This window comes from Castor canadensis, chromosome 14, assembly GCF_047511655.1.
Source record: "Castor canadensis chromosome 14, mCasCan1.hap1v2, whole genome shotgun sequence".
Classification (NCBI taxonomy): Eukaryota; Metazoa; Chordata; class Mammalia; order Rodentia; family Castoridae; genus Castor; species Castor canadensis.
This window is the reverse complement of record NC_133399.1, coordinates 84,072,587-84,144,675: the sequence shown is the minus strand read 5'-3', so window position 1 is coordinate 84,144,675 and position 72,089 is coordinate 84,072,587.

Genomic DNA, 72,089 nt, shown 5'->3' with positions numbered 1-72,089 from the left:
ATTCTCTTGTGTATTTTCTCTCATCTCTATCTATCTATCTATCTATCTATCCTCATATTTTCCTTTTGCTGAGGTTATTTTCATTAACATTTTGCTGAGGTTATTTTCATTAACATTTACATATGCTCAGGTCACCACATTAAACAAACTTTCAACCACCATTTCTATGGCCTTTTACCTTATTTATATCACTTTCTCTTAATGTTTCTCCTTTTGGTCAAAAGTGCCATATTCCATTCAATCTTTATCCCACTCAAATCTGACCTCCCAGATTATATAGGAAATACTTCATTATAAAGCAAATAGATATTTTCATTATGGTCTCACGTAATTTTTCTGTACTCCATAGTTTTTCTCATCAAACTCCTCCTCTGCTCACATCTTTAACCAATCACACCTGAGTTGGTCTGCTTTAGCTGCCACAACAAAATCTCACAGGCAAAGTGGCCTGCACAACAACAATTTATATTCTCACAGTTCTAGAGGCTAGAAGTCTAAGATCAACAATGCTAGTATGGCTTGTTTTTGGTGAGGCCTGTTTTCCTGGTTTGCAGAGAGCCATCTTCTTTATGTGCCCTCCCATGAATTTTCTGTGTTTGCATAGAAAGTGAGATAGTGCTTTGATGTCTCTTCATCTTCTCACAAGGATATCAGATATCTGCACTGCCACGTTCATTGTAGCATATTTTCAAAATAGGCAAGGCAGGAAACAAAAACCAACATAAGTATCTGCCAATCAATAAATCAAGTAATTGTTATATATATATACACACTGGAATACTGTTCAACCTTAAAATTAAAAGAGATCCTGTCATTATAGCAATATGGATAAACCTAGAGGGAGAAGCAAGGCTCAAAAGCTATTAACAATGAAACATAAAAAAAAATGAAGTCAGGCCCTAATAGGTGGTAGCAGGAACTCAACCAAACTAGAGAATAGTTGAGCTGTCAGGTGCTGGAGTACCTGATTAAAACAACCTGTCCAAAATGAAAGATTTAAAACTTTACATGCTAACTGAAACAGCATAAGCAAGAAGCTATACCAAAAGTCCAACTCTGTTGTTCTAGTTTCTTGATTTGAATGACATATCAGTGGAGGGCCAATCAAATGTCATATGACTGTTGGAAGAACTGTGAGCTGAAGGCTTAGGTTGGTTTATGGACTTTAAGACTGAGTGCTCTTTACTCAGGTAAAGCCCTGTGTGTGCCTGTGGTCAGATCTGAAAAATCATCTGTGTATCCAGAGACCGGACTCCTCAGATAGCCCTTATCATGTGCAGTCAGGCTCATATGTATGTCCAAGGGAAAATGGAATACATCTGTCAAATGACTACTTCAATGGGCATCTGTTATGTTCATCAGTTACCTTAATTTTGAAGTATTCTGACTTTATGCCTTTTACCTGATAATTATTTATATCACAGCTCTATACTATTTAGAATGGAAAAAGAAGCCACATTTAAATAATCTCTAAATAAGAAAATGTTCTGAAGGCTGATGGAATATTTGGATTCTTAGTATAGCAATCATTAATATTGAAATAGCCATCAAAATCTTTCCTTTAAGAAAGCAGTATGGAATGATTTAATATGTAGGCCTTCAAATTTCACAGACTTGAGATCAAGTCTACATGCTGAGTTTAATATGTACAGGCCTCAATTTTATCATCTGAAAATGTATTTCATAAGAAGAAATAAGACAAAATATGAAACCATTTAGTAAATAAATGATTAATAAACAAGTCAGTTAGAATGTGCATATTTTATATATCTATTCATGGCCCTGAAATCACTTACTACCTATCATCCGGAGAAAGCTGACCAATGTAATGGGTGGTGAGAAGATATACAACCTCTTTAAAGTTTACATTTTCTGTTTTAAAAAATGGAGATATCAATCTTTTCATTACATTTGGAGCTTATTTTCATGTAATAATGATACTGGAAATTTGGTCCCCTAAACTCAATACTAATTCACAACAAATGAGAATAAACATTTGTAGAAAAGGAAGAAAAGCTTTATTAATTTTGCCAGGCAAAATAAGAACTGTAATTATGCTGTATCTCAAAAGAACTCTGCAATCCTAGTCTCAAGTTGGGAAGGACAGGTTTTTAAAGAAAATCCCAGGCATGGGTTTCTGGATATACATGCTCAGGCAGGAGTTTGAGCTAATGGTGGCCTTGGGTTTCTTTCCTTAGTTCCTGATGTCCTAATGTGAGTCTCTGAGGTTGCACCCTTTTCTATTCTGACATTCCTTCATTCACCGCTGTGCTGGATGTTCTTTCATTCCTATGATAACTAAGATAAGGACAAGAGAATGGTGACGTTGCCTGGATCTGTAAAAAAAAAAAAGCTCACATTCCTTCTCATGAGGTAATACAGGGGATAATAGGAAAATGAAAAAGAGGAGAAAAGAAATGCCTTTTAATAACTCATGTAAGTGAAAGCAGGCTGCTCAGTAAGGTGACTTAGTTATTGGTCTAAAACTACAGTTGCGAGCATATTTGGATATTTATTACTATTACATTAACATTCTCCAAGATGTTCAAAATCATGTCATGAACTTTTTCATGTCATAACTTATGACTACTGAACACTTTGAGGTATAGGAAAGGTTTCTTCAAGCATTTCTTTGAGATGAAGGGGATTAAATTCATAGTATATGCCATATTACATTACATATATTTCTGTACCTATCATTTAATCTGGTTTTCTCACATTGCTTACATGTCAAGTGTGAATATCAGTCTTGAAAATATAAAATCAGGGTCATACAGGCAATATGGATGGTCTTTTCCAACTTTTATATTTATGACAATATGGATTTATTACAGTAGCATGACATTTCCATTCATGTCAAACGTTTTGTCAGTCCTTACTTGTTAGGAACTAGTGATTTTAAAAACAAATATTTTCTACCTATCAGAATTTAGGCTCATCTTACCATGATTACAGGAAACAATCATTATAACAACTACAAGAAGAATGTGTCATGGGAACCAAAGAAAAGGAAATATTCATTCAGGATTAAGGAATACTCTATGAAGTCACAAGTGACTTTATATTAAAGAACAGATAAGCTTGTCAAGGAAGGGAAGCTGGAGGAAATCATAGAACAAAGGAAACAAAATGAGAAAGGATGTAAGAGTTTTCAAAACTGTGCAATAGTTAATGAACTATTTTTTCAATAGGCTGTACTACAATGTTTCAAAAATATATTTTGGACTATAGAATTCTAAGAATACCCATTTAACAGAACTAAGAATTGTAATTGGTAAACACTTGTTTTAGTTTGATTCTTACCACTATGCCAAACACCTGAGGAAGACAGTTTAAGGGAGGAAAGATTATTTTGGCTCATGGTTTTGGAAGTTTCAATTGCTGGTCTTTTGGATCTGTGGCAAGGCATAAACATCATGGCAGGGAGGGTGTGGAAGAGCAAAGCTGATCACCTCATGGTAGCCAAGAAGCAGAACTAGGAACAGGCAGGGGCCTCTGATCAGATATCAACCCCAGGAACACACCCCTCAGTGACCTACTTGCTCTATCTGGGCTTGGTCTCAAAGTTTTCATCACCTGCCAGTGCTGCATCCAAATTATGAATCCAACAGTGGATTAATCCATTGAGAACATCAGCACCCTCACAATCTAACTTCCAAAAGCTAAATCAAGCATTTGATACAAGTCTTTGGGGAAACATTTCAAATTAAAACCTTAACAACATGGATATTTAATCCTAAAGCTGAAAACACCTACAAGTACTATCAAAAAATAAAGTAGCAATGCTTATTAGTAGATAATTTATCATTTCCTGAGATCATACTTTATTAGTAGCATATCCGTATGAAAACTCAGTTATCTCTAAACTTAACACAATGGTCTTTCACCTTTACATCAGAGCTTCTCCTTAGCTACTTGTAAGGCACATAACGAAAAAAGTAAAACATTTATTCATAAGAAACTCACTGGCTTGCTTCTTGCTGGAAAAAATGTTTGAGAAATTTTAACAAAAGTTTTAAATGTTTTAGATGACAGTTGTATTCAGTCATGCAGTGAACGTAAGCATAGTCTTTCATTTATTTCCTGTAATACAGTTTATACTTATTTTTGTTATATTAATATACATATTGTTTTGAGAAACTATCCATGAAATTACAAAAAATATTGTATTTATTTGTAATATTGTAAATATTGTATTTCTATTTAAATGTCATACATATCTCTTCTCCAAAGAAATGAACTACATGTGTAAAATATAGTATGAACCAATGAGAGCTACATGAGAATTTCAGTGAAAGGCTTAGTCTATTTATGAGGTCACAGTAGAGTTCAGCATTAAAGAATAGATAAATTTGTTCAGGAAGGGAAAATAGGAGAAAGTCATAGAACAGAGACAGGTCTACTTTTATATTATGTTTTCTCCAATTACTTAAGGACTTACAATTTCAACTTAAGTTGATCAAATTTGAAACAAATTTATCCTGTTTACATTTTCTATCAGTAGGCATTTGGGTTCATTGTATTTGAATACACAGAACTTTAGAAATCACTGTGATTATAACCATTGATAGTACCAGCCATGCTGGACAATGTAGGGGCACCAGTTGCTGAAGCTGACAACTGATTTAACAAAATGAGCTGTTTCAACTGAGATAGACCGTCCTCTAACTTCAAGAGACAGTTGTTTTGAAAGATAAATTTCTTTTGTTGAGCTAAAAGGAACACTTTATCTTAATTATACTTGACATTTCAAAGCTTATACCAAGAGCTTTCTCCAGGGACAGAAACAAACCACTTGTCTCTTCTAGAATAGGAGAGTTAAATGAATAAACAGAATCCTTGTTTTTTCTCATTCAATACTGCAATTTCTCTGGTATTTGTTCATTTGTCTTTTGTTTATTTTATTTTTTTTAAGAGAAATCACTGAATGAGTTGTAGGTTAAAAAGCTCTAGGACAGCCCAGGTATTGATAGGAGACATATTTTAGAAAATTGAGAATAAAATTGCCAGTGCTGCAAAGCAATATATTGTGTCATTGGTTGTTCTGTGTGTTCATTTAGAGCACAAACTTTTCTCAGAGAGGATAAAATAAAATAAGAAAGAGTATATCAATAATCAGTCTTTTTAAAGTTTGAGTTTCCTGAAATCACTGGGGATTAATAGACTTCAATTTTCTCAAGTTTCAATTGAGTTTATTGCATATTTTCATTTTCTTTGGAAATGCATGATTTACATGGTTTCTATTCATCACTAAATGTTTCAGGTCAAATTCTTTATCTCTAATGACAGGAATATGAAACTTTGTAGAATAAAATATTCAACATTTTACTATTTTTCTCCATTAAAGTGCCCATGAAGATAAGGTAATAGAACAAAATTGAAGTAATTTAATTTGCAATTGAAAATAAATGTTTCATGAAACATGTCGTGTTGTCCTAAGGGGTAGGAGGATAAATATGGTGCAAATAATGTGTGCACATGTATGTAAATGCAAAAATGATAACTGTTAAAACTGTTCCAGGAATCAGGGGAGGAGGAATGCAGGTGAGCAACAAAGGGAGTGAATTCAAGTATGATATATTTGATACATTATATAAACTTTTGTAAATGCTACAATGTACCCCCACCCAGCACAATAAAAAAGAATAAATTAATTTATTTTTATTTGTTATTCTAGAAACCCAGAAATTAAAGTAATCAAATTATATCGACAATAAATACGGATATGAGATTTCTTCAATATATTTTCAAAATTATTATGTGGTATAAGCACAGCATCACTTAAATAAAATACTAAATTTGACCAAAGAAATTACTACTAAGGGGAGGTCACATATGGGAGGAGTAGGGTGAAAGGCAACTTATAAATTGAATAAGATTGATATACTATCTATACAAGAATGAATATAGACATTTTTACTGGCTGAAACAATCATAAGAAAAGGTTTAAGGTAGAATGAAGAAAATTAGAGGAGCTAAGCCAATTGGGGTTCTAATACATATATACATGGAAATATCACAAGGAAACTCCCTGTGTAGCTACCTTTATCACAAACAAGCAAAGATGTCATTTTTTTCTTTTTTTCTTTTTCCTTCTACAAAATCAGAGAACAGGAGAGTGGAACAGGTCCTATAGAAGGAGGGGGTTTTGGGTACCAGTTGGAGAGCAGAGGTGGTGGGGAAAGGTGGTAGGAGGCTTAATACAGTGCAAAAAATGTGTGCACATGTATGTAAATGTAAAAATAATACCTACTGAAACTATTCCAAGAATGGGGGAGGGAGTGGCAGGTAAAGGAGAATAGTAGAAGGGGAGAATTTAGGTATGATGTACTTGACACATTGTAAGAACCTTTGAATATGCCACAATGTACCCTGAGTCAGCACAATAAACAGGAAAAAAAGTGAAATGTGAATTTCTTAAAAGTTTTTGAAATATATTAGCTCAAACAACTTTTTTCATTACTATACTAGCAAAAATCAAAATATTCAAATAATGTATTTCACCAGTAAAAACACACACATAAACTACTTTGTATATATATATATATATACAAATTAGAAGTATCAAGAAGTGAAGTTTAAAAAGGTATTCTGAAGAAGAAAGGGGTTTTAAGCACACAATTTACTCATATTTAGATATTTGCTTCAATCAGCACTAAAAATAACTCAAGAACATTATAATTGCTTGATTTTGCATATGTATTTTAAAATACATTTCATATGCCTTTTCATAATCCCACATATTTCAGATTTTCTGAACACCATCATATATTCTTTTTCACATATTCTAACCTGTATCTATTTTTCTGGACTCAAATTTAGATTACATGGATATTATTAGTATGTACCACAAAAGCAAAGACTTTTTAAGTGAAAATATGTAAATTTAGTAAGATACTAACAAATTCTCAGTGACTATTTTATTTAATTACTAATGTTCATTTAATCAATTTGTGTCTAGGATTTTTGTCCCTGAATTGATGATATCTACATTTTATAAAGTAGATTTCTTAATGGGTTCATAATAGGCAAAGTATATAACCTGTATTATATTGAAAGAAATACTAATATTTGAAATAAATATTTCTTTGAAAATAATTCTATTGGAATCTAAATATAGCAGCCACTTGATAACTCACCTTTATCCTTGAAGATAAAAAAGCAATATGAATACTTTTATGCTTAACACTCTGAAAATTATGACCATGTCAGCTTTTCTCTTAAACTAATATTTGAATTACACATTTCTCACATATTATTAACCTGGGATGTTTTAAATTTTCAGGTGAAGAGTTCTACTAATCACATCATAATTTTCTCCTATAAAGTTATATGTGCATATTGAATTATATTTTTAACTCCCTGGTCCATAAACCTTTAAGTATTAAAATAGTTCTTGAAACTATGTAAAGACTTCAAATATCAGTTGTAACAAAAATAATGTAATACAAAAAATTTCTATTTTTGTATTACAAAAAGTATCTATCTGCATATTATTTTTCATCAAATAGTTGATGTATTTAGTAATTTATGAGTATTACTAGGTGATAGAATTAGACTGGCTTCAGCATCAATTATAGTCTTATGCGTATTTTTGTATTTTGAAGCAATGAGTAAAAGCCATGTACCCACAAATAAGTTGATGGAAATGGATGTTCATTATAGAAACATTTCAAATTTTAGGATATTTCTAAGTTAAAAGACAAAATCCACATAAAGGTGTCTATCAAAATTTGAGCTATTTTTAGGGGTGTCGTACCTAACTATATGATGAAACCTTTATTTGTTAAATGCATAAAACATTAATTATCAGCTTATTTTCAAAATTATTAGCTTGCTAGCCACATAATTATTCTCTTCTAAACTTTTGGAAAGCATACTCAAATTGGTTTTACCTAAAACATTTAAATGACAATTAGTTATGCTTGCAATTTTTTTACTCAGAGATATTTGATGATCATGATGTAATTAAATGAGGTGGGATTAAACATTTTCAAGTAACAAAAATGAAAAATGACTCACAACCTGAACATATAAAGAATTCTCACAATGAAACAGTAAGTTAATGATTAGACTGGAAAGTACACAAGGTTTTAACAGAAATTTAGAGAATCTGTGATGACAAAGAAGCACATAAGAAAGATTTCAAAACAATTAATCATTAATATATATTAGATTTGCTATTTAAGATTATGATGAAACACCATTTCAATCTCTCAGAATTGCTGAAATAATGCATGCTGATAATCCTAAATATATTACCAGGGGGAATTCATGCATTGTGGTTGAGGGTATAAATGGTGCAGCAATTCTGTAAAATAATATGGCAATTACATAAAAACATTAAATTTACACTTATTTTCAGGTAAGTAATCAGGATTTTCAATAAATTTTCTAAATAAATAAAAACACATATTTCACATAATCTTCACACAAATGTTCACAGCAATTTTAACTTTAGAAGCCAAAAATTGAGAACATGTAAGATGTTCTTCACTGGCTTGATTGGGTAAAGGGTCTGATAATCTGTGATTCATCCATACAATTGCAAAGGGTTACATATTTATGATTCTATTTATATAACATTCTCAGAATGACCACATTACCAGAATGACCAAATTACAGTGCTTCAAGTTAGTAAATGGCAGGGATTAGGGTCTGGAGAAGGTGTGTCAATAAAGAGGTAGTATGAAGAAGTTTCTTTGGGAGACAGAATATCGAAAATGAAATGAAAATTTCAAAAACCTATGAGCAAAATATAATGTATATAAAAATGGTGAGGTATCAATGAGGTTTTCATATAGTTAATAATATTATGTCAATGCCAGTCTCCTCCTTTAGGTAATGTACTATAACTATTTTAAATGTTCTCCTTGGGTGAAACCCAATGAATGGAACTTAGGAATTGTCTTCATTATGTTTCTAGTTTCCTTTGAATAGAAGTGATTGTTTTCTACTTATTGCCAATGTTTGAGATAGTTAATTTTCTTTGTTTGCAGGTGTGCTTACTTCTATTTATTGCTTATTAAAGATAATACCATTTGATTGTTAGGTTAATGTAGAGTATGTATTGTTAATGTCATACCCATAGATAATTTCAAGACTTTATTTCCTAAACTGTATGCCAGAAGAGAATATGAAAACAAAACTTTCAATGTTGTTTCTATTGTGAGGGTAACATCTCTTCGCAGTGTTGTGTTAAATCTCTGAAGTCACACTTTATTACTAAATCCAATACAGTTTTCTTGATTCTTGTCAATTGCAATGTTTTAAAAAACTTACTTAAAATACTCTTTTTCCTTATGCAAAATGTTTTAGAGGTGTTCATTTTAGGACACAACTAACTTCAGAGTCTTTCAGGATACCTTATACTCCATTTTGCTAGGTACGGAATTGGTTATTGAATTTTTAAAAGTTTTTAGTTGTTAGGTTCATATATGGCTTTTGAGAAAACAACATTTATATAAGGCAATAGAAATAATTTATATCTAAAGGAAGAATAAAACAGAAAATAAATTGAAATTGAATCAATCTAAAAACGTAAGTAAGTGTAAGGCTGATATATTTAAGTTATTCAAATAGTTGGTGGTTGTATTGTCTCACTCTTCATTTTCAAAAACTCAGTTTTTTTATATTACTATTCATAGCCAGTATTGTGTGCAAAGTTTAATATGTGTGTATGTTAAAAAAATGACTGATTAAATATGAGGGAGAAAAAGCTGGGAAATAAAATCATTTTGCATTGTGTTTTATTAGATGATAAAACAATGGTTTTATTCAGATGGATGATGTGCCTAAATAATGTCCAAAGTCAGGCTCAAATTTGAATTCCAAACTGTTGGGAGGGTCAAGGTCTCTTAACTTCAAATTGTGGGAAATCTTATCACATTTTTTTGGTGTAAAATGAGTAAAAGGTAAAGTGGTGTTTTTTAGATTAAAAGATTCTTGTCTGAAGACAATTTGAAGAGTAGGTATTTACTAGTAAGATGTTTTTAATCTTGGGTTTTAAGCTATTTAATATCTTCTTCCTTTATTCAGTAAAAATGCTATTATACTAACAAAACAAGGAAAGACCTTTAAATGCCCATGGAGTCATGCCAAGCAAGCATTTTCAGATTTTATCACTCTTAAATCATTTGCATCTCTTTAAATCTGAGTGGGTTTATCAACATTATTGTATATAGAAAATCATACACAAACATTCTGTGTCCCTGTACAGGTACACATAATTATTATGCAATCAGATGGAAAATTTGCAATGTTGGATACACTCAATATTGCTTATAAATTAAGATTCAATTACTATAAACTTAATTTCAGGACTTACCTGTTATTTAACCATAACTTAAATTCCCTTCTATCGTAGCACTTTTCTTCACATTATACTTTCAAAGAAAAGTGAATTTCTCTTGTGGAATATTAGTGAATAACAAAGGATCATCTAGATGGAAGAAAAGAGCTAAACATTTTATTTCACATTCACATAGGTTAGTGTTTTATATTTCAGTGAATAAATGAAATTGCTTCTAGGTAAAAATGTGAAGTAAATAAGTTTGTCTCCAACACCACCAGCCTAGTCCTGAGGGTCTCCGAGTTTACTCAAGCATTTTTCTTGCTTTCTATGAACATCAGATTCCCAATGTTTATTTTTCCCATTTTAAAACTTTCTATTTAAGCATTAGTGAATGACATACTAAAATATTACATTATTTTTTTCTAGTGCCTGTGAGTTTCAGACATTAATTAATCTTTAGCCAATCCTTCATATATCTATGAATTTATATCTGTATAGATGTAAAATTAGGGAAAAAATGAAAGTCATATTAGCCCATTGGTTCCTACTGATTTGGTTTATAGGAGTCAGCCTAGAACAAAATTGTAAAGTAATCAGAACCACAATTAACCTTTAGGAAATGAGAAAATAACTTGCATTCCTAATTGTGTGCTCATTCTAATTTTGGGTTACTATTTTTGTTCAAGATTCCATTAACAGTCATGAAGCAAGTTTTATAACTCTTTAAGAAATGAAGAATATGTAAATATTTCTCAAGAATAAATGGTTAAAATATTTCAAATGTCAATACATTTAATCATATGTTCTGAAAACAAATATAAATACATGTGTGTGTGTGACTGCAAGTGACAGGGAATTGATTATTTCCAGTGTTTTAAGCCATGCAAATACACACCATAACTTAAAAAATGTACAGAAGAACAAAAATGCTCTTTTTGTGATAGATTTGTTATAAATTCACTTTGGTTTTGCATGTTATTAACTCATTTTGAGACTTGCAGAGTAAACATTGAAAATAGAATTTATGCTAGGCATGGTGGTACAAACATATAATTCCAGCCCTAGGGAGGCTGAGGGAGGAGGATTGGCAAGTTCAAGGACGTCCTGAGCATATATGATAATTTCCAGGCCAGCCTGGACTAGAAAGTGTGACTCTGACTAAAAAAAATTAGCATTTATTTCTAGTAGATCAAATTACTTAATTTACTTCAATTGAACTCAATTTCATTGAAATAAACAAATTGACATATAAAATGCAGAAAAATTTATGCAAATTTTAAGAAATGAGAATCATGAATTCCCATGCCATATAGATAAAAATAATATATATTGGAACATTTCATACTAATTTTTCTCTCTCAAATTTACATCTTTGAAATTGTGATGTATACTTAATAATTTATTTTTTAGTCATCTATTGTGTATCCATGTTTGTTAAATGTTGTTCCCTGGATACAAAGAAGGGTAATAAATTCAAAATGTACAGGATAATTCATTCTATAGATAAGCTTGAACCAACTCCAATTCTTCCTCTTTTCTCCTTTGTAGTTCTCAAAAATAACTGTTGAATAAACACAAAGTGCAATATCTTGTGATAAGGAACTGTCCTCTAAGAGTGTGCCCTCCAGTGTGATAGTGCAGTATGTCCTGTGACACCTAGGGTATAAAACCCAAGGCAGAGACAATAAAGATTCCATCTACTGTGGGCAACTTTCCTGTGATCAGATGACCAGCTTGCCATAGTCTTAGACATTTACTGTCCCTTGCAATCTGTGAGTAAAACTATTGCTTCACTTTGCACTATGTTGTGTGGGCATTCTGTCTCACTGGAATTGTGAAAGTAGTAGAAACTGCAACCCAAGATGCAATGGACTAAAGTGGTAGCCAGCATATAATGAAACAGCTTTATTGGTTAGAAGTTTGGTGGAATGCTGATAAATCTCTTTCCATTATTATCCCAGGTTGTAATCTATAAATTTATATTTGTCAGGCCAACATATTCTATAATTATTGATGTTATTTTTGCTAAAAATTTTAGTACTATTTAACAAACTTCAGAATATTACCTATGATCAGGGACAATGTAATGAATATTTTCTTATTTTTCACAATGTAGGCATAGCCGAATAATATGTTAATGAGTAATTTGAATATATATTTTTCAAGTAACTTCAAAATGAGAAGTAAATACAATTCCTTTTAAATTACACAGTTTCAAACTTTATTTTAATTGAAATTTTTACATTATCTTCTTGAATTTACTGAGTAAAGAGACTGAATTAAGGAAGAGTAAACAATTTCTCCCTTAAGATTATAAAAATATACTTTAGAAAATAGGATTGGGAAGATGGCTCACATGAAAAGTGCTTGTCTCGCTAACATGTATGAGGCTTTGAGTTTGACCTTCAACACTTCAGAAAATGTTGGGGGAGGAGATTTTGGGGTAATGTGTAATTAAAAACAAGTTTTCAAAGGAAAAAAGAACATAAATGAGGATTTTGAGTTTACAAAAGATAAGAAATATATATGATGTGAAAAAGTCTTCTGAACAAAGGAAAAAAAGAACTTTTAAAAGTATTACACTTAATTTTAAACTCAATTTTGGATATATGTTTTCCTTCAATTATGGCAATGTAATGCATGAGCTCATAATATATGACATTTAAAATGCTTGTTACTAGACTTTCTTATTTACTCTTGCTATTCTCTTTATACGATTTATCCAGGGCAATGGCTTTAAATGTTATCTGCTAACCTCGAAATTTTTAAAACTACTGATTCATCCAGTGATTTTTCCAAAGTTTTAAATCGAACTGTTTATTCAGCCACTCTGCATGAAGATTAAGATTCCACAAGTTCTTGAAGTAATATTTTGAAAGCAAAACTATTCGTTACTATATTCATTTCTTGTGCTGCCATAAGAAAATCCTATAGATTGAGTGGCTTAAGCAGCAGAGCTTTATTTTTTCATGTTCTGGAAGTTTAAGATCAAGGTGCCAGCCTTTTGGTTTCCTCTGAGGCCTTCTTTTGCTTTCAGATGGCCACCTTCCTGCTGCCTCTGCATGCATGTAAGTTCTTTTTTCTGCGTGCACATACCCTTGATCCCCCTGTGTCCTAACCACTCCACATAAAGTTGCCAAGCAGAATGGATTAGGCTCCACCCTATCAGTCTCATTTTAACTTAATTGATCCTTTTAAGGCTTTCTCTAAATAGTCACATACTGAAGTATTTGGGATTAGGGTATCAACATATGATTTTCAGGGAAAACACAACTCAGTCCATAACAATTCTCTTCCTGATTATTTTTCCTCTCCCAGTTTTCTTTTTCCACTAAGCAACAAGTCAACAGTATGGTGCCATCTTTCATTTTCATCTCTTCTTTAACTCCACATTTAATGCATTAGAAACTCCTATTGGTTTTATCTCCAAGAGTTATCTTAATTGACTTCATCTCTATTGCTGTAAACTTTGTACTGATTATTGCAACCTAAAAAATTACAAAAGCATTTCTTTTTCTCGATGGCTCTAACTTGTCCTTCCATAAGACATTCTCTATATAGCAAAAAAGCAAATTTCTCTCCCTTCTTTTTACTCCAGGTCATACTAACCCATTCTCTTGAAACCAGAGTATTGCATTTACTGTTCCCTATGCATTCTATTCCCTTACCTTTCTAGGTCCCTGTTTAAATGTCACCAGGCTTCCTTTGTTAATAAATCTTAAGGACATCCCTAATCATTTTCTATCAAAAGGCCTTATTATTTCCTTCACAATACTTTCTAAGGTTAGTAAGTACTTTATTTATTTGTTAGTTTATTTGGTTATTTTGCCACTCCTAGTGAACAATTTGTTCCTTGAAGGCAAGGTCTGCTTTTTCTTTCCTTATTCCACATGGAATCAAAGACTTAATACTGTGCTTGACACACAATGTCCTCAAAAATCACTTGGATAAAAGATGAACTTACAAGAGTGAGAATACTTCTTTTATGTTTTTGAATATGATATTTCTATTTATGTAAATATCATACTCAACCTTTAACAACTTTTTCATGTGTCTTTATTCTGAACTCAATTTTAAAGGAAAAATTAAGAAAACTTTAAGTCACAGAGCTAATGAGTGACTGAACTATGTTTAAAATCCCTTAACATGCATGCTATAAAACACCTGCTGCTTGTGGTCCTTCTTTCAGGTTATCGCAACTATATAGTGAACATTTTATATGCAAACTAAAACATCCTATTTCTTCTTAAAGAGGTTATTTATTAAGATCAGGAAAAAGAGGAAGCAATAATTTATATTTTATAGAAAAATAAAGTAAGTAAAAAGAAAAAGGTGGTTTTTATCATCAGAGATTTAAAGTAATGAAGACATAGTGATTCCTCTCTGGAACAAGCACAAATGCTATAATTGTTTCAATCCAGAAGATTGACTTAAACATGTACTAAAAACATTTTAAGTTCAATAGTCAATTTTAGGAAAACTCAATCATTTACTACTAGGATCTTTTGAGAAAAGATTGCATTTTGTTTTATTTGTGTTATCTCTACTTGGCTTACTTGTAACATATTATCTGTTACAGTGCTACTTATTTATGTTTTTTTAATCAGTACTCCTATTTGAAAACTGTCTAATATAAGGCCTTGAACTTTCTTACCATCCTTTATTATAAACAATTAAATCACTGTAATATGTAAAACTCCTCAGATACTTTGAAAAAGCCAACAAATTGTAGTACTAGTATGCCATTGAAGAAGGAACCTAACCTCTATGTTGTATGTCTAGACAATTCACCTCAAGGTGAATTGCAGGCAATTTTACAGATTTTAATTTACCATTTTATGTATCAGTAAAGGGTAATACAATTGCTTAAAAAAGTTGTATAACATGCATTATTAATTCTGATAATTCCCCAAATGCCCATGTTCATATTTTAAAATAAAATATATAAATCATCAGAAGTGGTCTTTTGGTTGAGATTTTTATCAATATAAATCCACATGTGAATTACCTTGATATATACTTCTCTGTATATTTCCTTACAGGAAATGGCCCACTTTTGTTGCTGAGGAATTTTGTGAAATCTGGTTCCTCTATGCAGAAGGTTACAAAGAACTGAGAACTATTTTTTTTCACTTGGAACTACCTCTTCATTCCTTCCCCTTTTATTTTCAGCTTATGTTTCTAAGTATTTTGGGACCCTTCTAGCAATCTTACTGGCATTCTATTTATTAGAGAAAAGCCAGAGTTCTTTGTTGTTTTTGAGACTAGAACCTTTTATGCTTGGGCTGAATGCCAGTGCTGTGATGATTCTTAGAATTCTTTCTGTGTAGCTGAGATAATATGAGAGATAAATCATTAAATGTTTCTAAAACTTAACAAAAGATCTGAATATTGGAATATTGGAGCAACCTTCTTGAGATAATCTTTCCAAAGAGGCTATTTTCTATTTTAGAGCATTGTGCCATCTTGAGATACTAGAAATATATTGGTGTGCATATGTAAACAAATATATTTATGAGTAGATATGTATAAACTCAATGAATGCTATTTTATATATCGTCTAATTTTGCTTAAAAATTTAGCAACTTTTTAAAAAAGTATGTATCTTTCTATTCATATTTAACCAATATATGGATGTTTTTAATATTCTTTCTGAAAGTTTTCTTAATCAAACATACTGATCCTTGGGTAAATTTTCTGTTTTTCCTATTATTGTAGGTGACAGCATTGCCAAACTTTTGGCCAGTATTTCACAAATATCATCTCATCCAAGCCTCCATTGATGATATCCTCTCCATATTTCTACTCTCCACCAATAATCTTTTACAGGTGCTTTTCACTTTTACCCATTCATTTGCTCCAAACCAATATCATATATTTTATATTTTGTCATAGATGCATCCACTTTCAGGGACCAAAGTCTCTTCATGTTATTTATGTTTATGTAACATGCTACCTAAAATGCATTTACTACTATAATTGTCATTCTATTTTATCACATGGTTTTATTGGTCAGGAGTTTGTACAATTCTTTCCAGAGAATATTTCTCTTCTGCTTATTCCAGCCGAGGTTAGTTGGTTGTATTCAGCTTGCTAACTGGCTAATCTTGAGGACCCAAATTGGAATCATTCACTTGTCTGTTGTCTAAGAGGGAAAGGCTAAGATTGTTCAGGACTTCTACAGTAGTCAGACTTCTTAAATGTCAGCTGAGGACACTCCAGTGACCCCATTCTAATAAGTGAAGGACAAAAATGCAGATCTTTTACTTATCCTCATAAATTTCCCCGAATCACAAGCAGTATACTCCTCAAGGATTCAATGGGTGGAAAATCAGCGTTTAATTTCTCAGTGGGAGTAGTAACAAAGGATTTGTGCCATGCCTCATTTATGATATGAACCATTTCAGCAAATGTTATATTCAATGGGCTATATTATATAATGTGTAATAATTCAAACTCTCTGATCTCACTCTATGATTAGTATAACAACTGCTCAAGTTGGCCATTTTTCAAGCAGAAAATAAATCTAACTTACTTTGCAGTTTCTGGGAATTGTATGCCTTTATTACTTAGGTTATAAATTAGACTATCATGAGCTATACACAGGTAATACAGACTCTTATCACAATACTTTGTCTTAATAATTCTATGTCCCCACTCTTGTTAGAAGTGATAATTTTTGCTGTTAATATAATAATGCAAATCCTGTAAGCAATCAATATATGCAGTTTTGACAATGTCATTTACAATGACAATGAGTTTAATACAGATATGGCAATAACAGATTTTATTTTGGTAATGAATGAAAATACTAAAAAAAAAAGATAATTTTCCCAATAGACTCAGTTGATGAAAACAGGGTGCTAAAATATTTTGAGAACCTATGATCAAGAAAAAGAAAGAAGCTTACTGTTTTTCTAAACATCTATATTACTCATAATTTGTGAATATTGTATTTCTTTTACATCACTTAGTCTTCACTTTCATTCTTCTTCTCTGCTGAATATAGAGAATTATCTTCAAATCATATATCATTTGAATTACATAAAACTTCATTTGAAACTCTCAATTTCAGGGAATAACTTTTAATGGATTTTTAAATCAATTCATTTGTTTTAACTTTTCATTATTAAAATTATTCATGATGGTTTCTTGGGTATCTGACCATACCAACCAAATATTAACATTTTCTACTGTCTCCCATGTATATTCTCAGAAAAGCTACTTATTCATTTATGAAAGAACATAGACTTAATGGATTTATTATTGCTTCTATTGTTGTATGTGAAGTAAAACTGCAATTTAAAAAACTAGCAATAAGTTAAAAAATTCCTATCTCTTTTGTGCAGTTATTCTTCTTGTAACATGTGGGACAATTTCATTCTTTGTTTGCCAAAGAAAGAACTCTCTGTTAAACTTGTCTGTCCCTCTGTAATCCTGGCATGGTCCAATTTTAGCAAGACTACCAAGATTTGCCAGGGATGGTGCTCTGCTATTGATCATGTCCTTCCAGTTTTCAACTTCAAATGATAGCCTAGAAAAAATCAAGGTCAGGGAAGAGGCTGCTGCCGTTTCTTTTGCATTTGCTTGTTTTCCATGCAATTATAATTATCCTCATTACAAAATTCACCCTAAAGTGTCTATTGTCAAATGACTATGACAAATCTGTGATAACTATCAGAGTGACATACTTCCTCTAGAGAGTCCTGTATGTCTGCTTTTCAGTCAGTTTCAACGCTGTATCTCCCTAACCCAGACCCTCTTCTAAGAGCACTTTCCAGCTAGATTGCCTCCAGAAGTAATTATTGGTAGATGATTAACTTTAGTACCAGGTATGAGTGCCGGAATCAAAGGTCGTCAGTTATCAGATAAATTGATTGATGTCTCATTCTGACAGAACAAGATAAATTGGTGCCATCTACTTTTTGACATTCTACTTTTTGTCAGTTTGAATTGAAATTTTGGAAGAAATTAAATAGGTTTTGTGAATCACAGATAATGCTATGCCTAAAGGAAAGAAGGCAATAAGTGAACTCCTACAACATTTGCAGGTAAAAGTACATGTCCCAATAATTATACACCTAATCAAATAGTGTATATTTATGAGGTTATAGACAATACATCAAAATGTATTATGTTTTCAAAAATAAAATGTTTAGCAAACAGGCACCCATAAATGAATTATAAATGAACAATTTTTAAATGGCTACAAGGAAACTAAGGTGTCAGTCAAAATTAAGGCTCTGACAATAATGAAATCAGTAGTACCATGTAACTATCCAGCTGTATTGAATCAGTTAACAATTTTTCTCCAGGTTTTCATGCTTGAAAAATGATAGAGTACCTATAAAATTATTCATTATTTAGTTGTATGTAAATGTTATTTTCTATCTGTATCTTTTAGCCTTAAATTTTTTTAATGTCTATGAACCTTTGTTTTTCCACTGTAATCAAGAAGTCTACTATATTCTTAATGTTATAGCTTTTTTTTACAAGGTTGTTTGTAATCAAAGATACTTAAATAATGAATAAAAAAATAGCTTTATGAATTGAAGTAATACTTTATATGTATTAACTAAAAAATGAAGTATATAATGCAATTTATGTAAAGAAATTAAAATTATATAAATGTTTCCTTATATGTACATAACCTATCTTGGAATGGAGAAGATAGTATGTCCATGTGTAGAGAAAATGGGATTCCTGTGGTTAGAGACAGGTTGTTTCAGTTTAGGTTCTCTAAGAAGCAGCTGCCTACATGAGAAAAGATGCCTAGGAATTATCAGGAGAAAGAGAGATACAGTAGTCTCTCCTAACCCATGATTTCAGTTGACTATAGTGAACGGTGGTCAGATAATTTTAAACAGAAAATTCCAGAAATAATTTATACATTTGAAGTTGGGTGGCCTTCTGTGTAGCATGATAAGACCTTTCATTGTCCTGCTCCATCTTGGCTGGTATGTTAATAATCCTTTGACCAATGATCAAAGCTGTCTATGCTGCCTATCTGTAAGTCACTTAGTGGACCTCAAGGTTATGAGATCAACTGTAATGCTGTTGCAGTACTTGTATTTAATTAACCCTTATTAATAGCCTAAAGCTAGGTAACAACATTCACATGGTTTATCTCACTTCATTGTGTCATCTCACATTATTACAAGGAGGGTGAGTATAATAACATGATGTTTTAGAGAGAGTGAGAGCTCACAATCACATAATTTTTATAGCATATAGCTGTAAGTGTTATATTTTATTATTGTTAATCTTTATTGAGATTAATTTATAAATCAAGCTATCATAATTTTGGGTGTATAAGAAAAATATGTATCATCTATGTATAGTCAGTTTGAGACATGCGGTAGAGTCTTGGAAAGTGTTTCCTGCATATAACAAAGGTACAAAAATATGAAGGATGAAGGTGAGATGGCTGAAAAAGGAAAGGTGAGACGTTATACTGCATGAAGGTTCTGAAGGAGAGAAAGGAAGACTGGGTAGAAAGAGTCTCAGACTTCAGTTCAGTTCTGTAGGAGTTGTGGTCAAGCAGATGGAAAATTTCTGACCAATGTGATTTTTTCAGGGGAGAGTCCCATTTCTCAGGAGTGAGCCTGCATTACAAGACTTGCCCTACATAATCATTGGCTGGGAGCAGCCATGGAAGACAGCCTCAGAAGGAATGTGGCTGTACATTTGTTTGGGCAGCAACTGAGGTCTTCAGAAGGCTGTGGAATAAGTAAGTGACACAATCTCAAGGTCACCACAGAGGGTGGAAAATTAATTAATTACATATTCCTATATGTGTCTTAGAGGCTGATCACTGTTGCTTATTCTTCTTTCTTCTGCTTCTCAGACCTGTCAATTTTAATTGTTCTGTCTTCCAATTTGCTACTTTGTTTTTTTTCTGCCTGTTCAAATCTGCCTCGAAACCTCTTAACATATTTTTCTGCTCCAGAATTTCTGTTTGGTTAGTCTTATATTGTTTTTGGTTGATATTGATGTCATTTTGTTCTTATGTTTTGTGGATTTCCTATAGTTCTCTGTTTTCCTTTCACTCTTTGAGAATACTGAACACAGTTGTTTTAAAACTTTTATCTTGTAAGCCCAATGTCTGTGCATTTTAGGGATGTTTTATGCCACTTTATTTTCATCCCCTGAATGTACAATGTTTTTTCTGCTTCTTTGTAGGACTTGTGACTTGCTTCTTTTGTTTCTTTTTCTTTTGTTTCTTTTTTTTAAAAGAAACCAGCCACCTTTTCCATCTTACTGACCAACTCTGTGCTCCAGCAGTCCTTCACTAATTGGCTAGGTATGTTTTGACATTTGAGAATAGCCCAGCATGAAAGCTTAACATTTCTTTTGATCTTTTCTGAGCAATTCTTTGCCTGAGCCTGAGTGTGCCTTTTTACATATGGGTGATTGTAAAGGCCTAGATGTCTGAAAAGCGTTTTATCACAATTTCTTCTTGGGGTCTTACATGGTCTATGATATGCCTCTATTTATAATGTCTTGATTCAAAGAGGATGTTAGTACTCCTGCAGCTTTCCCTAGCAATACCATTGTCTTTCTTTACTGAGATCCAAGTTAGGCAAAAGAGAGCCCAGTACTTCAGGCATCCCTGGACAGATTAGTACATTACAATGTCTGTTCTGTTCCCAATGGTTCAACAGAGGAAACAGGACTGCTACAGTCTATCAAATAATACCATGTTACATAGGAATTGGTGAGGTGAGGACAAGTAAGACACTGGAATTTTAATGTTATTTTCAATTTAGAATTTTTCTTGAATAGGCATTTATTTGATTGGTATAAATATTTTCCCCAGAGTTTCCAAATGGTTATTATAGCAAGTGTTTTGTTTCTATTTTATGTCTCCATTAGAGAACGAAGATGTGGTGCTTCTTGTATGATTTCACCAAGTGAAAGTAAACATATTTAAAATATGCATGTACATGTTTTAAGTTAACCCATTAAAATTAAAACCACTTACATTGAGATAAAGTTAATTGCATCATGATTGTAAAATGCATAGTAAAATTACAAAACATGATTTTTACTACCTTTTTAACTACAGTAACTTATTTAATTCTCTTCATATTTGTTATCTATTTCACAATATTAATAATTCTTACAAAGTTGCTTTGATCATTAAACTATTTCAGACATGGAAAATTTATTGAAGAGTACCTAGCATGTGGTAGTTTACAATAAAATTTTGGCTATTTTTATCTTTACTCTTAGTGTTTTATAATATAACCTCATTATATATGTTAAGCAATTTTTTAAAGAATAGATTAAAAAAATAGTTTTTCTCATAATGATCACATAGTTATAGTCCTAATTGAGATTTTGAATACAAAAGTATCATTATTAATTACCTGAGAAAACAGTAACAAACTAGGGTTCCTGTGCATGATTATTGTGAATAATTAAATATTTTTTAACAGACAAAAATACACCAAAAATCCAAAAATGCAATTTAAAAATATAAAGTAATACATATTTGAATGTTTATAAGAATGTTTGATAAATGATGATCTTTTATGTAAAATAATGGCTATTAGCAGGACATCATGAAAATAAAGAAATAAAACTGTCTTAAGTTGTTAATTAAGCACAGTACACAAAAGAGCAAGATGAAAGAAATTTATAAAAATGACAAGAGAAATGAAGAAACAGAATAAAAATACTGAGACTAAATTAACATTAAAGTAATTCTTAAATGCAAAAATTTAAATAAAATATAAAAATTCAAACATGTAGAATAACATAAGAGCCATGTAATTATAAATGTAAAAGGACAAATTATTTGGAAGTCTATGAAGAAATATAATAGTATAGATCTCTATATTCCAAAATGTTAAGGAAAAATATTTTTTGCAAAAAATACTTAATATATGCTTAAATTTGGATTAGTAATGTAAGTTGTATGAATCAAATACATTGGTCTATTTTATTTTCTTTTGTATCTTAGAAAATTGTCTATTTGAACTTCATTAATGCAAGAATCATTTATAGCACACTGTTAATTGAAATTTAAAATATAAGTATATAATTTTAACATTAGGACAAGTGGATCTTTTAAGAAAAAATAAGAATTATGAAATTCAGTAAAGTAATGCATGTAAATAGCACACTTCCTGGTTCATACTGAAGGAATGATTAATTTCTTTATTTACAGTTATGCTGGGTGGGGGTACATTGTAGCATTTACAAAGGTTCTTACAATGTATCAAATATATCATGTATCAAATGTATTCACCCTTCCACTGCTCTCCTCTTCCACCATACCTGATTTCTGGAACAGTTTCAACAAGTATCATTTTTGCATTTACATACATGAGTATACATTATTTGCACAGTGTTTATCCTCCTACTCTATTTCATGGCCACCTCCCTCCCACTCTGATTTTGTAGAACAAAAACAACATAAAAGATAAAAAAAAAAAAAAAGAAAAATGACATTTTTGCCAGTTTGAGATAAAGGCAGCTACTCAGGGAGTTTCCTTGTGTTTTTTCCATGCATATATCTGTTACAACCCCAACTGGTTTATTTCTTCTAGACCTTTTCACTCCTATTTACTCCCCTAGGAATGATTAATTTTTAACTGTTTTCTTAGCAATTTTCAGTCTTGAATGTTGTAACTGAAAAAAAATTGAGAAAAATCAGAAATCTAAATACATATCAAATATAAGTTTATATGAAAATATCCTAAAAATATTAAATATAATATATAAACCTGAAAAATATTTCCTAATTATGTGGGAGACTGAAGGTTAACATGAGGTCTGGTCTGATCCAGTTTTGCATGGATTACCTAGGACATGGAGTTTCTATTTCCTTAACAACTTCTGTACTGAAGAAAAGAGAATTGGTGGGTCTGTCTTATTTCCTGTTTGGAGGCACATGACTTGTGGTAGCTGTGTTTTTCATGGAAGCCATGGACTTACAAGAATGGCAAGGTATGAAAGACTGATAGGAAGCCAAGGTTAAGGATCAAATGTAGCACTCTTCAGGTATCTCTGCACACTCTGTAAGTGTGTAAGGAGGTACAGGAAAATGCACACTTGGGTACACATTGTGTCTTCTGATGAGGAGTATGTTAGAAATGCTTTATTTTCCACCCTCTTGCTTTCCATAAGCCCAAACAGAAATAGGATCAGATTGAAACCTATTGCACTAGTAATCCTGTTCATGAATTCAGACTTATGACCACTTTATTGTGGTGCAAAATAAATGCCTATGAATTCAGAAAAGTTCTATGAAATGTCCTAATCGAAAAGAAAAGGAAAAAGGCATGACAAAAATATTTATAAAAGAAAAACCAACAAACAAAATAGAAGAGGTATCTAATTAGAATTAAAACACAAAATCAAATAGTTATAAAGAAAATACATAATTTTGCCAATCAAAATTGTGAAATATGTCATGTTTTGAAGATATTATTCAAAAATTTCAATTTATAACTGTTTCTCTATGTATATAAATTGAGAATATATAGATAAGTTTATATATATTTATATATGTGTATGAAAATTTTGAATAATTAATTTCCACACAATAGTATAGATGATACTTCAACTTCATTCTTTACATTTAAGTAATTCTCCAGAATTTCAAAAATCTTTGGTTAAAGTTTATGTTTTTCATAACAAGATAAGAGCAATATCTTTTGTTTACAAAATAATTTATTTTGGTCCTTATTGCAAAGTTGGCCTATTAATTATATGGGGCTAGACTATTACCACAGAAATTTACTGATAAAACTACAATATTTTGTTCTAAAATTATGAAAAGGATTTCATCTAAAAAAGAAGAAAAGATAACTGATGGAGACATTTCTAGGCTCATTTTCTAAAATTCTCCACATATTTTCTTACACATTGGATTTTTGAATATACTTGCTAGTAAAATTCATATTTGAATAACCTTTGAGATTGCATCAACACTAATACCAGCTTGGACTTTATAATATAATAAAAATTGTATGCAAAGACATTTTGTCATTTTTATTTTGAAGATGATAAACATTTTTATTCCTGCCTGTCAGTATGAATGTCTAACAGTATCATTTATAAATATATGGCAGTTGTTTCTTTTCCAAATGTGCAAATAAATACAAATGCAACTGATAACCCACCAGTTCTTTAGTAAGCATCAAGTTAATATTAAAAAATATAAATGACATGATGAAGAATTTAATCAAGTATAATACTCTTTTGCTGCTTTTAATTCCTTTAAATGTAGCAGGGAAGAGAAAAGTAACACTAGTGTGTATATATATATATACACACACATGCCTATTGTGGTTGTCAGCTTTTTCTTACTATAATAAATGAGATATCTTGAGATATCAACTTATGAAGAAAAAGTGTTTATTTTGGCTTACAGTTTTAGAGATTTTGAACCACCACTGGTTGTCTAAGTTGCTTTGGCTGTGGCAACACATCATGGTGAGAGAGTATTCAAGAACAAAACTGCTCATCTCATGGCCAGGGAGTAAAGAGGGAAAGAGGAAGGGTCTAGGTCCTAGTATCCCTCCAAGAGCAAGCCCCAATAATCCACCTTCTTCATATGGGTCCTAACTATTAAATGTTTCTTCACTTCACAAGAACTATGCAGGTTGTGGGTCAAAGATTCAACATACAGACCTTTGGGGGACACCTTAGAAATGATTCAGAGTAAACATATGTGCATCTATTTATTTCTGGTATTTGTGCCTTACCTTTTTCAATCAAAGTTAAAGAAATGGATCTTAAAAGTTTATATATGTAATACATAATTTTTCTAAATTTTTAATGGTTGTGTGTCTAAATGTAGCCACTGTTAATATTTTGCATGAATACAGATTTTCGATGCTTTTCTTATGAAAAAGACTTTTTACTTATATAAGGATGTGTATTTTTACAACTTGATATAAATTTGGACTATTCTACAAGTGTAAATGCATTTTTATAGGTGAATGGGTACTGCAAATATACTACTTATTAGTAGGTTTTATAGATCATCAATCACTATTAGAAATCATTACATTCATTCTTATTCCCAAGAGTCTTATTTTACAAATAGTACTAGGTTTTTAATGTGGGAATAATAATTTCCCCAATTCTTTAAATTTACTTTTGAAGTGTTAAAAAATTCTTCACTATATTCATATTTTGTATCTTTCCTTACAAGAACATTTAGTGCTTTTTGTCTTTTTTTATTTTAATTATTACATTACAAAGTTAGGAATATTTTATATATTACAGAAAAAATAGCATCAGGTAATATATGCAACAAATATATTGTCATTTCTTGTTTTTAATATATTTGCTTTGACATTTAACATATTTAGTTGTCAAATGTTACATTTCAGTTTTGTCACAAGAATGTTCTGCAACAATAACAATATTAAATTAATATAACACAGAGCTAAATGCCATGCTACTATAGGCAATTATTTCTGAGTTGTATATTTGTGAGTTAGTTGAGCAATAAATGAGGGCTGGACTAAGTAGAATTTGGATTGGACTAAAAAAGGGGAAAAGAGCTTGATGAGTCTTTATACAATTACAGTAAGTAACTAAGCATGTTCTTTACATAGCAAAGGAGAGCAGTACATGAAGACAAGCCCAATCACACAGAATAATTCTAACACTTCTCATGCCTCACCTTTTCCAAATTGATGTACACATGGCTACATGATTTATCACCTTGGTTCTGGCAAAGCATGTTGTTAGTATATGAACTCATGGTTTATATTTTTTATTCCTGAATATTATTCCATTGATCTATTTACCTATTGATCATCATCTTTATTTACTTAATAATTTTAAATAGCAGTTTTAAAATATTAATATTTTCCATGTTGATATATATTTCTCTATGACATTTTTAATGCTTGCAAAGTATTGCATTGAATTCAATTCTCTTAATGTGTACAATTTGTTTAAGTAATTTTTTGCTGGTTGCTGACAATATGTGAGAAAACAAGGGCTTTGAAGCAATACCTCTACCACATTCATGACTGTATTTTGTATATAATTTCTCATGGGTGAAATTGGGTGGTTGAAAATATAGAAAATGTTAGGGCATTTTTAATCAAAGTTGTATGCATGTGGTTGATTATTTTTTCTAAATCACTCCTTTAGTTTTTTTGAGAAAAAGCATGAGACAAGTGTCAATGACAGAAGGACATAGGCAGAAGGAAAAGAATAAAGAGATTATATTTTTACATGGGACCAAATTATTAACTACAATTAATTTCAAAATAATACATCAGACCAATTATAGCAAACTTTTATTCCATAGATATTACATTATTGTCATTTGTTACAATTAATTCCACATAGGAAAAGCTACCTGTTTCCAAGTATTTATAAAATCACTTGTAATCAGCTTGCTCGATACCAAAACCCATAGCTAGGATCTTCCATAATGTGTGTTCATTAATGCAAATAATCTATCAACTCAATGAAAACATTAGTCTAATTAATTCTTTTAATAAAAAGTGATTGAGTCTCTGAATTATATTTATTTGAAGATTTATTTCTTCTGTTGGATATTAGGCTAATGTCCACATATTCTGTTTCTTCCCAATCAGCTAAGTAAGCCCATGGTTGGATTCATATATTATGACTAATATTTTTTTTCCTTTACTTTGTTGGAAAGTAGGAAACCAATAGGACATTTTATGACCACTTGGTACTTTCATTTAAAGCTCTAAGTGCATGGTAAAAAAAATTAATTTATTATTCTTTTTACTAGCTTTCACTTAAGTCATAAAACCTTGCATTTTAAAGAGCAGTATAAAGTTAAGTACTCTATTCAGTTTTATTTTTAGTCCTTAAACATACACGTATTTTCCTTTGAACTAAGAGGTGGCATATTGTCAGAAGTAAATGAATCTTTAAATTTATGAACTTCAGAATTTCAGGTATTCCAGTTTTCAGGGAAGCTTGACCTTGACTAAACCTGCTACCCAACCCTGTTATAAAATTATGCTTTTAATTGTGTATTTTACAATTTTTACTTCATGGACACTAATCTATATATTATGTTACTTGGATGTTGTAAGGTTATTTTAAAATTGTAAGGATAGAAATCTATCTCCATAATGTAGAATTAAGATGAATTATCATACAAAAGGCTTTGATCATTTAAACATCAGAAGATATCAAACTTAGAAAGGTATCAAGCCTCATTATTTATCTTAAAATCCTAACATTTTAAAATGTCTTTCTGGATCTGAAATGATTTGTATAACTGCATTTCATTAGCAACAATTTCCATTATATAAAAATATTCTAAGTATATATGCCACCAATTTTAATAATGTTAAGTGAAAATAAGTAATACTTTAGGGAGTTTTATTCACTTCATTGATAAATACTTAAATTAATGGAATATAACAATTACCATCTTCTTTTATGCATAAAGAAATAGGCCATAGATGAATGCACTGCTCTGTTATTAAAAACACATTAGACTGCAAAGCCCATCTCATAATGCAGACAAAATTAAGAAGTGTTCTGGAATTATTAGACAGAAGTATTTTTGAATGACTACAAATAATTTCAATATACTTTATATTGTGAAAATACATATATTGCATTAGTATCAGTTGTTTTTCTATAAATGTTAATTTTTTCCCAACACCAGTAAAAATATTAAATAAAGGGCAATGTAAATAGTTAAATTTTTAAAGTGGAGTTTTCATTAAATGTAGTAATACTTTGCATATCACCAAAGTTTACTTAGTGTTAAATATATGTGTTTGCTTTGTACATATCTGTATATGTATAGATGAATGGTTGTGCACACACATATACATTTTTGTTTTTAAGCCTTTACACTAATGACATCATCCTGCTTATATTTTTTTGGAACTTTGGTAAATATTTTTAAAATTTACAACATTAAAGATGATCCTTATTCTGCATAACTTTTAATTTTGAAAATATTCCAGTTTACAGATTATCCAGATCCATAGACATGTCTCTTTGCACACATGAAATTTTCTTCCATTGATCCCTTAAACCTTGCTGTGTAGTAAGTTGCTCTTCCAACTTTGGTGTCATCTTGGGAAGAGCCCATTTTTTTTCATAAATTATAATTATGTGTCTTAAAGTGTTGCTTTTCAATTTAAGTGCTAAAAATGCAAGCTGGTGGTTCACTGTTGCAATCCTAGATACTTGAGAGGCTGAGATCTGTAGGACTGAAGTTCTAGACCAGCCTTGTAAAATAGTTCCCAGAATCCCTTCTCAAAAATAACCAGAGAAAAATGACTCAACTGGTAGAGTGCCTGGTTGCAAGTGTGAAGTCCTAACTTCAAAACTCAGTCCATCACAAAAACAGTGTTTAAAATACAGCCACCCTAAGTTAATACTTTGATCTTATGTCGAACCCAGTCACTGCCCACTCACCGATAATCTCAAGCCCCTCTAAGAAGAGAAGGATTAATTACTCAAGCCTGCTTCGGCATCTCATCCTCCAACTTTGTTTGCTTCAAATCAGGCACACAAAGGGGACAAGAAAGTTAAAGATATAAAAAGAGCTCTATTTACCCCGGGTTGTTTATAGATCTGTAAGTAGAAGTGCCCAGAGTCATGGCAGGGTTTCATGAGGATGTCACAGGACACTTTCTTCTGCTGTAACAGTGTTCTCCCCATTTTATCAGGCTTGTTCACTGCTGCTATCAGAGGTCACCCTGTGAACCCTGCATGAGTTGAGAGTGGGAAAACAGAGAAGAGCAGCTGTTGTCTCACTCAATGCCTTTCTGTGGGGAAGCTATGAGTAACCCAGGAAGAAACTTTCTGCATCGCTAACTTTACACAATCCTGCTTTATAAACACTTGAAGTGTAGAGCACATGGTCTGTGCTTTGTTGTCATATTCAGTACTCTGCTCTTAAACCACTTAATAATGAATTACATTGTTGATAATATTTCTGTCCTCTTTACAGGTTTTTGTAAACTCAAACATCTATAATACCTTTTCTGTGGACCATTTTTTTCTCAAGTACCTTATTAATAATCTTATTTTTATGTTTCCTTAAAGGAGTCACTGTCAATATAAAGGTGTTTTTATGCTATTAGGTCTGCCCAGAATGTATCTCTTCTGTACTCAAAATTGCCTCTTGAATTCAATCTTGTTTTTTCCTGGATTCATTTTTCCCGTTTCTGAAGACCATTTTATTCAGCAGTTCCTGAAGCGATTTCATTAATAATAAGCACTCTTCATCCATTTTCCCCCATTTGGAAAACTTTCACTTGAGTTTCAGTTTAGATGAGCCAGTAGAATTCAATATTGAGATGTTTTATCTTAGAATTTCCTGTTTGCTTAGGAAGGCCATTGTCAATGGAAGTAGACTACTTTAAACTATTTTTAGGAGAGAATTTCATAATGCTGCTATGTTTTATCTTGGAGTTCATGTATTTTTTTCTTATTACTGATATATTGAACTTGTTGAATTTGAAAGATCATTTATTTCATCACACTATCAAAAATCAGCCATTAATAGATTTTTTGTCCAACTCTTTAGTCTATATTTTTGGAAATTCAGTAAGTCACATATTGAAATATGTTCATTTCTTCTGTATTTCAATTATTATTTTGTGTTTTTAGGCATTTCCTCTCCATTTAAAAATTCACTAATTCTCTCATTAAATGTATTGAATCTTCTCCCTGGTTATTTTTTCTTTTAATTTCAATACTGTGTTACTCTACTTATGAAATTTGTTTCATTTTTCAAAGCTTCCTTTTTTCTTTTCTTCATAGTGTCTTTTCCTTAAGTTTATCAAAATGGAATATATTCTATTATCTTAACTTCTTATTTGTCCAGTCTCATGCTTATTGTATCTGGTGATTGTTCTTGTGGAAGTTCTTTACTGAATGTGATTTACAGCTTCCTGTAAACCATGGCCTTATATTTGCATGATACACAGTTTTGTTTTAGAGTTTCCCTGGTAAGAATTCCTCCTGTCTTGTTTTATGAGAGAGCATCATTCTGAAGCCATTTGCCTTTGTGTTTTTGGAGCCACAGGAAATTTATCAACCTGTCTTAAATTCGTATAATGAGCAGTTTTTTTTTTTGCACACAAATATGTACAATTTCCTAGTCAATCTCTATGTGAAGTGCAAGTTTAAGATTTCATGTGTTTTATCTTCCTCATATCTTCTGAGGCAGAGAAAGATATGGATTTTTGCCTAGGCCAAAACAAGTATTTTCATGGGTTCATAGTGAGATTTATTTTCTTAACATTCCCGAGTTTAAAGGAATACCTCAGTTCATTCTCACTTACAGACCTATGTCTTCATCTCATTTCCTTATGCGGGAGTGATATCAAAGACTCTTGGTGACAGTTCCATCTACATGTCTGTGAAAGCAGTTGCTTATGGCTTTACTTACTTGTTATCAATTTCCCTTTTATTTCTAGAAGTGAGTGATTTTTTTCCTTGCAATTTCATCTATATATTTAAAATATGATTATTATTTTCTTTTGTACATGTTTGATGCTGGAGAATGCCAGTTTATTATAAATATGTTTTTTACTAGACATGAAATAGATTTTCAGCCAGTTTATAAAGATTTCAAATAGTATACATATGTCTTTTCAATTAAATTATATTTTAAGTATTTTTCAATATTTGTCAAAGGCAATTTATAGGTATTCTACTGGCAACAAAAGATTCTAGAATATGTATCAGACATTGATTACATCTGAATTCCTTTACCTACTGAACGAGAGTGTTTTTAGCAATCTTTGTTGTAATAATAGAGAAGACAGTCTTTAAAACCAATTCCTTGAGTACGATTTCCCCACTATTTTGGGTGAATTTCAACATTTTTTCTTAAATACAATGCATCTTAATCTCCTCAAATGTAATATGAAGAAACAATGGTTGTAAGTCTTAGAAATTTCTAATGGATTTTATGAGTTAATACATCATTTGTTCTGGCAAGATTATGCTACAGTAACATACAAACCCAACTAACAGTGGCTTGGCAGGAGAAATATTTATATCTTAGCTACATCAAATAAGACATGCATCTGTTATTATTTCTGGTAACCACTCTTTTTTATTTTATAATGCTTCTAGGTCATCACAAGCCTTGTGTTTATATAACTTCCAGGGTCTCCTGGGGGAGGGGAGAGAGGAATGGCCAAGACACACTGGGTCATAAAGGTCTCAGTCCAGAACCAGTACACATCAGTTGTTTTCTTAGTCTGTTAGTCAAAAACAGTCACATGGCTCTAATCTAAATAGTTTGAAAACCAGAAAACATGGTAAAAGTGTTGGAATATTTAGATGAGTAATACCTGTTTTTATTGCAAATATAGAAAATTTTATTTTATTTATTTATATTTTATTAGGATATATTTGTTGTGTGAGGGGGAATCATTTTGATTGGTTAAATCACTCCCACCATCTCTCCCCCTCAACCTACTCTTGCCCTACTTAAAGCAGTTGCAAAAGGTTTCATTGTCCTCTTTTATATAAGTGTACGAAGTTCATCACCCATATTCCCTCACCTTAATCTTCTTTGTTCATTGTCCCCCCTCCCACAAGTACCCCCCTACACTGTACCTATTTTACAGTCCTATCTTTCATTATTAATTTCTAAGTTGATGTTCAAAGGGGTTTCTCAGCATATCCTTACTGAGCATATACTTTAATTGGTCAAGTCAACCCCTTCCATTGCTCTCCCTTATTATTTCCCTCCTATCCCCCATTTTTCAACAGCTTTCAATACATAACCTTATATCCTCTACCTTCACAGATGTTATACATTGAAATATTGTTGACACTATCATCTCCTCCCTCCCCAAGTTCTTTAGTGTAGTTCCACTATTACAAACATGTTCTACATATATATTTGTGTATGAGCATGTTTCATTTTGTTTATATGTTTTCTTTTGGATCTATCTTCCACATATGAGAGAAAACATGTGGCCTTTGACTTTCTGAACTTACTTTTAATTTACTTAAATTGATGTCCACCAATCACATCCATTAACCTTCAAACCACATGGTGTAATTCTTCCTTATGGCTGAGTAAAACTCCATTATATATGTATACCACATTTTCTCAATTCATTTATCAGCCATAGGGCCTCTGAGTTTTTTCAATAACTTGGTTATTGTGAACTATGCTGCAATAAACAATAGCGTTCAGGTGCTTATTTTGTATCCTGACTTATGTTCCTTTGGATATATGACTAGGAGTGGTGTCACTTGATCATATGGCAGTTCTATTTTTGCTTTTTGAGGAATTTCCATACTGCATTCCAAAATGCATTCCCACCCAGTTATAAAGGTTCCTGTGTCACTGCATCCTTGCCAGCATTTGTTGTTTTTTGGTCTTGAAGATGTCCATTCTAAGAGATGAGATGAAATCTATATATAGTTTCAATTTGCATTTCTTTTACAACCAAGGAAGTTGAAAACTTCTTCATATATTTATTGGCCATTTGTTTGTTTTCCTTTGAAAACTTCCTATTCAGTTTATGTGACCATTTCTTCATTAGGATGTTGATTCTTTAGGGGTTGAGTTTTTTTAGTTTCCTGTAGATTCTGGACATTAGTCTCTTTTCAGATGCATAGATGGCACAGATTTTATCCCATCCTATGGGAAGTCTCTTAAGTCTATTGACCACTTATTTTGCTGAAGCATTTTAGTTTACTACAGTCTCATTTTTTTCATTCTTTCTTTTAGATGCTGAGCCATTGGAGTTCTATTTAGGCAGTGGTTCCCTATGCATATATGATCTAGTGTATTTCCTACTACTTCCTGTAGTTGTTTCAGTTTTAGGCCTTATTTAAAGGTCTTTTATATACTTTGAGTTAATATTTTTACAGAGTGAGAGACATGGATCTACTTTCAGTTTTCTACATGGGGATATACAGATTTTCCAGCAACATTTGTTGAAGAAGCTGTTTTTTTTTCCATTTTGTTATTTGGGCTCATTTGTCAAATATCACTTGCTGCATGGGTTTATGTCTGGCTCTTGTATTCTAATCCATTGGTCTTCATGTCTGTTTTTGTGCTGATACCTTCTTTTTTTTTATTGTTATGGCTCTGTAGTATAGTTTGAAGTCTAGAATTGTGATCCCTTAGCATTGGACGTTTTGCTCAGAATTACTTTGGCTATTTGAGATCTTGTGTTTCCATATGAATTTTAGGATTTATTTTCATATCTCTGTGGATAATGTCATTGGGATTTTGATAGGAATTGCATTGAACATGTAGATTGATTTTAGTAATATAGCAATTTTCACAAGGTTGATTCTGCCAATCCATAGCATGGGAGAGCTTTCCCTCTTCTATTGTGGTTTTTGAGTTCTCTCTTTAGTGTTTTATGGTTTTTGTTGCAAATGTTTCCTTGTTAAATTTTTTCCTAGGTATTTTATTTTTCTTGAGGTTATTGTAAATGGGATAGTTTCCCTGATTTCTTTCTCAATCTGTTCATTTTTGGTCTATAGGAAGGATGCTGGTTTCTATATATTAATTTTGTATCCTATTACATTGTCAAATAAATTTATGATCTCTAAGAAATTTGTGGTGGAATTTTTAGGATCTTTTAGGTATAGCATCATAACATCTGCAAATAAGGATAATTCTACTTCTTATTTCCCTATTTGAATCTGTTTATTTCTTCGTCTTATTACTCTGTCTAAGAATTTTAAAACTATTTTGAATAGGAGTGGGGAAAGTGGGCATCTCTACTTTATTCCAGATTTTAGTGGGAATGGTTTCAGTTGTTCTACATTTAGTAGAATGATGACAATAGGTTTGTCATATATAGTCTTTATTATATTGAGAAACATTCCTTCAATTCTAATTACTTCAGTGCTTTTATCATGAAAAGATGTTGAATTTTGTCCAAGAATTTTTCTGCATCTAGTGAGAGGATCATGTCATTTTTGTCCTTGCTTCTGTTTACATGCTATATTATCTTTATAGATTTGTGTATGTCGAACCATCCTTGCATACCTGGAATGAAACTGACTTGGTCATGATGTATGATCTTTTTGATGTGTTGTGGAATTCAGTTTCCCAGTATTTTGTTGAGAATTTTGCATCTATGTTCAATAAATATATTAGTTTGTAATTGTCTTTTTAGTTGCATCTTTATTGGATTCTGTAATGATTGTAATATTGGCTTCATAGAATGAGATTGGTAGTGTGCCTGCCCTTTCTATTTCCTGGAAAATTTTGGGGAGTATTAGTATCAGTTCTTTAAAAGTCTGATAGTATTCAGCTGTGAATTCATCAAGTCCTGGACTCTTCTTTGAGGGAGACTCTTATTATTGCTTCATTCTCATAGCTAATTATAGATATGTTCATGTGGCTAATTTCTTCTTAGTTCAGTTTTGGTTGCATCTAGAAATTTATCTATTTCTTCAAGATTTTCCAGTTTACTTGAATATAAGTTTTCAAAGTATTCCCTAATGACCCTTTGGGATTTGTTAATAGTTGTTAATCCCCTTTTACATCTTTGATTTTATTAATCTGGGTCTTTTCCCTTTTCAGTCTTCTCAAGTTGGCTAAGGGTTTGTTCATATTTTTGAAGAATCAATTTTTTGTTTTGTTGATTCTTTGTATAGTTGGTTTTGTTGTTGGTCTCAACCTCATTGATTTTGGCGCTGATCTTTATTATTTCTTTCCATGTGTTAGTTTTGGGTTTGGATTGGTCTTGTTTTTCTAAAAAGCTTAAGTTGCATCACTAAGTTGTTTACTTAATGTCTCAGTTTTTTAAATATAGGCAACTATGTTTATAAATTTTCCCCATAGCATGGCCTTTGCTGTGTCTCACAGATTCTAGTAGCTTGTATTTTCATTTTCACTAGATTCTAAGAAATTTTTTAAAATTTCTTCCCTTATTTCTTCAATGACTCACTGGTCATGCAGAACTGTGTTTTTCATTGTCCATGTGTTTGAATATCTTCTGTGGTTTCTTTTGTTATTGAATTCTAGTTTCATTCATTGTGATCTTGTTTGGCCGGTGGGCAGCCACCCCATGGTGATCAGGGACTCTCTGCTCACTTTCCACTCCATCCCCTCCTTCCCTTCATGATTACCATGGCAACTCCTGCTGGCAGGCAATGGGTCCTGACTCCCGAGCTCCTCCCCACCAAACCTCGACCTATCCCGATGCTCCATAATACCTTAAGCTCTTGACTTCACCCAGGATATAAAAACTGGGCTGTCATTTCTCCAGCGCGACTTCTCCGGCCCTGTTCTTTGGGGACGGTGAATCTCGCCTGAGAGCACGCTCTCAATAAAGCCTGCTTAAAGCCTGCTTGCTTTGTAATTTGGCTTCAATTTGGCCTTCCCATCAGCATCGACCTAACAGATCTGATATGATATGGGGGGTTATTTCAATTTTCTTAAATTTATTGACACTTTCTTTGCATCCTAAAACATGATCTATTTTGGAAAACATTGCATGAGCTGCTGAAAAGAATGTGTTGCATGTGGTTGGGTGAAATATTCTGTGGATGCCTATGATGTCTATTTGATCTCATGTGTTTACAAGTTCAAAAGTTTCTTTGTTGATTTTTTGCCTTAATGACCTACCTATCATTCTGTTGGGGTCTACCTGAGCTTTTAAATCCATTAGTGGTTTTTTAAATGCTGTGGGGTGCCCCCTATATTTGTTGCTTTTAAATCCATTAGTGTTTTTTTTTAATGTAGTTGGGTGATCTTATATTTGGTGCATGTATGCCAAGAATTGGTATTTAGTTTTGATGAATTGTTCCTTTAATTAATATGAAGTGACCTTCATTGTCTGTTATGACAGATTTTAGTCTGAAGTCTACTTCATCAGTTTTAAGTATAGCTACTCCTACCTGTTCATGTGGTCCATTTGTTTGGAAAATATTTTTCCATTCTTTGACTCTAAGCCAGCATTTGTCACTCTCAGTAAGATGTGTCTTTTGTAAGCAACATATTGGTAGGTCTTGTTTTTTAACCAAATTTGCTATTGTATGTTTTTTGGTTAGGGCATTGAAGCATTAACATTCAGTGTTATTGTTAAGAGGTGTGTGGTGTTTCCTGTCATTTTTATTCTCCTGGTGTTTACTTTTCCCCCATTCCTTGTTTACTAGTCTGCTTTGTCAAAAGGGTTTCTTCTTTCTTAAATCTTCCTGTCTGACTCTTATTTACCATTTTATGTGTAAGAGTCCTTTAAGTATTTTCTGTAGTGCTGGCTTGATCATCACGATTTCCTTTAGTTTTTGTTTATTGTAGAAGGATTTCACTTCTCCTTCAATTAAGAGGGATAGTTTTGTTGTATAGACTAATCTAGGTTGACTTGCTTTCTTTCAGGGTCTGGAATATGACTTTCCATGACCTTCTTGCTGTTGGCATTTGTGCTGAGTAATTTGTTGTTATTTCAATGGGTTTGTCTTTGAATGTGACCTGTTTTTTCTCTTTTGCAGCTTTTTGTGTTCTGTCTTCATTCTCTATATTGATTTTTTTTATTATGATATGTCTAGGGGTGTTTATTTTCTGGTTCTGATGGTTTGTTGTCTGTAGGCCTCCTGAACCTGAATGCCCCTCTCTTCCTCAATGTTGGGGAAGTTTTCACCCATTTTGTTATTGATTATACTATCTATGTGGTTACTTTGTATCTTTTCTCATTCTTCTGTACAAGTGATTTGCAGATTTTGTCTTTTGATGGTGTCCCAGACTTATTTTTTTTAATTATTTATTTATTCACATGTGCATACATTGTTTGGGTCATTTCTCCCCCTTTCTCCCTCCCCTATCCACTCCCTCCCTCCCCCTCATTTTCAGGCAGAACCTGTTCTGCCCTTATCTCTAATTTTGTTGAAGAAAAGACACAACCATAATAAGGAAGACAAAGCTTTTTTGCTAGTTGAGTTAAGGATAGCTATACAGAAATATTCTTAGAATTGCTTTCATGTACACATGTGTTACAACCCATGTTGATTCATCTCTAACTGATCTTTACACTGGTTACTGATCCCCTTCTCATGATAACCTCTGTTGCTTTAAGGTTTCTGTATTAGTTCCTCTGGAGTGGGAACATCAAATGCTTTCATGTTTTGGGTTTTCTACCTCTTCCTGTATCTTCTGTATGTGCTCTCCCCTTGTCACATGATCCCAATCCAACTACATTGCTGCATTTACCCTAGCTCTAAAGTCCACATATGAGGGAGAACATATGATTTTTGGTCTTTTGAACCTGGCTAACCTCACTCAGAATGATATTCTACAGTTCTATCCATTTACTTGCAAATGATAAGATTTCATTCTTCTTCATGACTAAATAAAATTCCATTGTGTACAGCTACCACATTTTCTTGATCCATTCATCAGTAGTGAGGCATCTTGGTTGTTTCCATAACTTGGCTATTGTGAATAGCACTGCAATAAACATGGGTGTGCAGGTGCCTCTAGAGTAACCTGTGTTGCATTCCTTTGGGTAAATCCCCAGAAGTGGGATTTCTGGATTATATCTATGTTTACATTTTTATGAACTCTCCAAATTTTTTTCCAGAGTGGTTTCACCAACTTGCATTCCTACCAGCAGTGTACCAGGGTTCCTTTTTCCCCACATCCTCACCAACACTAGTTGTTGGTGGTGTTTTTGATGATGGCTATTTTAAAAGGGGTGAGGTGGAATCTTAATGTGGTTTTGATTTGAATTTCCTTTAGGGCCAGAGATGGTGAGCATTTTTTTCATGTGTTTTTTTTCCATTTTAATTTCTTCTTTTGAGAAAGTTCTGTTAAGTTCAGTTGCCCATTTCTTAATTGGTTTATTGATTTTAGGAGAGTTTAGTTTCTTAAGTTCCCTGTATGTTCTGGTTATCAGTCCCTTGTCTGATGTATAGCTGGCAAATATTTCCTCCTACTCTGTGGGTGGTCTCTTCAGTTTATAGACTATTTCTTTTGTTGTGCAGAAGCTTTTTAATTTTATGAAGTCCCATTTGTCCATCCTTTCTCTTAGTTGCTGGGCTGCTGGGGTTCTGTTGAGGAAGTATTTGCCTATCTATTTGTTCCAGAGTGTTTCCTGCTCCTTGCTATAGTAACTTCAGAATTTCAGGTCTGATATTTAAATCCTTGATCCATTTTAAGTTGATACTAGTACAGGTGATAGACATGGATCTAGTTTCAGTTCAGAAAGTGGATAACCACTTTCCCCAGCAACATTTGTTGAGTAGGCTGTCTTTTCTTCATCATATATTTCTGGCACCTTTGTCAAAAATGAGATGGGTATAGTTGTGTGGATTCATATCTGGGTCCTCTATTCTGTTCCACTAGTCTTCATGTCTGTTTTTGTGCCAATACCATGCTATTTTTAATGCTATTGCTTTGTAATATAGTTTAAAGTCAGGTATTGTGATACCTCCAGAATTGCTCTTTTTGCTGAGTCTTGCCTTGGCTATTCATGGTCTCTTGTGTTTCTCAATGAACTTTAAGGTAGATTTTCCAATCTCTGTGATGAATGTCATTGGGATTTTGATGGGAATTGTATTAAACATCTAGATTGCTTTTTGTAGTATAGCCATTTTTGCTATGTTGATTCTATAAATCCATGAGCATGGGAGATCTTTTCACTTTCTGTAGTCTTCCTCTCTTTCTTCAGGGATTTGTAGTTCTCCTTGTAGAGGTCATTCATATCCTTTGTTAAGTTTACTCCTAGGCATTTGATTTTTTGTTTTTCAGGCTATTGTAATTGTAATTGTTGCTGTATATTCTTTCTCAGTTTGTTTGTTATTGGTGTATAGAAAAGCTAATGATTTCTGTAAGTTTACTTTTTATCCTCCCACCTTGCTGTAGCTGGTTATGGTGTCTAAGAGTTTTTGGGTAGAGTTTTTTGGATCTTTAAGGTATAGCATCATATTGTCTGCAAATAAGAATGTTTTAACAGTTACTTTACCTATTTGTTTTTGGTTTATTTCTTCTTTTTCCTCATTGCTCTGGCTAGACTATGTTGAATAGGAGTGGGGATAGTGGGCACCCTTGTCTCATTCCTGATTTTAGGGGGACTGTATGATCCATTTCTTCTACTTTGTCTTCTGTTCCTGATACTCTGCTTTCAACTTGCTCCACTCTGTTCACCAAACTTTCAAATGAGATTTTTATTTGGGATATTGATCCATTCATTTCAGATTGGTTATTTTTCAAGATTTCTATATCTTTTGATTTCCTCTTTCATATTCAGATGGTTTTTAAAATTTCATACTTCTGTATGTTTGAATTCTCTTTTGAGCTCTTTTAATTATTTATTCATGTCCTCTTTGAGTACATATATGTGTCTTATTTTACTTCAGTAATCATTCTTAATATTACTTTTTTGGAATTCAATATTAGATGTTTTCTCCTCTTAGTTGTTGTTTAGATCCTTAGTGGTAGAGTTGACTTTGGAGGGAGGGCTGTTGCCTTGTTGTTTCATGTTTCTGCATTGAGATTTACACATATGGAGTTGTTTTTGGTTCAAGTTTCTAGTCTCCTGTGCCTCTTTAGTTGGGGTTTTATGGAAGATTGTAGAAGACTGTGTGGTGGTGAGGTCTGGTGTGTTTTCTTGCCTTAAGTGGCTCAATATTAATCCCTTCAACTTCTTATTCTCATAATGCTGAATTTAGTCCCTTATCCCATATAGGGCAAGGAGGCTTAGCTACTAACACTGTCACAGTTATTAAATTGTAACCTTGAAGTTACAGTAATCCTTAATGAAGACAAGTTACTGCTGCTGTTCCATTATATATGGTTTTCTATTGGAGCAAAGATGAATCTTCATGGTCCAGGAGACTAAAGGTCATAAGAATTGTAATGGGAGGGAGACCAAAGGAAAGCTGTAGTGAGTAAAGTGAGGTTCAAAGTTTAGGTGCAGGAAGGCATAGTGGCTGAGTTAACATAAAGAGTTAGTTAAGAGGCAGATTGGGATGGGTAGAAAAGATCAGGTAGGTAATGAAATAAGGAAGAGGTGGGGGAGAACAGTAGAGAACCTTCAATAGACAGACAAACAGAACTGTAAAAATAAAAACTAATAATAAACAAGAAAATCTGGGAATTCCTTTACCTTTTGGAAGTATTGGTAGTGAAGGAGGATTGTGGAAGGGTAGAGAGAGAAAAGAGATTGAAAGCTAGGGAGTTGTTTTGGTTGGTAAAAAGCATAATCTGGGGATGGTAGTAGAAAAGAGAAAAAGAAGTGATTTAGGGTTGTAAACTTGAAGGTGGCTTAAGAGTCTCTCCTATGATGACTACAGTGAAGGGAGGGAGGGAGGGATTAAGAGAGAACTGGGGAGTGAGAATGAAAAACTGCTCTTGAAATGTACAGCAAAAAAATAGCTGCAAGTAAACTGCCGGCTCCAGAGAGGGCTTTTGTTCCAGGCTCACAATGTGGTGTGGTTCTGCTTCTGCTCATCAGGTCCCAGAAGTCTCAGCAGATTGCCCAGTGGATGTCTTTGTTATTTGAGCACCCAACTTCTCCATGTGGTTCTGTGGAGAAGGTTTCAGCTAGCTCAGCCCTGCTGGGGGAGCTGGTGCTAGGCTCCTGTGGCTCAGCTCTGGTGCCAGGGGAATTGAAAACCTGCAAATGTTTCCCCACATCTTCTGTTGCTTAGCTCCTTTTAGGGCCAGGCAGAGTTCTTCTCACTGTCTGTGGGATCTGGTATATGTCTTCCAGGGTCCTCAGTATTCATGCTTGTTCAGGTTTCTGAGAGCTCTAGAGTTCAGGGCTGTTAGCAATCTGCAACTTGAATTCTCTTCTAGAAAGTGTTTTAATAAAATTGTGGCCATATTAAATGCACAAAATATATTTAATATTATTATTATACCAAAGAGCATTAAATTAATAAATAGATAAATTTCTGCTGGAGTTAAGTTACTAAAGATTTCTAGAAGTGTAGTTATTATGCTAAAAGTTATAAATATTGTTGGGTTACTTTATTAAGGTCATCAAATTCATTTTGAGTATAAGATTGCTATAAATTTATCATAAGCATGTTTCTGAATATGTCCATTCCATCAGATAAATAACAATAATAAATATGTTTTTCTTATATATGTGTGAGTTTTTAAAGCAACTTTCTAATTTGCTTTCATCAGTTAACAAATTGGATTTTCTCTTAATTTCCATTAATTTAATTACTTTGTGAGATAGAACATTTTATATATTTATATTGGTCATTAGAGTCTCATGTAGGAACAATTTCTGCTTATAACAATTTCCCATTTAACTATTCATGTATTTAATGTTTTTCTCTTATCAAATCAGATTGGCTATTATTTATTATCAAACATCTTTCATGTGGATTTCAGTAAAAAATGTTTGCCTTCATTTTTATGGTTCTTCAGCATGTCTATTTGAGGAAGTTTTTAAAAACATGTTAAGTAACATTTTCTTTTCCTCCCACTTTTGGTATAATCTAAATTTTAAAACTAATTTTCATAGTATCTTCATGGATTCAGTATTATTGTTTTTATGAATGAAGAAACTGAAGATTAATGAAGTTAAGTGAATATTTCAAAGGCTTTATGGATTTTGTGTTACACAACCAGGTCTTCAATCAGCCATCTCTTTAGGGTTAACTGTTTTTCTACAATTATAATATTTACCTTTTTGCAGTAAGTAAAATAATACTCCCACTCTAAAGATGCCCATGTCATAATTTCTGAGGTTTTTGAACATATGAATTTTAATGGCAAAAGGTACTTTGCATGTGAAAGTAAAGTAGTGACCTTAAAATAAGACCGTCTTACATTTTTTGAATAGTCCATTCTAGTCACATGAACTCTAAAATATTGACCTTTCTCAGAGAGGAGTCAGAAAGATCCTGGTGAAAGGGTAGTCAGAGAGATACCAGGTGTGAGAAAGATTCAACAAGCTGCTACTATTGCTGTCTCTGGAACTCTGAGTGAAAGGACAAGATATAAACTTCTAGAATGTAAAGATAGCCCTCAGCTGATTGTCAGCAAGGGAACAGGGACCTCAGTGTGCTGCAACTGAGAAGTACTGGATCTTGCCAACCCTCAAAGTCAGCTTGCAAGCTCATTCTCAGAGCTTCCTGGCAAGCATCCAGCTGTTTAACCTCTTGATGAAACCTGAAGCAGAGAAATCAGTTGGTCAAATGTTACTGCCAATGTACCGAGCAGTGAGCTAATCAATTGTGTGTTGTTTTAAACCTCTGCATTTGTGGTAATTGCTTATACAGAAATAAAAAAATGAAAGCACATCCTTTTAATCAAGCATGATATATAAATGTATTGCTTCCTACCCTACCTTCTTAGAAAATTTCTCTCCCTCCCTCTCTCTCTCTTCCTTCCTTCCTTCCTTCCTGTGATACTGAGGATAGAACTGCCTCTACCGCTTGCCCCACACTTTTGTTTGTATTTTATATTTGAGATAGAGTCTCACTACCTTTGCCCAGACGGGCTTAGAACTCATGATCTTCTTGCCTCCGCCTCAGCAATAATTGGGTTAATGTACATGCACCATCATGTCCACCAGGAAATTTCTTATTATATACTCTGCTCTTTACAGTACTGTGCCTACTAGGACATATTCCTGCACACTTGCACAATAAACCTAAGATGACTGTGTATAGTGTACTCAACCTATTCTTGAACCCTCCCTGCTCGTCAAGGTTGATAATCTATTTTCCATTTAAGGATGGTAAGCCCACTGGACTTAGAGAAACATTGACACTCTCTAGAGGTGAGAAGAGAGGATGTATCTCAGAATTGACAATGCATACACCTGGGAATCAGAATTCTGCCTTTTTGTGCTGACCAGATCTATTTCCTCTTAAATAGAATCCAAATTTGAAGGAAACATCCTTCTCAGGATATGATGCATGACTCCTATGAGTCATACTGGGAATGTGGTTGAAGTGATTAAGGGATTTTCAAAAACTTCAACAATTTTCATGTTTCCTTGCTATAGGAGGACATTTAATCTGCCCTAAACTACTTTGTCTCTCTCTCTCTCTCTCTGTCTCTCTCTCTATGAAGTACTGGCATTCGAACACAGGGCCTTCAGCTTACAGGCAAGTGCTCTACCATTTGATTCATTGCCTAGCCCATTTTTGTTTTAGTTAATTTCCAGATAGAGCCTTTCATTTTGCCCAGGACTGGTCTCAGACTGCAATCCTCTGATGTCCACCTCTCTTATTTGGGTTTACAGATGTGCACCACCATGCACTGCCAACCCCTTTACATCTTGATATGAATGTCTCTATTGCCTTAATTCTGATTGTAAGAGTATAAAAGATGATAGGAATATAGACATGAAAAAATTTCAATTATTGAATGCAATAGAAAAGGAAGGATTGGCATTAAGGATACTGTGTGGTCACTTCTCATTTAAAAAATGTATGTAGAATACTTATATTCAAAGCAAGAATTTGGTGGTCTGATTCTAGGTAAAATATTCAACCCCTGCTTGCAAAACGATGGAAGGAAATCATTTGAGCACACAGTTCATAATCTCAATTAAATTAATGGGTTGATTTGTTTAGGTAGAGTAGAGCCAGTGATACAGTATATTTTTTTTAATTACAAACTTAATAAAGACAGATCATATTATCAGTCATTCCCATGGAACATAATCACACTATAAAATTAGAAATAACTACAATTAAAGGGAAACTTAAAGTAAGAATTTCTGAGCTTGGTTATACCTTGCTAATCCTTTAATACCTTTGATGCTTGAATTTAACATCTGTTCTTTTCTGCTGTTAAAAATGCTTCTTTTTAAGGACAAAAACTTGATAATATAAAATTTACCCCAACTCCAGTAATTCTGGCTGGCTATTTACCTATTTGATATGAGTTTTTTGGATTTGTATCTGTATAAAGCATTAGACAAAAAATTCCATAGTTGGATTCATGAATTCAACTATAGATATTTAATTTTACAACACTACTAGAAATTAATTGTTTTAAGAATTGGTTAGGAAAACAGGAGTCTTCTTGCAATTTTAACTTATTTATACAAAATAATAATCTAAGAGTAATCTAAGATTTATTTCTAGTATATATGTCCATATACTATCTTGGACTAAAGCTTAGAACTAATCTTCAAACTTAATAGTGTGGATTTCAGTAGATTTTTTTCCTATCTATGCTCCACCTGATTCTTACTGAATATTTAACATAAGCTATCATTATAAAAATTCAAATATATTTTCCCATTATTACATTTTATAAAATTTAAAGAATAACCCCGGTCCTATACCAGGAGTACTAAATTGATTTATTGAATATCATACAAAGTGTTTAGTTGAACATACTTAGATTATAATCTCAGTTCTGATTCTGACTAAACTAGACATGCGATATCAACTTGTTCATTTTCTGCTTCCTCATTTTGAAAATAATGAAGATAATAGAAGAGCATGACAATGTAGGTTATGTGAGGCATAGCAGAATCAGATGTGTAAGTGTCTAACAGAATGGCTAATTAATTGCTAAATGCATTACTGAATTTCCTTTGTTTACTTCATGAAATATATAAAAGTTTACCAGCCCATGTAAATTTTATTAATTATACACACACACACACACACACACACACACATATATATATATATATACACATATATATATATAAAATCACATTTAAACACACATATTCCATGACCACACAAGTTTTACAGGCCTTTTTTTCTTAAGAATTTTCTAACAATCAAATTGGATATCATGTTCTTCTTAACTTGGAACACATAAATTTTTCATATTCAAATACAACATGAGTGCTAATAAAGTTCATATTCTGTATGTGATTAGTTACTTAACATTCTCAAAATATGTAATACCTTTTTGTTGATTCCATACTCATTTCTGCATTTACTTTATAACAGTGCATTTATTATGTTTATGTAATTACCTACTTGTGTTCTTTGTGGACTGAGACTTTAGGTGATAGTTTCTTCTCTTGTTTATCTGTGTGCACTGAACAGTGCTAAAAAAATAAGTATACAGTGTTCAATTAATACTGGTTGGATTGAATGCACAACTCAAACTCCACATCCTTAATTACTTTTAAAATCTTCACTTAAAACTTTATATCCCTCTAGTTTAAATTTGTATTATTGTTATCACCATCAAAATACTTCTAGTTGTTGAAACTGAAAATATTTTTCTGAGATTATGTCAATTAACTTATTTTTCTTTTAACATATCATAACATTTTCACCATCTTATTTCAGCATGTGTACATACTGTTTGTGAATTTTTACATGTGTTTCTCATTGACAACCCTGTCTCTAGCCTATTTTCTTCCAATTGCATATATCTTAACAATGCTTCTCTTAAAAAATTACTTCTCAAGGTAGATTACTGAAAAGATGTTTTCAACAATTCTCCTCATCATTTATGTATGCAGCCCTTTGGAATGGCATTTCTCTCTCTCTCTCTCTCTCTCTCTCTCTCTCTCTCTCTCCCTCTTTCTCTCTCTCTCAATCCTGGGGATTGAATTTGAGGACCCACACTAGCTAGGCAAGCTCTCTACCACTTGGGTGACACTCCCAGTTCCCCAATTCTTTAGCATTTAGATTGATTTTTCAGATAAACTCCAGGGCTAACTTTGCCTTTGCTGGCCTGGAACTGTGATCCCACTACCTCTGCCTCCCACATATTTGGGACACAGGCATGAACCACAATACCAGACTTGTTTTTGAGATAGAATTCTTCAAGCCATAATCTTCCTGTCTACACCACCTCAATAGCTAGGATTACAGATGTACCATCATGACCAGATTATGGGTCCTCTAATTAATATGATACTTTCCCAATGTTTGGATCTGGGCTTATTTTGGCATTACTTGTGATTAGACTCAGGGCTTTGCTCTTTTCAAGCAGGCACTCTACCATTTGATCTACACCTTCAGCCCTGTAGTTTATATTCAATAAAAGGGTATAGCAGTTCTTTTCTACAATTTCCAAGATTATAAGTCTTGCAGCTTCACTGTTTGCTGTCTTATAACATAATGCTACACATGAAGAAGCTCAGACTAGACTTCTAAAGGCTACAATAGCGTGGATCTGAGACACACTGACCCAATCATGAACATCTAAACAAATCAATTTTTTTGCCATCTGCTACCTCACTGCAACTAAGGTAAGGTCATAAAAAGAAGCTCCTAAGTGAGCCCAGGAAAAATTGCAATCATACTGCTGTAAGCTTATTACTTTAAGCTACTAAATTTGGTAGATTTTTTTTTACCATAATATGTAAACGATATAGAAATTGGTACTCTAAAGTGGATATTGATATAGGGAATATCTAAACTTTGTGACGCTGGCTTTGGAATTGGAGGAAAATGGATACTGTTGGCCAAGTCTAGTATGGTTTTCAAATTGTTGATAAAGGCAAAGGCACTTGAAGTCTAGAAAAATGACCACTTTTGTTATGTATTGAATGGCTGGCCAAAAAAAAGTCACCTGTGGAAACTTAGCCTCAGATAACTGTTGGTGGGAATGTAAACTAGTAAAACCACTCTGGAAAAAAATTTGGAGGCTACTTAAAAAGCTAGACATTGATCTACCATTTGATCCAGCAATACCACTCTTGGGGATATACCCAAAAGACTGTGACACAGGTTACTCCAGAGGCACCTGCACACCCATGTTTATTGTGGCACTATTCACAATAGCTAAGTTATGGAAACAGCCAAGATACCCCACCACTGACGAATGGATTAAGAAAATGTGGTATCTATACACAATGGAATTTTATGCAGCCATTAAGAAGAACGAAATGTTATTATTCGCTGGTAAATGGATGGAACTGGAAAACATCATTCTGAATGAGGTTAGCCTGGCCCAAAAGACCAAAAATCGTATGTTCTCCCTCATATGTGGACATTAGATCAAGGGCAAACACAACAATGGGATTGGACTTTGATCCCATGGTAAAAGCGAGAGCACACAAGGGAGGGGTGAGGATAGGTAAGACACCTAAAAAACTAGCTAGCATTTGTTGCCCTTAACGCAGAGAAACTAAAGCAGATACCTTAAAAGCAACTGAAGCCAATAGGAAAAGGGGACCAGGAACTAGAGAAAAGGTTAGATCAAAAAGAATTAACATAGAAGGTAACACACATGCACAGGAAATCAATGTGAGTCAATGCCCTGTATAGCTATCTTTATCTCAACCAGCAAAAACCCTTGTTCCTTCCTATTATTGCTTACACTCTCTCTACAACAAAATTAGAAATAAGGACAAAATAGTTTCTGCTGGGTATTGAGGGGGTGGGGGGGAGAGGGAGGGGGCGGAGTGGATGGTAAGGGAGGGGGTGGGGGCAGGGGGGAGTAATGACCCAAGCCTTGTATGCACATATGAATAATAAAAGAAAAAAAAAACAAAAAACAAAACAAAAGTGGAATGGATCATTGATTGCTTCTATTTATTTCTATTTATCAGGTATTATCAATGAAAATGAGCTTATAAAGAAAAACATTTAGTATTTCTAGTAGTGTAAAAGGAAATATGAAAAACTAATATTTTCTAACTTGTAAGATAAAATTATTCTTATTTTCAAAATAAGTAGTAGTTTCTATATAAAGATCAAAACCTGGGTTTGGTTCTGAAAAGCTTTATCAAGACTTTAGAAATACTAAGAGGGTGCTGAGTAGATAGTCTCACTTAGGTGAAAAGTTCCACAACACCCAGACATACCACTCAAAGTAGTGAGACACCTGACTGCAAGAGAATTGTTGATTTGAAAATTGACTAATGGAATAACTTTAACCTGAGACATAGAAACCCCTCAATGTTTTTGAAGGATGTTTTGTAAATTAGACTAAAATTTACTAAGAAAGTTTAAAATGAAAAGAAGACTATGGTTTCTCAAGCTTCTATTAGATTGAAACAGTCTGAAAAAGATATTTAGTTTTATATAAACACAGTCTGCTTCCTGATATAGGAAGATATATCTCAGAGAATACAGAAAGGACTCAGATGATTTGCCAGTAATCAAGAAAAATATTAATTAAAGAACATAGATTAGGGAAGACCTTGATCATTATAAAGGAACATTCCCTATTCCTAGAGTAAGGAACTAGGTAATTTGTGCTGCCTAGATTTCCAAACTGCAGTGCACCAGCCTAAATGCCTACTTGGAATAAAATGCTGCATTCTGAGAAACATCTGAACCCTTCAGTGAATGAAAGCTGGAAAAGCAGAACAAATGAATCCAGTTTATGTAGTTAGTGCAACCAGTAGAGCTATGATGCTATCGCCAAGAATGATCCCAGAAAAACCAAAAGAAAAGAAACAAAATCAATGTAAATTACTGGATCCCAGAATTGTCAAAAAATAAAATGGTTGTTTTAAGTCTTTAGTTTGAATCAAATTATTATTCTGTTCATTTAGCCATGATAATTTACTATTTTATTGTTTTCTACATGATTAGGTACTTAAGTCCTCAAATCAAATGCAATTTACATTTAAATTACAACTTCCTTCAACTTTACTCTTTGTTTTTAGTAGTCCTCCAAAATGCAATTATTATTTCATATTTTAAGAAATCTTTCATACTCATTGCTATAATTATTATTTCTTGTATTTTCTTATCCTATCATCCAAATAAACCACTGGTCTATCCTTCAGAATGTAGTTAAATGTTACATCCCTTATGTCTCTCTGACTTTACAACACACCTATTGGTTGAAATATAACCTAACATCTACATAATCATCCTTTTCTGCTTGGTAATGTTTATAATTATGTGAATGTCCAGTTCCTTGATTGCTTCACCTTTCAATTAGTGTCAATAAAATACCTGTAACTGAAGAAGAGTTTGAGGAATGATTTTGAATAATTTTACTATAACCTTTCTGCAATGTAAGTACAATTTTCTTCAATTATCTTTTTGCCACATGCTGAAGAGCATTCCCATTCTCATTACATCATGCAATTAGATCTATTTTTCATTTTACTTAGGCAATGACGAGTTATATCCTTAGAGTTTTAGATTCTTAGTCCTTTTTTTACTCTGCATATGTTGACTGGATTAAATAAGTTACCGATTCTCCCAACTGACTTTATGTTGATATTAAGCACTGCTTGAATAATAAGGGAAGTTATACCTGTAGAACTTTTATCATATAAAATGACGACCTACAACAGTCCATTTGCTTCTGTATGGAAAATCTCCTATAATAAGAATAATATGTAACTTTCAAGGTAGTAAAACCATTTTTCAAGTAACTAAATCATGTCAGGGAATTAATTCTTAAATGGTTAGTGAAAGTATATTGTTTATACTAAGAGAAATGCTTTCTTAAGCTTATTAAAAATGAGATTGAGATGAAGGTTTTTTTTCTTGTTCTTTCTACTGAAGAGTTTATCCAACCATAAAAGATCCATTTCCTACTATTTACCATTTCATTCTGCTAATTATTACCAAAATGGTGAACTGACAAATGCAACTTCTAATTTGAATATTTTGAGAATAAATAAAACATGAAATTTGATAGGTTTTTTTAGGTCATTAAAATAAGATGAAAAACACAGCTTATAAAAAATACTTCATTGAATACAAAGATAAAAATATCACATATAAAAACACACTGAAACTCTAACCTTATCACAGTCTATTACACAAAAGGAAATGAAATAACAGCATAATTTCAATCTCACAATGAAAATCCAGAAGACAGTTATTTAAACTTTGGGGGTTGTTAACAAAAGACTTTAAAGTATTGCTTCTACTAAAAGGCATTTTTATAATGATCTCTCTTAAGTTGTGATCCAGCTATCAAATATTTTGTAGACTGTTACTCAATAGAGAGACTGAAACATCAACTGAAACATCTAAGGATAAAACAGTAGGAAATTCAAACATCAATTCTGATTTATTTTGCTAAAACTTTAGATTATAAAAATGGCAATTTTGTGTCTTCTCATAAGTTTTCATAAAATATTATATTTCAAATAAAGACCATCAGGAATTACAACAAAGGGGAAATATTAGTATTTCCTTTTCTTCTTCCATTAGTATATTTCATAAGATCATTTTGTAGCAATGAACATGTTTTTGAGGAGAGATTCCATAGCTAATCTGACTGAAAATAACAGCCTTATCTATTCAAAATATGTATAACTGCCATGTACAAATTGTGTACAAGGCTTACTATGATTTATATCTTGATATTGAGGAGAAAATAGTTTTTAATAGTTGAAATGCAAATAATGACTTCCTCAGAAATTGCAACTATATAATAGCCTTAATTTATTGTGATACATACATGTTCCATAGTCAGTACAGCTTTTCTTTGAAAGTCAAGTTAGAACTTGCAAACTGGTGAGTTGATTACTATTAAGAGGACTAGTGTTTCATGTAGACTATATGGGAACCTAGAGTTTCAGTTGTCACTACTCTTATGTATCACTTTTTAGAGACTTGAATATTCCTGGCAGCCAGGAAAATTGTCTGTCTTAAATAATTCTCCATTGAAGATTCACAGATTCATGGATATTAATTTTTTTATTTTTTGAATAACTCTCTTATTTCAAATAGATAATCCTCAGATGAAAGGAAAGTGATTGTCTTAACTGTAATTAAGAAATAAGCAAGAATTAACTTTTACTGCAAATAAACTAGCAGTTATAACATATGATTGTAAGCGTACAAGACTCTACTTTCATCCTCTAAGAATCTTAGGTAGGTCTAACAATTAAGCTAATATAAAACAAATTAACAGAAAAAAAAAAGCATGCACATTCTATGTGGCACAAGAGCCCTCATAAGAAAATAAAGACCTCAAAGAGGAAGTATGAGTCAGTTGCTTATACACTAAATTGGACAAAGAATAATAAATTGTAAAAAATTGATAAGGCAAAGGGGCTTGGCTTAAGATAGTTAATTGGGCAGAGATTTGATTAGGCAGATAAGGGATAAATTAACAAGGTCCATTTGTATAGACTTCTCTTGGTATCCACTTTCTGTCCTTGGTGATAAGAATGTTCCTTTTGCTCTAACATAGGAAGAATTTTTTTCAGGGAATCTCATCTTTTACATATAAGAAACTGCATGAAGGTCACATTGATTTTATTTTACCTGATGTTTTTGAAGTGGCTTTTACTTAAATCATCAATATGACAGTGGTGTATTTTTAACTTCCTCATAAGCACAACTCAGTAATGTACTTTGTAGGGTTTGCTACCAGAAATATTGAGCTACTGATATTCACACTGATATTTTATTGAATGGTGAGCCATAATAATTATTTTATCAGCATTGCATGATCAAGAGCTCCATCTGAAAATAAATAAGTAAAAAAATCAGATCAGAAGTCCTCTCATTGAGTAAAAAGACTCTAAGGAGGATTCATGAAGAATGAGAACTTGGTCAAAAAAAAATCTTTTTATTGAAAAAGGAGTCAAGCCCTAAAACAATGTATCTGGCCCTGAAAGAATCAAAGAGAGCAGAGTGAAAGAATCAAGCCTAGGGAGAGGAAGTAGTCAACTTGGAAGTCTGGTCTGAAGGTTCATTCCAGATTGCCCACTGATTTCCATCATCACACCTTGAAACTCCACTTTGTTTTCTACCTCTCTTCCTTACCGACATTTTAGTTCTTCCAGAAGATATAGCTGGGTGCAACTGATTTGGGGAAATAGAATTTTTTAGTAAGCATGACAACATTACATAGCTTCATCAGCAGCCATAGAGAAATAAATCATAAGAAAATATCTTTAGAGTTTTTGAAAAAGAAGGGAAAAGTGTTATAATGTATTCTTTTCACTCCTGTCTCATGAGTTTTCAAGTCACAATAGAGCTCTCTTGGGTAGGTCTGAAATTTTAGATGATACAGAATTCAAATTAACTAATAAAAATCATATTATGTTAAAAGCATATTTGTATTTCACTGCTGTAAAATGTACTATATAGAGCAGGTATGGTGTCACATGCCTGTAATCCCAGTATTGTAGAGTGTGGCATGTGAATTGCAAGATTGAGGCCAGTCTGGATTTCATGGTGAAACCCTGTCTCTAAATAAGTAAATGAATTAATAAATGCTACTTTATACCATAACAGCTACCAAAGAGCTAAAACTAGTCTGCTAGTTAAACATTTTTTAATACTGTATTATTTCATTATGCAACCAATTTCAAATTTTTCTTTCAATGTCAAGGAATAATAAAAAGCAATAGCCATCATTTGTGTTATATTAATTAAGAAAGAAATGAGACTAAATGAGAAAAGGATCTCAATGGCACCCGATGTTCTCAAAGGGTTCTTTGGTATCTATAAACATGCTCCCTCCCTCTCACAAAAGCCACCAGTTATTCACACAGTACACTGTTCAGTTTAAAAGTACAAAATGAAACCAGGCACAGTAACTCAAGTATGTAATCCTACCTACTTGTAAGGCTGAAATCAGGAGGATATAGTTGGAGTCCAGCCTAGGAAAAAAGTGCCCAAGACCCAATCTGAACCACTAGCTGGGTACATGCCTGTTGTCACAGCTAAGGTGAGAAGATGAGATAGAATATTGCCATCAAGGCCAGCTGGGCAAAATTGGAGACCCCATCTCAAAATTACCCAGAGCAAAAGGGCCAAGTTGTGGCTGAGACTTTGGATCTCCTGACCAGTAAGCATGAAGCCCTGAGCTTAAACCCCAGTAGCACCAAGATAGAGAAAGAGAGAGAGAGGGAGAGAGAGGGAGAGAGAGAGAGAGAGAGAGAGAGAGAGAGAGAGAGAGAGAGAACAAGATTAGCAAAATAACATCATTATGACTTCAACTCCATTTGCTTACTTAATGGAAATTAGTGTTGAGGATCTCAGAAAATGGTACTTCAAAGTTTGGTACTTTATATCCTGCATACTTTGAACTAAAAAATGCAGTCTCAGAACCACGCCTTCTGTGTTAGTGTTTTCTTATCTTTAACTTCTTCTTGGAAGTTTCCTTTTCTTTTTTCCCTTTCTTTCTTTTATTTTATCATTTTTACATTTACTTACATGTATATACATTGTTAGGTCTACCTCCCTGTCCCACCCCACTTCCGGGCAGAACCTGTTCCACCCTCTTCTTCTCTGATTTTGTTGGAGAGAAAGATAGCGTTTTGGGTAGTTTGAGATAAAGGTAGCTATACAGAGAGATTCTTAATGTTGATTCCATGCACTTGTGTATTGAAACCCACATTGGTTCATCTCTGCCACACTTCTTCACTAATTCCTGGTCCCCTTCACATAGTAGCTTTTACAGTGAGCACATCAACCATATTCAAGTTTTAGGTTTCCTTCCTTTTCCCTATTGCTCCCATGTGCATTCTCCCCTTAGTGTGTGACTCATGTCCAATAATATTACTGCTTTGTTTTAATTGTACAATCCACATAGGAGGGAAGACACACAATTTTTGGCCTTCTGAACTTGGCTAACTTTGCTTAAGTTGATGTTTTCCAGTTTCATCCATTTACTTGAGAATGACAAAATTTCATTCTTCTTTGTGGCACAGTAAGATTCCATTGTGTATGAATATGACATTTTCTTAATCCATTCATGGGTAGTGAGGCATCTTTGCTGTTTCTGTAGCTTGGCTATTGTGAATAGTGCTACAATAAACATGAGTGTGCAGGTGCCTTTGTAATAACTTGAATCACATTCCTTTGGGTATATCCCTAGTAGTGGTATCGCTGGATCATGGCAGATCTATGTTTAGTTTTTTAAGAAGCCTCCCTATTGTTTTCCAAAGTGGTTTTACTAGCGTACATTCCTACTAGCAGTGTATGCCCCCCGCATCCTCACCAACATTTGTTGTTGGTGCTGTTCTTGATGCTAGCTATTCTAATAGGAGTGAAGCAGAATCTTTGTGTGGTTTTGATTTGCATTTGTTTTATGACAGAGATAGTGAACATTTTTTCATGTGTTTTTGTCCATTTGGACTTCTTCCTTTGTAAAAGTTCTGTTTAGTTCAGTTGCCCACTACTTTATTGGTCTATTAATTTTTGTGGAGTTTAGTTTTTTTTAGTTCCTTGTATATTCTGGTTATCAGCTCTTTTTCTGGTGTATAGCTAACAAATATTTCCTCCCACTCTGTGGGTGGTCTCTTCAGGTTAGAGACCATTTCTTTTGTTGTTCTGAAGATTTTAAAATTTCTTGTAGCCTTTGATAAGATTCAACACCATCTCATGATAAAAACTCTAAGAAAACTAGGAATAGAAATAATGTACCTCAATATTATAAAGGTTATATATGACAAACCTATAACCAGCATCATACTTAATGGGGAAAAAAATGAAACCATTTCCCCTAAAGTCAGGAACCAGACAAAGATGCCCACTCTCCTTATTCCTATTCAACATAGTCCTTGAATTCCTAGCCAGAGCAATAAGGCAAGAAGAACAAATAAAGGGAATACAAATAGGTAAAGATATAGTCAAAGTATATCTATTTGCAGATGACATGATCCTATACCTCAAAGACCCAAAAAATTCAACCCCCAAATTACTAGACATCATAAACAGCTTCATCAATGTAGCAGGATACAAAATGAACTTTCAAGAATCTGTAGCCTTTCTATACACAAAGAATGAACAAATTGAGAAAGAATATAGGAAAACAATTCTATTTACAATAGTACCCCCCAAAAAAATCAAATTTTCAGGAATAAATTTAACAGGGGATACAAATGACTTCTACAAGGAGAACTACAAACCACTGAAGAAAGAGATTTAGGAAGACTACAGAAGATGGAAAGATCTCCTGTGCTCATGGATTGGCAGAATCAATGTAGTAAAAATGGCTATATACCAAAAGCAATCTACATGTTTAATGCAATTCCCATCAAAAATGCCAATTATATTCATCACAGAGATTGAAAAATCTACCCTAAAGTTCATTTGGAAACACAAAAGACCATGAATAGCCATGGCAATACTGAATGAAAAGAGCAATGCTGGAGGTATTACAATACCTGATTTCAAATTATACTACAGAGCCAAAGCAATAAAAATAGCATGATACTGGCAGACAAACAGATATGAAGACCAGTGGAACAGAATAGCGGACCATGGTATGAATCCACACAACTATGCCCACCTTATTTTTGATAAAGGTGCCAAAAACATACAATGGAGAATAGACAGCCTCTTCAACAAGTGTTGCTGGGAAAAGTGGTTATCTACCTACACTGAAACTAGATCCATGACTGTCACTCTGTACTAGTGTCAACTCAAAGTGAATTAAGCACCTTAATATTAACCCAAAACCTTACAGTTATTACACAAAAGAAAAGGGAATACCTTGGAAAAAATAGGTATAAGCAAGGACGTTCTCAGTAGAACTCCAGCAGCCCAGCAACGAAGAGAAAGGATGAAGTTTCCTTTACTGGCAAAGGAAAGTTCCTTCTGAATTAAGCAATTGACTTGAGTCCCCTTTCCTATAATTTAATCAAATAGGGACAATGAACATACAAGACTGAAAATTCAAGTAGAGGTCACACCCATAGCCCAAATTAACTTCATTTCAGGCTACTGTCTATTTTGTGGGCCTACTCACTTTCCTTAAGAATCATTTGTTCTCCCTCTAATTTGCCTATACCTTCCATACCTACTTTCCCCTACAAAGACTGTATGTAAGCTTGCAAGTCTCATTTGGTTACTGGGTGCTCATTTCCTGTGATGTCCCTTGCATGTGGTAAACTCACTTAGTTTTCCTCTTACCAGTCTGCCTGATGTGGTTTATTAAGAAAATAAAATGTTCCTTACCTGTCATTAAAACTTGAGAGGAAAAACTATGTTTTAGAAATGTTAATGACTAAGCATAATTGACAGTTGTCATTAGATTCAAATATTTAGTGTTTATGTTACAAGTGACCTGGTAATTGTGATGGCAAGAGATCTTCCAAAAATAATTGATTTTAGATTTGCCTTATTTTGGCAATCTTAAAAGACTAAATACAAGTAATATTGTATTTGCATGAAGTTACTGGTAAAACTTAACTAAGGTAAAAATTTATATATTATCAGAAAAAATATGAATAAAACACATGGGTATTAAATAATCATGTAACTATGTATTTCTTGCTGCTTAAAGTTCATAATTATAGTTTGGAAGAAAAAAACTACAACTTAGATTAAAAAACACAAACCTCAAAGCATTTGAATATTTATGGGTAAAGCTATTGGGTAAATATACTTAATATGGTTATTTTTGAGAACTGACATTGTGAAGTCCTTTTATATTTTTTACGATGTGTGTTTTTTACTATTATACAATGCAAACAAATTGCTTACTAAACATATACTTATATTAAAACACACTTTAATTATTTTATGTTTCAGTGAATAAGAAGCTTAGAGATATGATAAGCTAATGAATTTATAACATTATGCAAAACAACTTTCTTGCAAGTACTTCCACTTTTATTAAAAACATTAACTCCATGCCTTCAGAAATAGTTAGATTTCCCATGACTCAGTTTCCTCTGGTTTCAAATGTGAATAAATACATAGCTTTGCTATGAAGGTAGAATATAATATTTGTAAAAAATTTCATGGTTCTCTTTTTCTTTTTTTTCTTTTACAAAATCAGAGAACAGGAGGGTGGAGCAGGTCCTGTACGGAAGGGGGTAGTAGTTGGCACCAGTGGTAAAGGTGGTGAGAAAGATGGTAGGACAGTGAATACAGTGCAAAAAATGTATAGACATGTATGTAAATGCAAAAATGAACCTTTTGAAACTATTCCAGGAGTCAGGGGAAGGAGGGATAAAGGAGAGTGGTGGAGGGGGTGAATTCAATATTCAATGATGTATTTGATACATTGTAAGAACTTTTACAATGCCACAATGTACCTCCATCCAGCACAATAAAAAAAAATATATATATACAGATTCCTTGTGGTGTATAGCTAACATTTTCTCAAAAGTACACTGTTACTCTGGGAATTATATGTCCTCTCTGGAGAAACTAAACCACCCAGCAATATCTGTGTAAACACAATCTTGAAGAATACTGGAGTCTCTCTGTTATTTTGTCAACATTCTTACTCTTTCGTGGGCCAATTTCTTTGCCAAATTATTGCTTTAACACAAGTCAGTAACTCTAGCTGTGAACTTATTTTATGATCAACTGAAGTGCTTAGTTACATTTGCTTGGTAATCATTACCAGCACCTGCCAGGCAGAAAACATAAACATCGCTTGCCAGTTTGTTGTTCTAATATCCATGTCATAAAATGAAGGGAAAATTAGGGAACTGTGTCTAATTTCAAAACTCCTAATTAATCTAACAAAAACCAGAGTCTCAGTATAGATTTATATCTGAAAACTTAAGCTATTTCTGTTGAGCAAAAGAATAAAAACTAAACCCAGGGGAGAGGGGTTCCCACATAGGGGAAAACTAAGGAATGTGCATTATTCCTTAAGAAAAACCCTCTATTTTATTATGTTTTAATATGAACAGGTAAAGTTGAGTCATTAGGATCTAAACTGGCACTATGAGGTTGTAATCAAGCTATCATAATTTCTCCCCTGGACAAATATAACAGACATTTCTCTGGAGTAGAATTCCATATTTAATTCAGTCTCGCTGAATTCCTATGCTGCAGTATATATCTTGTATGCAAATACGTTATATGCAAAAATATGCAATTTGTTATCATGTTATGTTTAAGTCTTTTTAGTAGCTTCTTGTAATTTCAAAAATTAAGATCAATTGTCACCCCTGTCCAGAGTTCATACTCAACAAAGTTATGAGCTATTTTTAGCCAATTTACCACCATGTAGTCTCAGCCTTGACTTCCCTTTGTTATACCCACAGATGAGTCCCCCAGACCCCAAGGTTGTTATTCGTCTTCTAGATCCCCTGTACGTGGTTCTTTCTCAGAGCCTTGAGAAAGACTCCTCCAAAGCTGAACCCTTTTCTTAACTATTACTTATTGATGTCTCTAACTCTTCAGATTTTGACTCAAAGAACACTTTCCACCTATAATGTTGCTGACTAATCCTATTCCCATGGTCCTTGTTGAACATCTTAGTATCCATCAAAGTGCTAGGTAGCCCCAAATTTAAGTGCAGATTGATGGTGTTGCTTGTGAAACTCCAAATATAAGACAACCAGCAATTGCTTATTTCAAAGTGAAGTACAACTATAGTAATGAAGCTCCATGAAACAAAGATTTTATTTAGGAGGAAACAAGGACTGTAATCTGGAACAGAGTGGCTCCTGGTATATATGAAGAGCAAAGTAAAGGTTAGCATTTTATCTAAGAAAAAAAAACTGTTAAGGTGTTTTGAAAGAAAACTCATTGGCATATATGGCAGCCGATGAATTCTGATGAAGTCACAGGTAAATCTGTCTTAAAGCCATAGCGGGATGTTTCTTTGAATTGATAATGGAAGAGAGTGTGTCGGCTCTTGTATAAGTGACTAATTGCCCTTATGTGACTCAGATAGTAAAGGACAGATTGGTAAATTTGAGAGCCCTCCCTTCATGTCTCACTTGACTCCAGTTTTCCATTTGGCACTGTTTACTACATTTTGAATATGACAATTTTGACATTTACATTTTAACCTATATAGAATGGATGCAGTCTGTTCATAAACATACAAGATGGAAAAAACTTTAAGATGCTTAGGATTCAGACTTCTCAGCCAAACTGTGTCAAAGGATGTAGTGGTTGTAGAAATTTAAACCCTTCTGTCAAAGTTGTACTTTTTGTCATCTTTTTATTAATTAGGATTACTATTATGTGCTGATATTTGAAATGGAAATGGAAAAGCATAATGAGTCCTGACACAGGTCAATATATGAATTTAATAACGTCCATTCTGATTTTATGGAGATAGAACTGAGAAAATGGACAAGTAGATATTGAGTAAAAAAATAATAGGAATGCAAACATTAGCAAGGGTTAATTTCTATTGATTAATCATATATTAAAGTTTAATATATTTCTTTATTTTACTTTTGTACTCGCTTTTTTAATGCATATTTTTCTTTTTGACTGTTTCCTCTTTTCAGAAGCACATTTATTTCATCCAATTATTTTCTTGTTCTTGTATTTTCTCACTCAAATACTTTTCTGAGTTGCATTTGTTGATATTTGTCTTCTTTATTTTATTTTATTTTTCTTAATGTTAAGGTTAACAGTCAAACTGGATTTTTTTTTTTTGTGGCACTGGGACTTGAACTCAGGGCCTTCACCTTGAGCCACTTCCACCAGCCCTCTCTTTGTGTGGGTTTTTTTGAGATAGGGTCTAGGGAAATAATTGTTCAGGCTGACTTCTAACCATGATCCTCCTGATCTCTGCCTCCTGAGTAGCCAGGATTACAGACCTGAGCCACTGACACCCAGCCAAAATAGAAAAAGTTAATGTTTGTGTAAAGTGAAGAAAAACATGCAAGGGCTACATTTCACCTCCTATTTCTATAAAATAGAATGTAAATAGGAGAGGCTAAATATTATCTTTCCCCTCGTAGATTTCCTGTTGAGCCTGAGAATTCAGTAGGCATAGATAAAATAGCAGGAAGAAAGCTATCAATTTATTGTAAGTTTTATGTAACATGGAACCCTCATAGTAAAATGAAGAACCAAGAAAGTGGTAAGTATTAAATGACATCATATTATATAGAAGAAAGACCTATTTGGGCTCATGTAGCTAAATTATGTGGGAAGGCTAAAGGAAAATAAAAATATTTTAACAAGGTCTGTTTGTACAGAATTCTCTTAGCAATGATACCCATTGAAGAATGCTTTTTTTGTTGTTTTTTTCTCCTGGTACAGGGAGGGCATTTTTCACATGGAAATTATTATTTCCTGTTTTCAGGAAGAAAGGAGGAGGTTAGAATACCTTCTTTGAATCTGCTGCTTTTTAATTGACATTAGTTCAAAGAAATTTTTATGTAAAAGTGGTATATTTTGAAAGGAACAATTGTAACTCTTCATTAATACTAATTTAAATGGGCATTTCCTAGAAAGTCACATTAGATGTTATTACAATACCTGTGTTTTAATGCTTTTGAAATTGAGAAGGCTACCTAAAAATCCAGTAAGATTACTAAAACGATGAGTCAATTTCATGTTTGCCTGAAAAATGTAATGATTCCTCAAAAATATGCTATTAGTTACAACAAATACTTTGTTAACTATTTGTTATGACAATTTGATAACTATTAGTTACAACAAAATATTTGATTATTAGAGCTGAAATTAGTCCTACAATTTTATTTGTGCCTCTGGAAAACAAATGCTGATGATGATTGAAGCCACATTGGTTTGTATCATGAAATTAAAAAATATGTGAAAAATATTGTACTGGATAAACAAAGATAACACACATATACTAGATAGAAAAACATCAAATAGTTCACAATAGAATCATTCAGAGACAAACTTTTTTGTGTGATTTAATTGTAAAACTGTGCTTTGGGCTGCATACATCTAAAGAGTGATACTAAAGAGTTCTAAGAAGAATTGACATTTTAGAATAGAACATTTTAAAATTGAACATAAGTATTGAGCTTAAAATTCTGCTGCCTCCGTATCTATTATTATGCTGAATTGGAAAACAACACTTAAGAGATTTGCATTTTAATTTATTTTAGAGAAAGATGCATTTCCTATAGACTTATGGGGGTTAAAAGAAATGAGGCAAATGCCAGGAGGAAGTCAGAAAGACATTTTTACTATTTGGAAATAGAGTGAATAACCTACAGGAATGCTTTGTCAAACTGCTGAACAAGCAAGAATTTTACCATCTTGTTGGATAATCTACTGATTAAAAAGTATTTCTCTGCATAAGCAGTCATTTGTATTTGTAGCCTTGGGCAAGGTCTTTCCATATATTTTAAGTTGTACTTTAAACTTCCTGCCAAAGACAGGTAGTATGCATCAAGCCTGTCTATATCTTCTTGTTTATGAAATAACATGCTACTAAGTCTTCCTTGAATATTTATTGGAGTGTTGTGAGGATTCCAGACTCAAATAACTGATTCACTTATCAGGAAAGGAGACACAAATCTATAAAACATTCTTTGTCCCTGTTTTAAATTCATTCTAGCAACCTCAACAAAACCCAGTAAGAGTAACATTTTAAAAATTTATTTCATAGCAAAAATTCTGCCTTTAGTATATTGGTTCTACAGATAATATTAAAGACATAAAACATAACAGAATACTGCATAATTAAGGCATTTTTTAATCATTAGAAATTTAAACACTCACAATTTATACAAAACTAAAAGAATTCATCATGCTCTGTTACAGCAGAAACCTGACAATAACCAAACAACCTCAAAAATCTAGGATTTAGGGGTTTTCTCCAGAATAAAGTTCTCTCTTCTCTATGCCTCTCACAAATACACACACACACACACACACACACACACACACACACACACACACACTCAATTCAACAGATTGAGTACTTTTTATATTTTAGGCATTATACAGATAAAAAATGCTGGAGAGCAATTTTATCCTTGGGGTTTATTGCATAGAGTAGTACAAAAACAATGCATCTACACAGTGTGAGGCAAACAGAGGGCTTTATAATTTATTAAGGGAGATGGAATTTTACAACATACCTATCTTTAAATAAGGAGAAATGTTAAGTCATTTTGACTTAAACAATTTGGGGCAAAGAACAATTGTGGATGACAGGTCAGAAAATATATCAATGTAAATAGAAGAGAGGTTAATGTTGTGAGTAGACATCTCTATAAATTGAAATCATTTGTTATATTTGTTCACTTCTATGAATTATAAGATAGACTATATGTCATAAAGGAGAAAAAAACCCAAGTTTCAAAATAGTCTACTCTACTTTTTTCCTGATATAGCATCAATCCTTGCCTTCATTTTTTTACTTTAATTTGATACTTCTTTGAAATGATCTCTTAAATTACAAAGAATGTGCCATTCTTTTCTTTTTTAATTCTGCATGTTTTTTGTCTCATCGATCTCTATAACAAATTTCTGTCAATTTTGTACATTTTGAATAACATATAATTGTAATTTTTATTTATACTGTATGTGTATTTTAGCACAAGATTTCTGTAAGAGGTTTTCTTTGTTTTTTAATCTCTAGTATTCAGTAATCTATTAAAACTATTTTGCATGTTCACATACCTAACAGAAATAAAGCAAGACATGTTCAAGAGAATATATGTAATATCTCTAGATGGTATTATTCGTTCTTTTAAACTTCTTGTTCTGTTATTTTCTCAATACATTTTTCTTCTTTCTAAATACAGATGTACATGTATTTATGTCAAAGAGAAAGAAAAAAATCATTTTGCTACTTTTCATTTTTCTTATTGAAACTCATTGTAGTTTTAAACTATCTTAGTATAATGGTACTTTTTTAACACAAATTTATGTTAATTCTACACTTGCTCCAAGTATACTTATCAATTGATATTCATGGTCCTGCAAAAACAAAGAGTGAAACTGCCTTGGATTAAAGGTGCATTAATCCTAAGAAAAAGGCGCATTTCTGAGATACTCAGACAGTGTCACATTTTGTATACTTCCAACTGTATCAGTACCAGGAGTCAGTCTTTCTATGGAACACTTTTGCATTTGAATTAAAACACGTTTTAGGTAAATATCCTCTGCCATGTTTTCAGATAATGACAATTGGAACAAAATGTTAAATAAGATTGGCAGAGTTCTGTGATACAGTCTTTAATGCAGAAGCAAATACATAAGTGAATAACTTCAATAAAGTCTAGGAATATGATGAGTAAATTCTGTTAAAAGTACAGAGAGACCAAAAGGAAAGAAGTAGTCAAATGATGCAAAAATATATAACCAAAATATAAACTTTATTAGATTCTCACTGCGTAATGATAAAGTAAATAAGATTAGAGAACACCATTCTCAGGGCAGTAATTTAAGAAGTATACCAAGGAATGAATGACAGAGATTATGCAGAGAAAAAGCACAAGTGTTTCGTTTTTCATGTTGCTATACCTTTAGAACAAATGTTGTGGTATAACCTCTTGATTTATTTATTTGCCTAGTAAGAAATGAAGCATTCAGAATGCCTAAACTCTTCCTAGATCAGAAAATTTATTACCTCATAATAATCATTGTAAAATAGAGAGCTCCAAAGGCTGCTTACATATAAAATCTATACTGGGAAACAAGATTTGTGGAAAATAATACATTAGTTTTTGTAGTGCCTTTCAGAGTAGAATTTATAGATTTGGAAATAGACGGAGGTTTTTCTTACTATCAGCAATGGAAAATGGCAATGTTGATTCATAGAATGGATGACTATATACATGTTTGAAGAAGAGTCGTAAGACGTTACATTATTGCTATTTTATGATCTGTAAGCAAGACCCAAGTTCGGAAAACAAAATTGCTTCAAAGAAGCCAGCAAAATTTTGTTCCCAAAACTGTGATCCTAGAAAATTTTGATGTTTTAAGAAATTTAATAAACATTAAATAGCACAATTTTTTTTAAATTTGTGACTATTTTTACTCTAAATTAGGTAAAGCGTTAAGTTAAGCAATTTCAAGAAATCATTTGTTAAATGAACTGGTTCATGATTATTTGTTTTATGTAGAGAAATTGTACACATGCATACATACCTGTCACTTTTAATGTGTTCTACTTTAGAGAATATTCATTAAAAGACAAAGTATATGGTAATTTTTATATAATTTCAAAATTAAAGATGGAAGAATCAACACCAGTATAGTCAACCATTTATGTACTGAATCGAACAAGAATAGTGAGTTGCAAAGAGGCATAAATCATGCCAGAAGGCTTTAACAAGTCTGTACAGGTTTCTCTATTTTGATTTGTCATCCTTGAAGATAAAGATGTTGCCTTTCATTTCTGATATGAGAGTCTTTCAAATGGGAATTCCATCTTCTGTGATTAAGAAGCAGCACAATGTTCAAAGTGATCATTTTGCACCTGCTGTTTTTTAAGTACCTTAGGTTAAATAGTCAATGTGCTAAAATAGCATGTCTCAGAGGCATGTAAAAAGTGTGAAGCAGAATTTTAGAAGGGAGAAACCTAAGCAGAGAAAGAGATCGAAAGATCACCATGAATCTTGAATTTCTTACTCTTAATTTTCTCTTGAAATTTCACAAGGTTGGACAAGAGCAGTTTATTTTTCTTTTTTATTAGTGCATACTAATTGTACAACAGGGATTCTTCATGATATTTCTGTACAGACATATATCCTTTGTTCAAATTCACACCCTCTATTATACTTTCTTATCCCCATTCCCCCCTTTTAAAACAATTTAATATATTTCATTATTCTATTTTCACACATGGCTATGAAGTACTTTGATCATATTCACTCCCCCTCCATCTTTTCCTTTAATCCTCCATCCTCACTCTAGTTCCTATACCCAAACAGTCCCCTCTCCCATCTAACATTCATTTCGCTGGTGTATGCTTATTTTTAGGTCTATATTGTACATATGGGAGAGAACATGCTATTTTTCTTTTTCTTAGTCTGACATGTTTCACTTATGATTCCAGTTCTATTCATTTTACTGAAAGTGATATAATTTCATTCTTCTTTATAGCTGAATATTACTCTGTTGTGTGTGTGTATTTATATATATACATGCATGTGTATGTGTGAATATTACATTTTTTATCTATTCATCAATTGATAGACACCTGTACTAATTGCATAATTTAGCAATTGTGAATAATACTTCAATAAACATGAGTGAGCAATTATCTCTATTCTTTGCTGATATGCATTCCTTCAGATATAGGCCCAGGAATGGTATGAAAGGATCACATGTTTTGAGGAAATTCTCTACTGATTTCCAAAGTGGCTGCACTAATTAACATTTACATCAAGGGTATTCAAGGGTTCAATTTCTCATAGATCCTCAATAGCACTTGTTGTTATTTGCATGGCTAAGGATGTTGAAATTTCTTCGTATTTTTATTGGTCACTTGTAATTTTTCTTTTGAGACCTGTCTGCTAATTCATTTGCCCACATTACTATTTTTTGTTCTTTAATTTTTGGAAATTCCTACATATACTATATACAAACCCATTATCTGATGAATAGATGGCGAAGATTTTCTCCCATTCTGTAAGCCGTCACTTGATTCTAGTAGATTTTTCTTCTTTTCTGTGCAGAAACTTCTTAATTTGATATAATCCCACTTTTCAATTCTTGCTATTACTTCCTGAGCAATTGGAGTCCTCTTCAAAAAGGTGATAACTATGGCTGTATCTTCAAGAGTCTTCCTCCAATAGTTTCAAAGTTTCAGATCTTAACTTTATATCTTTGATTCATTTTGAATTAATTTTTGTACAGAGTGAGAGGTAGGAGTCCAGTTTCAGTCTTGTGCAAGTGGATACCCTCTTTTACCAACGTGATCTGTTTGTTGAAAAAATTGTATTTTATCCAACATATGTTTTTGGTACATTAGTTAAAATCAGATGGCTGCAGGTGTGTGGGCTTAGTCTTGAGTCTTTATTCTAATTCTTTGTCTACATGTCTACCGGTCTGCTTTTGTGTTGTAACATATTGATGTTACAATGGCTTTGTGTTATAAGTTGAAGTCATGTATTGTGATGCCTTCAGAATTCTGTTTTGCTCAGGATTTCTTTAGCTATTTGAGGTATTTTGAGCTTCCATATGAATTTTAGGTTTGGTTTTTCTATTTTTTTAAATGACATTGGAATTTTTATGGAATTTGTGTCATGCTTTCAGTAATGTAGCCATTTTCAAAAATTAATTCTGCCAATTCATGAACATAGGAGGACTATTTTATAGTGTCTAATTTCTTTCTTTAGTGTTTCATAGTTTTCATTCTAAAGGTCTTTAACCTTGTTACGGTTTTTCCTAGTTATTTAATTTTTTGAGTATTGAGAATGCATTTGTTTTCTGACTTCTTTCTCAGCCTATTTATTATTGGTATATAAAATGTTGTCTTTGTGTTGATTTTGTATATGTATACATTGCTGAAAGTGTTTATTAGATGTAAGATAATTTTGGTGCCATCTTTAGGGTCTTTTAAGTTTAGGCTCATATCATAGGCAAATAGGAATATCACATTCCTTTTTTTTTCTTCTATTATTGGGCTGGCTGATAACTCAAGAATTACACTTGTTTTTTTAAGAGCTTGAGTGCATTTTTAGGTTATTTATTTGTAATTTAATTTTTAATGAATGAAGTCATAAGTATAAACCTCCCTCTTAGCACTTTGATATGTCTTAAAGGTTTCAGTAAATTATGCTTCCATTTTCATTAAAATCATGCTTCCATTTTCATTAAATCTAGGAATTTTTTTGTTCACTCCCTTATTTCTTTGATCACCCACTTCAATCATCCAAGAGTAAAATGTTCAGTCTTCATATGTTTGCATAATATCTGTAGTTTCTCTTGCAGTCATAAATTTGTTAAGGTTTATTTTGTTTTATATGTTCCTTTTTTGTAGAATGTTCCATAGGCTGCTAAGACATGTGTATTTTGTGGCTATTCGTTGGAATATTCTGCATATATCTATTAAGTTTATTGATCTATAATGTCATTTAATTCTGAAGATCCTTTATAGACTTTTTTTGTATGGATGACTTGCCTATTAATGACAGCATGGTATTCAAGTAACCTATTTAATAGTGTTGGATATTTTGTGTTTATCTCTAGTAGTGTTTGCTTTATGAAATTGAGTGTGCCAATGTTCACTATGTATATTTACAATTGTTAACCTCTTCTTGCTGGATAAAGAGGATACCTTTATCAATACAAAATGATCTTCTTTGTCTCTTCTGATTAATTTTGGATTGAAGTCTACTTTGTCAGGTGATTCAGATGATTATGACTTTTCTTGCATGTTTTTGGGCTCCATTTGCTTGGAAAATATTTCTCCATCCATCCTTTCATTCTAAACTGTGTCTTTTTACTAGTGAGTTTCATTTCCTATAGTCAATAATGGTCAGTTTTTATTTTTCATCCAATGTGGCAGAATGTGACTTTTGTTTGGAGAATTGAGAGCATTAACATTGGGATTTATTATTGAAATATAGTAATATTTGCCATTTTACTGGTTTTCTTGGGCTTGATTTTTTTTTTCCTTTCTTCACATTTGCTTATTTACTCAGAGAGGTGAGATTTCTCTTTCTGCTTCAATTATGAAGGGTAGCATTTCTGGGCATAGTAATCTAGGTTTGTATTTATTTTCTTTCAGGGCTTGAAATGCATCTTTCTATTCCCTCCTTTCTTTTAGTTTCTGTTGAGAAATCTGCTGTTATTCTGATGGACTTGACTTTAAAAGTGACTTTATTTTTTTCTTGCAGCTTTCAATATTCATTCCTTGTTCTGTATGTCTAATTTTTTAAATTATAATATGAAGTTTGTATGGTCTGTTTGGAGTCCTAAAGTCTGTCTCTACCCAGTAGAACATCTCTTTTTCATGGTTTGGAAAGTTTTTTGCTAGTATTTCATTTAATATATTTCAATTCCTTATATATATTTTAATGTCCTTAGCTTGAAGCTCTTCTTCCTCTATGCTTATTATTCATAGATTTGCCCTTTTAAATTTTGTTCCAGTGGTCTAACATTTTTCCATTCATGTTTCTTTAGTTTTCTTTCCTCTATTTTTACTTCCATGTTCTTTACATCTACCTTGTCCCCAAACCTTGATATTCCCTGTTCAATTTAATCCAGTCTAATGGGGAGAATTTCAACTATGTTGTTTATTTGCCTTATTGAGCTTTTCATTTAGAGAATTTCAATTTGACTTTTTTCAAAATTTCTATATGTCTATTGAATTACTCTTTCATGTCTTGCATTATATCCTTTTCCCGCCTCAGCTCTTTGAGATTGCTTGGAATTAATTCAGTTGTTTATTTATGTCTTCTTTCATTTTATTTATCATTCTTATATAATCATTTTCTGAATTCTTTGCCTGTGATTTAATTCATTGTGTTGTATTTCTGTGGTGGAGTTGTTGATTTTTGGAGGAGTCATGTTGCCATATTTTTTCATATTTTGTGTCTTTCTTCATTGGAGTTTACACATCTAAGGCCAGTAGTTGGTTGGAAATTTTGGTGCTTCGTTGTCTACTTTTTGGGCTATTTTTACTATAGAGGCTTCCCTTCTTTGTGTACCAGGAGTCACTGCTGTCTGTAAAGACTATTATAGTGTATGGGTCAAGCAGGTTCCTACTCAGTCCACAAGTCTCCAAGTTTCTGTCACCAGGGGCAGCATTGGGTGACCCTTCATTGCGTCAGAGACTGGGAAGAAGTGAGAACCTAGTTGTTCTGCCTGCAAAATAACTCAATGCTTATAGACCCCATCTGGCATCTCACCTCCATGTTGGGAGTAAAAGGCATTGAAAGTATTGAGTCAAGGGTTTGTACTAGATTCCTTTGGTCCTTCCTGGCAGCAAACACCCATCAGGAAGGAGTTCTCAGAGATGATCTTCAGTACTTTCACACTCCACCCAGAAGTTCATTTTCTTGTATTGGGGAGAAGGCTGTGGAAGTCACCTGGTTTGAAGGGTCTATGCTTGGAGCCTTCAGATTGGCCTGGTGACTAACACATGGAATGTAGTTTCTGGTAATGGGCCTTAGTGCTTTGACACACTTCCCAGCAGTTTACTTCCTCACTGGGAGCAAGAACCTATGGAAATCACAGGCATAGGCTGAGGGCCCTTAGAGCCACCAGCAGCAAGCACACAAGGATATAGCTCCTAGAGGTAGACTTTTGTGGTTTAAGATACTATTAAGCAGTTTGCCTGCTAGTGGAGAAGGGAGAGGAGGCTGTGGAGATAATGTGATTCTGAAGGCCCTGAGAGTCATTTGACAACAAACACATGCCAGGAACTTTCCTGGCATGGGTATCAGTGTTTTCAGGCCATGTCTGACAATTCATCTCCCTGTCTAGGGGAGCAGGAGGTGGACATCATGTGTTTTCTAGGACCAAAGCTCAGGGCTCTGACCCATCTATCAGCCAACATACAGAGCCAGGAGGCTGACCCTTAAGGCAGAATGCTGTAACAGCCACAGGCTCAGTGCTTTATTCCCATCCCAGCCCTTAAGTTATGGGACTCATTCCTCACCAAGGAGAGACCACCATGGCCTTTGCGGCAGGAGTTTCCACTGCTTGAACTTCTGTGTGGGTTCATGTATATGAAGCCTCTCTTCATTCATATCTTATTGCTGTTTCCTACCCAGACATGGTGATGAGGTGTCTCAAGACTGCCTGAACTGTGACTGTTCCTGTTTTCAAGCACTCAAGGTACATCTCATTCTCAAAAAATGGGCCCTTTCTGATGACTGCATCTTGCTATGACCTTTTCAGATAAGGTGAGCAACAGAATTTCTTTCTTTACTGAGGCTAGCTTCCCACATCTGAGCAGTCATTGGGTCACTCAATCCACACACAGGATTTACACTTTCCAGGGGCTGTGGCTTGTCTTCCAAATACAATTGTCAATGTGTTGCCAGGGCACACATTGTGACTTACCTTGTGACTGAATTCTTATTTTCTTGCCCAATGCTGGGGAGCTAAGGACAAGGCTTGGAACTGTTTAATATTTTTCTCTGTGTCTTGTTTCCTCTATGTTTTTCTGCTGTCCTGTACCACTTTCATGATTCCTGATGCTCTTCTTCTCCTTTTCTCTTCAGGATATAGTATCTCCTGTGTTTTGACAAATTATAAAGACATTGCTAACAACAGTGATAAAAGAAAAATATTAAGATTAGTCAGAGGAAAATAACTGATATATATACTCACCAAATAGGACAAGAATTAGGCCATACTTTTTATCTGAAACAGTGCAAACCAGTAGAAAATTGACTAATATCTTCCAAAATTAAAATAAATAATCAAAACAAATTGTGACTACTAAGAACTTCATATTAGTAAAAATATCCAGACAAAATAAAAACACTTTCTAGATTAAAAATAGCAAAGAAAATTTGTCACAAACAGGTTTGCAATGCAAGAAATATAAGTAAGCCAGAAGCCCCTGTACTCCTTGCTACTAGCCAGGGCAAAAAATTTAATAGACCCCATCTCAACTAATACCTGGACAAGTGGTGTGTGCACTAGTTGTTGTAAGCTATGGAGAGGCTAAGAGTGGGACAATCACAGGTTTAGATTATCCAGGACAAAAAAGTTTGTGAGATCTCACGGAAAAAAAGCTGAGCAAAGTGGCTCACACTTGTCCTCCCAGAAACCATGGGAAAATAAAATAGGAGAATTACAGTCCAGGCGAGTCTAAACAAAAAACAAGTCCCTATCTCCAAAATAACCAGAGCAAAAAAGGGCTGGAGGTGTGGCTCATCCTGTAGAGCACCTGCATAGCAAGCATAAAGCCCTGAGTTCAAACTCTGGTACTACCAATTATATATTTAGTACCCTTTGTTTATGGCTTTCATTTATATTTCAATATTGAAGCAGCAACTTCTTTTTCACAAACACCATTGTATAAAGTTTCTGATTATTTCATGGAAGCCTAAGTCGAAAATACCCACACACACAAAAAAAGTGCTGGTGGAGTGGGTCAAATAGTAGTGTGCCTGTATAGCAAATGTGAAGCCCCAAGTACCAGTTCCAGTACCACCAAAAAGACAAAAAAAAAGATATCAAAGGGAATAAGGAATAGACAGCCTAGATGATATAAATATGAAATGAAATATTTACCTTCTTCATTAAACTTGACTTTTTTGTAAATGTATAAATAACTAAATATGATCTAAATACATTAGAGTATTTCAATAATCTTAAGAACTAATAGTTATTGAAACGTCAGTGGCAATCATCACTTCTCACACATGTAATACCCTTTGCACCTTCATTTATGTTTTAATATTAAAAAATAAACTTCTTTCATACTGTATCGAGTTTCTGATTCCTTGTTTTCAGAAAATTCATAGAGAAATGAATTTTATGTTTCATAAAATTCTATGACAAGATACACAGGTGACACATAGCATTTGACATCCTCTCCAAGGGGAAGGTAGTCACATGATTACATCTGCATGGAGAGGGATTAGGGAACAGAGTTACCTGCAAGTATAGTACATTTCTGCAAGTCTACACAGCAGCAGAGGGGAACAGTCATCTCTTCCACAGGGAAATGGTTAAAAAAATGTTCATTGACATCTCTGAATACCATACACAGCTCAATTTCAGTCTGATTTATTCTGAGTGAATTTGGAGCTCTTTTCCCCATTGTTGCTTTCATAGTGTTAATGAGTCCTGCCACAGAATCTGAAGGCAAGAAGGATAGTTTAAGAACTATCTTTTTAAAGGCCTGCTGAGAAGGTGCTAGTCTATTCTAAATGTGAGTGTCTGTTTAATAGGTTGCAGTTTGAAATTAGCAGATTGCTGAAATTTTGATAGCTTAAGAGAAGAAATAAAAAATAGCCAATTATCGCCAAAAGAAATCTAATGATATTACTAAACTATTTTAGTCAAAAGAAGCTTTTTCCTATTTATATCTATTCAGAAATCTTTATTTGAAGCTGATCTGTTGGGAATGTTAGAGTGCCTCTAAAAACTCGATAAAAGGACAGCATTTTCACAAAACACCATTTGGTTTGCTTTATTATTTCTGAATAATGTCATTGGAATGGCATGAAATAATAAATTACAAAAAGCTCTATATTTCCCAATTGACTATAAGTACAATAGAACTATAAGATTTATGTACCTTTTAATTTAAAACACATGGAAAGTAAGTATGATTATGGAGGAAGAAGCAGGTATTAATTGATCAGTAAAGAAATATGCAGATGAGGTGTCACATGATAAATACCATAATATTTGCATATCATTATATGACTGCAGGAAATGGCTAATGGGGATGGATGAAGGAGGAAAGGCAAAGAATAAACTGTTTTGAAGCAATTATAACATTAAAAGCAGAAATCCT